The sequence below is a fragment of the Equus asinus genome, chromosome 20 (assembly GCF_041296235.1).
Source record: "Equus asinus isolate D_3611 breed Donkey chromosome 20, EquAss-T2T_v2, whole genome shotgun sequence".
In the NCBI taxonomy this organism is placed as follows: domain Eukaryota; kingdom Metazoa; phylum Chordata; class Mammalia; order Perissodactyla; family Equidae; genus Equus; species Equus asinus.
This window is the reverse complement of record NC_091809.1, coordinates 19388715-19460803: the sequence shown is the minus strand read 5'-3', so window position 1 is coordinate 19460803 and position 72089 is coordinate 19388715. Positions and strand designations below refer to the sequence as shown.

At 38.7% G+C, this 72089-nt stretch overlaps 2 protein-coding genes and 3 pseudogenes across 2 annotated transcripts; 4 read left to right on the top strand and 1 right to left on the bottom strand.

Moving 5' to 3' along the window:
• The first annotated feature begins 11477 nt into the window (after positions 1-11477).
• On the top strand, positions 11478-11572 carry LOC123281904 (U6 spliceosomal RNA; annotated as a pseudogene).
• Positions 11573-17983: 6411 nt separating this feature from the next.
• LOC123281825 (coiled-coil and C2 domain-containing protein 1B-like) lies at positions 17984-18643 on the bottom strand. Its single transcript, XM_044761633.1, has 3 exons — positions 18467-18643; positions 18180-18372; positions 17984-18063 (listed from the first exon to the last, which is right to left on the bottom strand). Exons 1-3 carry the CDS (start codon positions 18641-18643, stop codon positions 17984-17986), a joined length of 450 nt encoding a protein of 149 aa, XP_044617568.1.
• A 63-nt stretch (positions 18644-18706) lies between these two features.
• On the top strand, positions 18707-23686 carry LOC106825767 (olfactory receptor 7G2-like; annotated as a pseudogene).
• A 7588-nt stretch (positions 23687-31274) lies between these two features.
• Positions 31275-32435, top strand: LOC106825766 (olfactory receptor 7G2-like; annotated as a pseudogene).
• Positions 32436-54122: 21687 nt separating this feature from the next.
• Positions 54123-55064, top strand: LOC106825775 (olfactory receptor 1M1-like). The gene has a single exon (XM_014832744.1). The coding sequence runs from the start codon at positions 54123-54125 to the stop codon at positions 55062-55064; it is 942 nt and encodes a 313-aa protein (XP_014688230.1).
• Positions 55065-72089: the final 17025 nt, after the last annotated feature.

Sequence of the window (72089 nt, the reverse complement as noted above, 5' to 3'; positions counted from 1 at the left end):
ACTGATGTCAAAGAGTGTACTGCCTACGTTTTCTTCTAGAAGGCTTATGGTTTCAGGTCTCACCTTTAGGTCTTTGATCCATTTTGAGTTTATTTTGGTGAATGGTGAAAAAGAGTGGTCAATTTTCATTCTTTTACATATGGCTTTCCAGTTTTCCCAGCACCATTTGTTGAAAAGACTTTCTTTTCTCCATTGTATGCCCTCAGCTCCTTTGTCAGAGATAAGCTGTGCATAGATGTGTGGTTTTATTTCTCGGCTTTCAATTCTGTTCCATTGATCTGTGCACCTGTTTTTGTACCAGTACCATGCTGTTTTGATTAATGCAGCTTCGTAGTAAGTTTTGAAGTCAGTGATTGTGATGCCTCCAGTTTTGCTCCTTTTTCTCAGGATTGCTTTAGCAATTCAGGGTCTTTTGTTGCCCCATGTAAATTTTAGGATTCTTTGTTCTAATTCTGTAAAGAATGTCATTGGGATTCTGATTAGGATAGCGTTGAATCTGTAGATTGCTTTAGGTAGAACGGACATTTTAACTATGTTTATTCTTCCAATCCATGTACATGGAATGTCTTTCCGTCTCGTTATGTCGTCATCCAATTCTCTCAGAAAGGCCTTGTAATTTTCCTTATATAGGTCCTTCACTTCCTTAGTTAAATTTACCCCAAGATATTTTATTCTTTTTGTTGTGATTGTAAATGGTATTGTGTTCTTGAGTTCTTTGTCTGTTAGTTCGTTATTAGAATATAGAAATGCTACTGATTGATGCAAATTGATTTTATACCCTGCAACTTTGCTGTAGTTGTTGATTACTTCTAAGAGTTTTCCTATGGATTCTTTGGGGTTTTCAATATATAAGATCATGTCGTCTGCAAACAGCAAGAGTTTCACTTCTTCCCTCCCTGTTTCGATTCCTTTTATTCCTTTTTCTTGCCTGATTGCTCTGGCCAGGACCTCCAGTACTTTGTTAAATAAGAGTGGTGATAGAGGGCATCCTTGTCTCGTTCCTGTTTTCAGGGGGATGGCACTCAGTTTTTGCCCATTGAGTATGATGTTGGCTGTGGGTTTGTCATATATTACCTTTATTATGTTGAGGTAGTTCCCTTCTATGCCCATTTCGTTCAGATTTTTTATCATAAATGGCTGTTGGTTCTTGTCAAATGCTTTCTCTGTATCTATTGAGATGATCATGTGGGTTTTTTTCCCCAGCTAGTTGATGTGGTGTATCACGTTGATTGATTTGCGGATGTTGAACCATCCCTGTGTCTCTGGTATGAATCCCACTTGATCATGATGTATCATCCTTTTGATGAATTGCTGAATTCTGGTTGCCAAAATTTTGTTTAGAATTTTTGCATCTATGTTCATCAGTGATATTGGCCTATAGTTCTCTTTTCCTTGGTGTCCTTGTCAGGCTTTGGTATCAGCATGATGTTGGCCTCATAGAATGTGTTAGGAAGTGTTCCATCCTCCCTAATTTTTTGGAATAGTTTGAAAAGGATAGGTATTAAATCCTCTCTGAAAGTTTGGTAGAATTCCCCAGGGAAGCCATCTGGCCCTGGGGTTTTATTCTTTGGGATGTTTTTGATTGCTACTTCAATCTCTTTCCTTGTGATTGGTCTGTTCAAATTGTCTGCTTCTTCTTGAGTGAGCTTTGGGAGATTGTAGGAGTCCAAGAATTTATCCATTTCCTTTAGGTTATCCATTCTGTTAGCATAGAGTTTTTCGTAGTATTCTCTTATAATCCTTTGTATTTCTGCAGAGTCTGTTGGTATTTCTCCTCTTTCATTTCTGATTTTGTTTATTTGAGCTTTCTCCCTTTTTTTCTTTGTAAGTCTGGCTAGGGGTTTGTAAATTTTATTTATCTTCTCAAAGAACCAGCTCTTTGTTTCATTGATCCTTTCTACCACCTTTTTCATTTCAATAGTGTTTATTTCTGCTCTGATTTTTATTATTTCTCTCCTTCTGCTGACTTTGGGCTTTATTTGTTCTTCTTTCTCTAGTTCAGTTAGGTGTAGTTTAAGATTTCTTATTTGGGATTTTTCTTGTTTGTTAAGATGTGCCTGTATTGCGATGAATTCCTCTTAATACAGCTTTTGCTGTATCTCATATGAGTTGGTATGGCATGTTATCATTTTCATTTGTTTCCAGGTTTTTTTTTATTTCTTCTTTAATTTCTTCAATGATTCATTGCTTGTTCAGTAGTGTATTGCTTAGTCTCCACATCTTTGTACCTTTCTCAGCTTTTTTCTTGTAATTAATTTCTAGCCTTATAGCATTATGATCAGAGAAGATGCTTGTTATTATTTCAATGTTTTTAAATTTGTAGAGGCTTGCCTTGTTCCCCAACATATGGTCTATCCTTGAGAATGTTCCATGTGCACTTGAGAAGAATGTGTATTCTGCTTTTTTAGGATGAAGTGATCTATATATGTCTATTAAGTCCAATTGTTTTAGTTTTTCGTTTAGCTCCACTATTTCTCCATTGATTTTCTGTCTGGATGATCTGTCCATTGATGTGAGTGGGGTGTTGAGGTCCCCTACTATTATTGTGTTGTTTTTAACATCTTCCTTTAGGTCTATTAACAGTTGCTTTATGAACCTTGGTGCTCCTATGTTCGAAGCATAGATATTTATAAGCATTATTTCTTCTTGATGAAGTGTCCCTTTGATCATTATATATTGTCCCTGTGCGTCTCTATTTACCTGTCTTATTTTGAAATCCACTTTGTCTGATATAAGAATTGCAACACCTGCTTTTTTTTCCTTGCTATTAGCTTGAATTATTGTCCTCCACCCCTTCACTCTGAGCCTGTGTTTGGCCTTGGGGCTGAGGTGTGTTTCCTGGAGGCAACAAATTGTTGGATCTTGTTCGTTAATCCATTTTGCCATTCTGTTTCCTTTTATTGGAGAGTTCAATCCAGTAACATTGAAAGTGATTATTGATGCATGTGGACTTAAAACTGTCAATCTGTTGCTCATTATCTGGCTTTCCTGCTTTTCTGTTCCTCTGTGCTTTATTCTACCCATTTGATACTGCAATTTCTTATGCTGGGTTTCTTAGATTTTTCCTTATTTATGTTTTGTGGCCCTGTTCTGTTTTTTAGTTTAGTGGCTACCCTGAAGTTTGTATTTAGAATCTCGTGTATAATATAGTCTATTCTCTGGTGGTCTCTTACTTACTTGGCCTAGACTAATTTAGTCCCTTTACTCTTCCCCTCCTAAATTATTATTTTCATTTCTTATTCCACCTTGTGTTATGAGTTTGTAGCTAGAGTGACAAGATCGTCCTTGCTTTGGTAGTTTCCTTACCTTTATCCTAATGCTATAGTTGAATATTTGCTATCCTATTCTGGTTCTATTTATCTGTCTCCCTACTCTGTGGTTTGTGACCCCTTTCTCCCTTTTCTTTTTTCAGGTATGAGAGCCTTCTTGAGGATTTCTTGTAGCTGAGGACTTTTGGTTACAAATTCCCTTAACTTTTGTTTGTCTGAAAAAGATTTAATTTGTCCCTCATATCTGAAGGATATTCTTGCTGGATAGAGTATTCTTGGCTGAAGATTTTTATCTTTTAAAGTTTTGAATATGTCACTCCATTCTCTCCTAGCTTGTAAGGTTTCTGTAGAGAAATCCGCTGAAAGTCTGATGGGAGCTCCTTTGTTGTTATTCTCTTCTGTCTTGCTGCCCTGAGTATTCTTTCTTTGTCATTCACTTTTGCCATTTTTACTACTATATGCCTTGCAGTAGGTCTTTTTACATTGACAAATCTAGGAGATCTGAAAACTTCTTCTACACACATTTCTCCCTCAATCCCTAGATTTGGGAGGTTCTCTTCTATAATTTCATTAAGCACACTTTCTGCTCCATTGTCCTTTTCCACGTTCTCGGGAATTCCTATGATCCTTAAATTCTTTCTCCTCATTGAATCTGCTATCTCTCTAATTCTTTCCTCATTCCTTTTAATCCTTAGTTCTCTTTCTTCCTCTGTCTGGAGCCATTCAGCCTGTCTATCTTCGATTATGCTAATTTTCTCTTCTACGGAGTCTACCTGGGCATTCAGGGAATCTGTATTCTGTTTTATCTGGTCCATTGTTTTTTTCATCTCTAGTAATTCTGTTTGATTCTTCTTTATAATATCAATCTCTTTTGTGAAGTAACTCCAGGACTCAGCTTGTTTCTCTATCTTTCTCTCTACCTCATTGAGTTTTTTCATTATAGCTGCAATGAACTCATTTTCACTTAGTTTACCTATTTCCAAGTCCTCAGAACTAAATTCTGTGTTTTTATTGTTTTCCTTCTGGTCTGGGGCTTTTATAAATTGCTGGATGTTAGAGGAGCGGTTTTTTCGCATGGTGGTATAATTTGGTTGCAGTTACAGCCTGCCGCCACTAGATGGGGGTCGAGCGCCTCACACTCTGAACTCTCCACCTTCAGGCAAGATGGCGGCACCCAGTGCGGTTTGCCAGGGCGAGGAGGGGTGGTTTCTCTCGCACACTGATCTGGATTCGGATCAGTTCTGTTCTCTAGTCTCCCGGGGCCCTGGGTTTATGGGGTCCCCAGGCACAGAAGCTTTTCCCCCGTCAGCAGGTTTCCACTGTACCAGCAGTGGGAGTCCTAGACGATCCCCGAGTCGCCCGGCCCCTCCCCTGCTCCCTCCGGGACCCACGCAGCAATGCCGGTTTCTAGGGGAGGGAGCAAAGTTCTCTCCTACCTGGTTCCAGCTCCTCTGAGGTGGGCAGCAGGGGCTGCGTCCTCTGTCTTTTGATACTGTAGGTCTCTGAGTCCTGGCGTTAGGTTCATTAGCTGAAATTCAGGGTTTTTTTACACTCCTTTGTTGTACTTTGGAGGGGAGAGAGTTAGAAACACAACTTATTTTTTATGTTGACTTTTAATCCTGAAGCTTCACTGTATTCATTTGTTATTGTTAATAGTTTTCTGATGGATTCTTTAGGGTTCTCTATATCAAAAATCATGTCATCTGCAAATAGTGACAGTTTTACCTCTTCCTTTCCAGTTTGGATCCCTTTTATTTCTTTTACTTGCTTGATTTCTCTGCCTAAGACTTCCAATACAATGTTAAATAAGAATGGTGAAAGTGGGCATGGTTGTCTGCTTCCTGTTCTTACAGGGAGAGATTTCAGTTTTTCACCCTTGAGTATGATATTACCTGTGGCTTTTTCATATATGGCCTTTATTATGTTGAAGTTCTTTCCCTCTATACCCACTTTATTGAGAGTTTTTTTTTTATCACAAATAGATGTTGTATCTTGAATGCTTTCTCTGCATCTATTAAGATGATCATGTGGGGGCTGGCCCCGCAGCTGAGTGGTTGGGTTCGTGTACTCTGCTCCAGCAGCCTGTGGTGTCGCTTGTTCAGATCCTGGGCACAGACAACGCACTGCTCATCCGGCCATGCTGAGGCAGCATCCCACATATCACAACCAGAAGGACCTGCAACTAGAATATACAACCATGTACTGGGGTGCTTTGGGGAGAAGAAGAAGAAAAAAAGAAGATTGGCAACAGATGTTAGCTCAGGTGCCAAACTTTAAAAAAATATATGATCATGTGATTTTTACTCTTCACTTCATTAATGTTAGAATCACTTGATTGATTTGTGGATGTTGGACCATCACTGCATGCCTGGAATAAATCCCGCTTCATCATGGTATTATGATCTTTTTAATATATTGTTGTGGTTGGTTTACCAGTATTTTTACATCGATGTTCATCAATGATGTTGGCCTTTAATTTTCTTTTCTTGTGTTGTCCTTGTCCGGTTTTGGTGTCAGGGTAATGTTGGCCTCATAGAATGAGTTAGGAAGCTTCTCTTCCTCTTTAAATTTTTGAAAAAGTTTGAAAATGATAGGTATTATATACTCTTTGAAATATTTAGTAGAATTCACTAGGGAAGGTGTCTTGTCCTGGACTTCTATTTTTTGGAAGTTTGTTGATTACTGTTTCACTCTCCTTACTGGTGATTGGTCTATTCAAATTCCCTATTTCTTCTTGATTCAGTTTTGGAAGGTTGTATGAGTCTAAGAATTTATCCATTTCTTCTAGATTATTGAATTTGTTGGTGTGTAGCTTTCCGTAGTATTCTCTTGTAATCTTTTGTATTTCTAAAGAGTCCATTGTAATTTATCCTCTTTTGTTTCTGATTTTATTCATTTGAGCCTTCTCTCTTTTTTTCTGAGTGAGTCTAACTAAAGGTTTGTCAATTTTGTTTATCTTTTCAAAGAACAAGCTCTTAGCTTCACTGATTTTTTCCTACTATTTTTCAGTCTCTATTTCATTTCTTTCCACTCTAATTTTTATTACTTCCTACCTTCAACTGATTTAGGATTTGTCCTTCTTTTTCCAGTTCCTTCAGATGCAGTCTTAGATTGCCTATGTGAGATATTTCTTGTTTCTTAAGGTAGGCCTGTATTGCTATAAACATCCCTCTTAGTACCCCTTTTTCTGTATTCCATAAATTTTGGCATGTCATATTATTTTCACTTGTTTCCAGGTATTTTTCACATCTCCTTTGATTTATGCAAATAGCCAATTGTTGTTCCATAGCATTTTGTTTTATCTCCACATTTCTGTGGCTTTTCCAGCTTTCTTCTTCCGGTATTTCATTTCTAGTTTTACACTGTTGTAGCCAGAAAAGATGCTTGATATTATTTTAGTCCTCTTAAATTTATTGAGACTTGTTTTGTGGCCTAATATATGATGTATCCTGGAGAATGTTCCATTTGTATTTGAAGAGACTGTGTATTCTTTGGTTTTGGGGTGGAATGTTCTGTATGTATCTACTAAGTCCATCTGATCTAATGTGTTACTTAAGGCCAATGTTTCCTTATGGATCTTCTATTTAGATGATCTATCCATTGGCGTAAGTGGAGTGTTAAAGTACATTACTATTATTGTGTTACTGTCAATTTCTCCTTTTATCTCTGTTAATAATTGCTGTATATATTTAGGTGCTCCTATGTTGGGTACGTAGATATTTACAAGTGTTATATTTTCTTGTTGGATTGTGCCCTTTATCATTATGTAGTGCCCTTCTTTGTCTCTTGTTACAGTTTTTGTTTTAAAGTCTTTTTTGTCTGATATAAGTATTGCTATCCCATCTTTCTTTCCATTTCTATTTCCATGAAGTATCTTTTTCTGTCTCTTCATTTTCTCTTTGTGAGTGTCTTTCGATCTGATGTGTATCTCTTTTATTCACCATATTTATGGGTCTTATTTCTTTTTTTACTCTATTCAGCCACTCTAGTCTTTTGATTGGAGCATTTAGTCCACTGACATTTAAAGTAGCTGTTAGTAAGTATGTACTTATTGCCATTTGGTTACTTTTTCTGTGTGTTTTAAAAATTCTTCTCTGTTCCTGCCTTCTTCTCTTGCTCTCTTCCCTTGTGATTAGATGGCTTACTTTAGTATTATGTTCAGGTTCATTTATTTCATTTTTTTGTGAATTTATTATAGGTTTCTGGTTTGTAATTGCCATGTGGTTCATATATTATAACTTATGTAAGTAGCAATCTATATAAAGTTGATGGTCTCTTAAATTTGACCTCTTACTAAAAGCCCTACACATTTACTCCCCTCTCCTCACATTTTACACTTTTTTATATCATATTTAACCTCTTTTTGTGTATATATATATGCCTTAACTTCTTATCGTAGAAATAGATAATTTTAGTGCTATTGTCTTTTGACCTTCATATTTGCTTTATAGGCAGTTGACCTACTACCTTTACTGTATATTTGCCTTTACCAGTAATTTTTTCTTTGATGATTTTCTTATTCTATTTGTAGTATTTTATTTCCCACTGAAATAAGTCACTTTGACATTTAACAGTAAGGCTATTTAGTGGTCATAAACTCCCCTGGTCCTCATACACAGAAACCAGGGTCAAGACCAATGGTTATCCCTACAAATGAATCTAGAGAAGCAGATATGGAAGTTTAAATGTAAGATGATGAACCACCTTAATCCACTGCCCAGAAGTTAAAGAATACTTTAGAGAATTCTAGAATATTCCTCAAAATTGTGCAAAGGATGGTTTCTCCTGTGGATGGAAAAGCCTCTAGAACTTTAGGGTCAGAGTATAAAATTAGCGAATTTTAATATTGTTACAAGGTACATGAAAATATTTCAGATGACAAACATTTAGGCAGGCACTTCGGAGATGAATAAAATCAAGTCATCTACAGCGTGTTCCCACTCAAACACAGAAAGCTGGTAGCCAAACACCTTTCCATATTTGAAAACCAAAATAGGGAACTTCAGATTACCTGGGTGCCAACACTAAGAAATGGCATTCAGTTCTCCCTTTGATAATGAAGGAGAGAAATGGAAGCCCTGTTCTCAAGGAGCATGGAAACATAGAGTGAAATGCTTGGCTGTTGTGCAAAAGTGATGGCCTCTGTGAAGAGGCTCAGATGTGCCACCTACTGGCATGAGCAGTGCAATTGAGTAGGGTGGCCACAGGCAGGCTATTTGTGGTTTCTGCGGCCCTTAGGGGATCAATATCCAAAGTTTCTCATTAGTCAAACTTTTGCTATCATCCTGATTCCAGGGTAGTGAAAACCCTTAAAAGTTCAGCGAAGGAAAAGCTTAAAACTGGAAAATTCCTCATATTGCAAGGTCAGAAGTATGCAATTCTATTCCATCCATCTATTTCTGTTCACATCCATTGCAAGTGCCTTTCACACACAGACAAAATTTCCTTCTGCAATTAGATTGTAGTCTTCTTTCCTAAGATACGTTCAAAGACACCATTTATAACAACAATCTAAGGAAAACCGAAAGGATAATTAGGCTAAAAAATATAGTTTATTGCATGGATATATATATATCTTACTTATAAAATGCAAGTGATAAAATAGCAAATATACCCTAAAAAGCATATTCTAAGGACTAACTCTATGCATGGCTCATTGCATGCTATTTCTATCTATTATATTCAGCAGTGTCTAACACATTTCCTATAGTCAAAAAAGACTGCAAGAAAAAATCCATGGCATTTTGCTGGAAAAATGGCAGATTAGGCACCTTAAAGCTCTTGTCCTCTCAAAGAAAGATTGAAAAACAGGCAGAAAATGACATAATTAACTTTTTCATAACTCCTGAAAACAGTATTTTTACTGCAACCAAGTAAGTGCTGACTCAAGAAAAAAGCAACTTAAAACTGATAGAAAAGTTTTGTGGCACTTTTACTTTCCCTTATCCCTCTCCCTCCATGAAATGTCAGTGGGCAGTCTTAAAATGTTCACAGCTTGTGTTCTCAGTATGAGACCCTGGTCCGTGGATTCAGAGGAAGCATAGTGGACATTTTCCCAAATCATTCTGTGTGTCTGTTCTAATCTATCTGGGAGCTACTTGAAGGACTGAGACAAGGCATTCATCTCTGTTTTTCCTAACTCAGAACTCAGACTGGAAAAGCAGTGGGAATTTTTCAAAAAATACAATAAATCAAACTACCAGCCCACAAATGCCTATGGTAAAAGATTAAAGTCAAAACATAAAATAAACTAGCTAAGCCCCAGAGTGAAAACAGGAAATTTTCTTCAGAAAACTAGGACATTTAAAAGAAATCAAGTGTATGGGAGAATTTAGAAAGCCATGTGCATGTCCATGGCAAGACATATACTCAGAAAATCCTAAACTATCATATTGAACTGTAGGCTCAGTGCAAACCTGGGTAAGTGTTGAAAAAGTGCTGCAGCACAAATCTAATCTGTAAAGACTGAAAAACGTATATTGTTTCTTTGGTTTTTTGTATCACTCCTGACATTCAAGGAAATTTGTCAAATCACTGGATGAACAAAGCTAAAGAACACAGATTTTAATGACTACATACAACAAGAATCACTCTGCTTGCAAATATATTTGGGGACAGTCACTAAATGAATAGACAACTACCACCTTCAATTTTGTTTTCACACACAGAAAACTCTGGGGAAGAGTCTTATATATACAGCTACCACATTATAATATTGAGTCTATGGAGCAGAAAAAAAATAATGAACAAAACTAAGCAGACCCTAAGGGACTTACAGAACACCATCGAGTGTAAACAAATGCATTATATGAGTCCCAGAAGGAGATAAGAAACAGACAGAAAGAGTATTTGAATGAACTATGGTCAAATCTTCCCATATACGGTGAAAGACATGAACCTACAAAACTAAGAAGGTAAACGAATTTCAAGTAGAATATCTCAAAAATACTAATACTAAGACACATTATCATCAAACTGAGAAAGCCAAAGGGGAAGAGAATCTTAAAGGAGATTATTATGTACAAGATCTAAAGAGATAATAAACTCTTCACAGAGAAAACATCCTCAATAAGATTAACAATTAACAACTTTTCGTCAGAACCATGGAGGTCAGAAGACAGCAGGATGACATGTTTAAAGTGTTAAAGGAAAAAATGTCAACTAATTTTATATTTGATGAAATTTTCCTTCCAAAAGTGAGGGAGAAATAAATATTTCCAAACTAACAAAGTTGAAAATGTTCATTACCACTAAGACAGCTCTATGAAAATATCTAAGGGATTCCTTCAGGTTGAAATGCAGAGACACTAGACAGTAATTCAATGCTGTGTGAGAAAAGAAAGATTTCTGGTAAAGATAAATGTGCAGGCCAATAAAAGAGCTGGTATTTTATTTTTGGCTAACAACTCCACTTTTTATTTTCTACTGGATATAAAAACAAATGTAAAAAATTTTAAATCTATGCTATTGGCAACATAGAAAGATTTATCTTGTGACAGTAGCAACATAAGGAGAAATAACAAAGCCATATAAGAGCAGAGGTTTTGCATGCTATTGAAGTAAAAGTCATACGAATTCAAACTAGATTGTTAATTTTAATGCCTGCGGTGACCACAAAGAAAGTTATTTGGATATCTTAAAATAAAAAAGCAAAGAGATCAAAATCCAAAATGATCACAAAAAAATCAACAGGACAAAATATAAGACAGTAATGGAAGAAATGAAGAACAAAACATGGCATTAGACATACAGAAAATAAATTTTTCAAAGGAAGAACTAAGTTATTCTCAGTAAATGAGTGAAGAAACTCTCCAATCCAAATGCAGAAATTGAAAGATAGGTTAAAAAACATGATGTGAATTGATGCTATTTACAGGAGACTCACTATCGATCCACAAACACAAATAGACAGTGAATGAAAGGGTAGAAAATATACTCTGGGCAAATTGTTATCAAAAGAGAACTAGTATCAGAAAAAATATACTTTTTAAAGATTTTATTTTTTTCCTTTTTCTCCCCAAAGCCCCCTGGTACCTAGTTGTATATTCTTAGTTGTGGGTCCTTCTAGTTGTGGCATGGGTGATGCCACTTCAGCATGGCTTGATGAGCTGTGCCATGTCTGTGCCCAGGATCTGAACCAGCAAAACCCTTGGCTGCTACAGTGGAGTATGTGAACTTAACCACTAGGCCACAGGGCCAGCCCCCAGAAAAAAATACATTTTAAAATTGGAATGATACAGAGAAGATTAACACTGCCCCTGTGCAAGGATGACTTCTAAATTTGTGAAGACTTCCATGTTTTCACTTCCCAAAATTGGAGAAGGAGCTGGAATTACATGTAAATGAAGACAATAGAACTACTAATTACATCAATGTAAAAAGACCTTCTCCAAGGCATATATTAGTAAAGCTGTCAAAAGTCAATGACAAAGAAAAAATATTAAGTGTATCCAGGCAAAAGAAAATAACCTACAAACGAACTCCTATCAGACTTTCATTGGATTTCCCAGCAGAAAACTTACAGGCTAAGAGAGTGGAGTGATCTATTCAAAATTCTGAAAGATAAAAACTTTCAGCCAAGAATACTATACCCAGTGAAAATATCCTTCAGATATGATGGAGAAATAAAAACTTTCCCAGATAAACAAAAGCTGAGGGGTGTTCATCACCATGAGATCTCCCATAAAAGATTTGATTAAGATGGCCTTCACACCTGAAAACATAAAGGAAGAAATTGTTTATGAAGCCTTGAGCAAGGAGATAAATAGGCGGACAAAACAATAAAGTTGCAACTCTGTACCAGAACAGATTAGCAAACAAGACAGAAAACAACAAGTGCTGGAGAGGATGTGGAGAGAAGGGAACCCTGGTACACTGCCGGTGGAAGTGAAAACTGGTGCAGTCACTATGGAAAACAGTATAGAGTTTCCTCATAAAATTAATAATAGATCTAAGACATGATCCAGCTATTCCACAGCTTGGTATTTATCCAAAGAACTTGAAAACACAAATGCATAAAGATACATATGCCCTTATGTTCATCACAGCCTTATTCACAATAGCCAAGACTTGGAAGCAACCTAGGTGCTCGTGAATGGATGAAGGGATATAGAAGATCTGGTGTATATACACAATGGTATACTACTCAGCCATAAGAAATGATGAAATCCAGCCATTTGTGGCAACATGGATGGACCTTGAGGGTATTATGCTAAACGAAATAAGTCAGAGGGAGAAAGGAAATATCATATGATCTCATACATAACTAGAAGATGAAAGCAATGACAAACATATAACAACAGAGATTGGATTGGTGGTTACCAGAGGGGAAGGGGGAGAGAGGAAGGCAAAAGGAGAGGTTAGGCACACATGTGTGGTGATGCATTGTAATTAGTCTTTGGGTGGTGAACATACAGAATTCAAAATATATTACAATGTACACCTGAAAGTTATATAATGTTATAACCCAATGCTACTGCAATAAAAAATAAAGAAACAGAAAGAAACAGAAAGAGAAAAGATTAGTAAATAATTGTAACTCTAAAGATAAAGGGAAGGAAAACATCAAAAATAAATATCGTCACTTCATTTTAACCACAAATTCACAACACATAATGGAATAATTTGTGACAACAGCAACAACTTAGAAAAGGAAGAGAAAAAGGGCCAAAACTTACTTAGACTAAAGGAATAAGAGGCCATCAGACAATGGACTATACCATCTATGGTTTTTATAAAAACCTCACAGTAACCACTAAACAAAAAATCAGAACAGAGACACAAATGATAAATGAAGAGGAAACTGAGAAATCTATCCTAGAGGGCCACCAAACTGAACTGACAATCTGAAATACATGGGACAAGAAACAAGAGAAATGCAAAACAACTGGAAAAAAAAAGACAAGATGGCAGAATTAAGCCCTCACATATCAATAATCACTCTAAATGTTAATGGATTGAATTCCACAATCAAAAGACACAGAGTGACTGGATAGATTAACAAACAAGACCTAACGATTTGTGCCCTCCAGGAAACACATCTCAGTTCTAAATACAAAAACAGGCTTAGAGTGAACGGATGGAAGACAATACCCCAAGCTAATGGCAAATAAAAGAAAGGAAGTATTGCCATACTTATATTAGACAAAGTAGACTTCAACATAAAAATGACAAAGAGAGACAAAGAAGTGCAGTATGTAATGATGAAAAGGACACTCCACCAAGAGGAAATAACACTTATAATTATATATGCGCCTAACACAGAAGCAATTAAATACATAAAGTGACTATTAATTGACCTAAAAGTAGACATTAACAGCAACACAATAATATAAGGGGACTGAGCACACCATTGTCATCAATGGATAGATCAACTGGACAGAAGTCAACAAGGAACTAGTGGAAATAAGTGAAAAACTAGAGCAGATAGACTTAATAGATATATACAGAACACTGTATCCAAAATCAGCAGAATACACATTCTTCTCAAGTAGAAATGGAACATTCTCAAAGATGCACCATATGCTGGGAAACAAGGCAACCTCAATAAATTTAAGAAGACAGAAATCATATCAAGCATCTTTTCTAACCATAATGCTATGAAACTAGAAATCAACTACAAGCAAAAAGCTGGGAAAGTGACCAACATGTGGAGACTAAATAACAAGCAACTGAACAACCAATGGATCATTGAAGAAATTAAAGGAGAAATAAATATCTACAGACAAATGAAAATGAAAATACACCATACCAACTCAAATGAGATGCAGCAAAAGCAATCCTAAGAGGGAAATTCATAGCAATACTGGCCCATCTTAAGAAACAAGAAAAATCTCAAATAAGCAATCTTAAACTAATCCTAACAGAACTATAAAATGAAAAACAAAGCTCAAAGTCAGCAGAAGGGGAAAATAATAAAAGATTAGAGCAGAACTAAATGAAACTGAAATTTAAAAAAAAAAACAGAAGAACCAGAAGGACCTACAACTAGAATATACAACTATGTATTGGGGGGCTTTGGGGAGTAGAAAGAAGAAAAGAAAAAGAAAATATGATTGGCAACAGATGTTAGCTCAGGTGCCAATCTTTAAAAAAAAAAAAAAGAACTAAAAAAAAGACCCATTAGAAAGGATCAATGAAATTAAGAGCTGATTCTTTGAGAAGATAAACAAAACTGACAAACCCTTAGCCTAAAAAGTCTCAAGGAAAAAAGGAAAAAGCCTCAAATAAATAAAATTAGAAATGAAAGAGGAGAAATCACAACAGATACCACAGAAATACAAAGGATTATAAGAGAACACAATGAAAAACTATATGCCAACAAATTGGACAATCTAGAATAAGCAGATAAATTCTTAGACTCATACAACCTCCAAAAACTGAACCAAGAAGAAATAGAGAATCTGAATAGACCAATCACAAGTAAAGAGATTAAAACAGTAATCAAAAACCTCCCAAAAAATAAACGTCAAGGACCAGATGGCTTCTCTTAACAATTCTACCAAAAATTCAAAGAAGATTTAATACCCATCATTCCAAACTATTCTGAAACATTGAAGAGGACTGGATCCTTCTTAACTCATTCAAAAGGGCCAAAATTGCATTGATACCAAAACCAGACAAGGAAAATACAAAGAGTGAAAATTACAGACCACTATTGCTGATGAACGCAGATGCAAAAGTCCTCAACAAAACATAAGCAAATGGAATACAACAATACATTTGATGGATCGTGTTCCTTGATCAAGTGGGATCAATTCCAAGGATGCATAGATAGTTTGAATATCCTCAAACTGAACAATGTGATACACCACATTAACTAAATAAAGAACAGAAATCACATTATCATCTTAATAGAGGGAGAGAAATCATTTGACCAACAATGATAAAAACCCTCAATAAAATGGGTATACAAGAAAGTTACTTCAACATAATAAAGGCCATATGTGACAAACCCAAGCCAACTTCATACTCAATGGTGAAAAACTGAAAGCTATTGCTCTGAGAACAGGAACAAGACAAGGATGCTCATTTTCACCAGTCTTATTCAACGTAGTATTGGAAGTTTTAGCCAGAGCAATCAGGCAAGAAAAAGAAAGAAAAGGGATCTAAATAGGAAAGGAAGAAGTAAACGCATCGCTATTTGTGGATGACATGATTCCATATATAGAAAACCCTAAAGTATCCACCAAAAACCTCTTAGGAAGAATAAGCAAATACAGTAAATTTGCAGGTACAAAATCAACATACAAAACTCAGTTGCATTTCTATACACTAACAATGAAGCAGCAGAAAGACAAATAAAGAATACAATCATATTTACAATCACAACAAAAAGAATAAGACACCGAGGAATAAATATAACCAAGCTGGTGAAAGACCTATCAACTGAAAATGATAAGACACTCTTGAAAAAAATCGAAGAAGTCATAAACAAATGGAAAGATATTCTATGGTCATGGTTTGGAAGAACATAGTTAATATGTCCATTTTACCTAAAGAAAGCCACAGATTAAATGCAATCCCAATCAGAATACCAATGACATTCTTCATGGAAATAGAACAAAGAATCCTAAAATTTATATGGAAAACAAAAGACCCCAAACAGCCATAGCAATTGTGAGAATAAACACAAAGCTGGAGGTATCACACTGCCTTACTTCAAAATATACTACAAAGCTATAGTAATCACAAAAGCATGGTACTGGCACAAAAACAGACACATAGATCAATGGAACAGAATTGAGAGCCAGGAAATAAAACTGCACATCTATGGACAGCTAGTATTTGACACAGGAGTTAAGAGTATTCGATGGAGAAAGGAAAGTCTCTTTATTAAATAGTGTTGGGAAAATTGGACAGCCATGTACAAAATAATGAAAGTTCACCATTATTTTACACCACACACAAAAATTAACCTAAATGGTGTAGAGATATGAATGTAAGACCTGAAACCACAAAATTACTAGAAAAAAGTATAGTCAGTAAACTCTTTGACATCTGTCTTAGCAGTATCTTTTTGAATACCAGGCCTACTCAAGCAACAGAAACAGAAGAAAAATAAACAACTGGGGCTACATCAGACTTAAAAGCTTCTGCAAGGCAAAAAAATCATCAACAAAAATGAAAGGACAACCCACCAACGGGGAGATCATATTTGCAAATTATATATCCAACAAGGGGTTAATTTCCAACATACATAAAGAGCTCATACAACTGAACAAAAACAAATTGAATAACCCTATTAAAAAATGGGCAGAGGATATGAACAGACATTTTCCAAAGAAGATACACAGATGGCCAAGTGGCAAATGAAAAAATGTTCAACGCCACTAATTACTAGGAAAATGCAAATCAAAACTGCAATGAGATATCACCTCACACCCATCAGAATGGCTAAAATTAAGAATACAAGAAATAACAAGTGTTGGAGAGGACGTGGAGAAAAGGGAACCCTCATATACTGATGGTGGGAATGCAGACTGGTGCAGCCACTATGGAAAACACTATACAGATTTCTCAAAAAATTAAGAATAGAAATACTATACAATCCAGCTATCCTGCTACTGGGTATTTATCCAAAGAAAATGAAATAAACAATTCAAAATGATATATGCACCCCTATGTTCATTGCAGCATTATTCACAATAGCCGAGACATGGAATCAACCCAAGAGCCTATCAATGAATGAATAAAGATCTGGTGCATATATATACCATGCAATACTACTCAGCCATAAAAAGGACAAAATTGTGCCATTTGCAACAACATGGATGGAACTTGAGGGCATTATTTTGAGTGAAATAAGTCAGACAGAGAAAGGCAAATACCATATGATCTCACCCATACGTGGAAGATAAACAAACACATAGATAACAATAGATTCCTGGTTATCATAAGAGAAGGGGTGGGAGGAGGGTGAAAGGGGTAAAAAGTCACATACATAGGGTGACAGATAAAAACTGTACCATTGGTGGTGAACATGATGCAGTCTGTACAGAAACTGAAGTATAGTGATGTGCACCTGAAATTTACATAATATTGCAAGCCAATATAACCCCAATAAAATAATAAAAAGAGAAAAAGAAGCCTAGATTTCATTAACAAAGGAGTGTATGTACATATGTGCAAAGCATGTAAAATGGAGGTGAACATTGAATGCTGTACACATGGACTCACAGGATCAGGGATTAGCCATCGCGAATTTCTTCTGCAATCTTGGTCTTTAAGGATTTTCAGTGTCCAGGGATCAGAATGACAACTAAAAATACTTGTTTAATGAGGAGCTTTGGATTTTGATTCCCTGAGGATATAGAGACTGTAAAGATTCAGCCTGTGAAAACCTCATCATACAAGAGCTCTTTCCTGATCAGGAAGAAACACACCTGAGGCTACATCCAGAGATGATCCTTCTTGGCCAGGAGCCCATTGCCTAACTTGGTCTCCCTATCCTTCTTGAAGACATATCTTCTGTCGTCAATATCCAGGTGACATATCAAGCATCATTCCACAGTGATGCCAGTCAGGTACTTAAAGTCCCTTAGCTAATGCTTTGGTAAGGAGAACAGGTGTTTTACCACAAATATATCTATAGGAAGCAATGAGAATACATGCACGAAATGATTAGATCCAAATGTCCATTGGACTTCAACCTGTCTTCTTGTTGACAAGTTCCCATGTATGTTTGTACCAATACTCAGCCAGTTCTCAATCTGCTAGTTTCCCAATTTCTGTACAAAGCGGAGTAATCCTTTATCCTCCAGAGCAGATATCTGCCCCTTCTCAAACATGATGACTGTTAGAAATTTTCCTGACATTTACTGGAATTCTTGTGTGGTCACGGGAAAGGGATTTGATCATATTTTCCTTTATTTCTATTTCCTGGGTCTGTGGAGACACAGAAAGACTTACCTGGATGCCTTCCTAGCACACCTGTTCCCAGTGCAGCTGTCCTGTCCCTGCCCAAGGTCACACGGCTGCGAGGGGCAGGGGAGGGCCTGGACCCCAGGCTGTAGGGAGCAGGGCCAGTGGCACTTACCTGGACCACGGGAGGGCGTGGCTCCAGAGCCTTCTGCTCCTCCCCGAGGACCTCATCCAGTTCCGCCTAGGGACACACAGTGGGCGGGGGCCTGGGGGTGAGGACCCGCTGGACAGGACAGCCACAGGAGGGGGCCCCCCACCCGACCCAGGGCGCTCACCAGCAGGTCGTCATCAGCCTCCACGTCCTCCTCGTCCGTGCCCTCCTCCTCCTCATCCGGGTCTCTCATGCACAGGCTGGCCATCTTCTCAATGGCCTCCATGGGCAGGGGACCTGGCAGCAGGGGAAGCCCAGCTGGACCAGCATCCTTCAAGAGTCCCCGGCCTCCAGTCCCCATCACCCATAGCCCCCAAGAACAGGGTATCGGGGAGCGGGGTGGCAGGTGCCTCCCTGGCCGTGCATGGCACCCTGCTGCCCTCGGGCCGCATGTGTGATCTGGTCCCTGCCGGCCTCGCCCGCCCACCTCCTCCTCGTCAAGCCTGAGCGGAGCCTGACCGCAGCCTTCCCACCGCGGACCCCAAGCAAGTCACGTCCTCTCTGGGCCTCAATCTCCCGCTCTGTTCCATGGGGACAACAACAGTTTCTCCCTCACTAGGAGACTTGGGGACTAAAGGTAAATGAAGCTCCTGGAACAGCACATGGTCAGCACTTTGTTATTCGAGATCTTCTTGTTATTCAGGGTCGTTATGGCATATAAAGTTGTCGCAAACACCGAATTAGTGGATGCTGAACCATGGCTCCTGGAGGAAATACGGGGTTAGGTTTCTGTGAGCCTCTGGTCACAGTATGTTCACCAACCGGTCAATACAAGACCCTGTTTTATGCGTGTTTCTAAGGAAAGACACCTTATTTCCTACATTTGCTGAGTGTTAACAGTGAACTCAAGGCTGACGGCCCCGTCACTCATGCCTGAATGAAGCTCACCCCACGTGGAATTTCTCCACAGGGGACGTCAGAGCCTTCTTGTGCTGAGGGACACAAGACAGCACTCAGCACTATGTTTCAGGGCCATTTTGAAGAGCAAAATCACCAACAAAAAGCACCAAAATGAGAAAAATGCGGCACTAAACAGACTGAGAAAAGGACGCTTGCTTACAAAACGCGATGAGATAAGACAGAGCTCTGCCTCGCCTGGGGATGGCGTTGGGAGATTATCTTTCTGTGGCTCAGTACACGCCTGTGAATGACTGTAAAAGTCCCACAAAAAGTGATTTTGGTGTTCCAAAGAAACTGTAGCTAGTAGGTAAATTCACAAGTACGGAATTCACAAATAATGATGATTGACTGTATTAGCTAAAAAGTGTAAAGACTCCGTTTACCCTCTGAGCTCCAGCCCCACTCGGCCACTGCAGAGTCCACTGGCCCTGCCATCTCCCCTGGGGCCTTTGCACGTGCTGTGACCCCTCCCCAACTCTCCACCTGGCCCTCCCCATGGTGGGTGCCTCCTCCGGGAACCCATCCTCTCCCATCACTCTGTGCCCTGTCCCAGCGCTGAGCACAGGACAGCAAGCTGGAGGACCAGCTGGGCCCTGTGTGAAAGGCTTTATGAACACCAGGAGGTTGACTCCTGTGATGTAGGAGTGGTCATGATTCCCATCTTACAGGTGGGGAAACCGAAGCCCACACAGGTACTGGGACTCATCCGGTGACACAACCAGTAAGTGGCAGAGCTGGGATTCGAACCCTCCCTCTGGGTCCAGAGTTGATCGCTTAACCTCTTCCCCAGACTGGGGGTAATCACCATCTATTTTATACAAGAAGAGATAGTATCATAAAAATTATGTGTATGATCGTCCCTCACTTATTCCAGAATTAACAAATGTTGACATTCTGCTATATCTGCTTCAGGTCTTCTTTATAAACTAACAAAATAATATGCATATAGAAGCCATCTCTTTTGTATTCTCCTCAGTTATCATTCTCCCCTTCCTAGAGACAACATCATCCAGAGTGTGATGGTATCCCCCATGCATATCCGTTGTATGAATATTCATAATCGATATTAGGATGAAAAGAATTAACCATAATACTTATCAGTTAGGGAATGGGGAAATAAAGCATGATGTAACAATATAGTAGAATACTCTCCAGTAATTAAAATTAATAAAGCAAAATTAAATATTTCAACAATAAAGAAAAGATCAATCACATAAGAATGCCAAATGTAAATTGCGTGTATTATGTAGTTCGGTTTATATAAAACTTTCAAAATTCAAAACAACACAACTATGCAGGGCACAATAATACTAATTATAGTAAAAATTGCAGGAGAATAATATCTGCGAAGTTCTTGTAGTGGTTCCTCTGGGGAAGGGAAAGAATCAAGATTGTTCAGATACATGATGTGGGGGCTTCATATGTACCTGTATTGTTTACGTCAATAAAAACACCTAGAATGAAGATGGTGAAGTGTGCACAGTTTATACTGTTGATTGGCAGATACCCAGTCCTTCATTGTTATCTCTGTATTTTTTTATTTGAATAATCCATAATAAAAATAAACCTGGGTAGGTTTTTATTATGAATTATTACTTGTGAAGGTTCAGAATATATTTAAAAATTTCCAATGATGTACACTTTATTTCATTTGAAAATATTTCTCTTAGAGTTCTTCATTATTTTTAGTCATAAGTATATCTAATTTATTTTATTATTTAATTCATTTAACTGCTATATTTTTCATTATGTGTCCATTTCAAAAGAATATTGATATCATTGATGTTTCCTTCATTCCTTTTCTACATGATAAAGGTTCCCAGCCAGAGTTTCAACTCATAAACATTTCCCTGAAAATTTCAGTTATTGTCTAGGGATGTTCTCTCTTATTTTCTTTCCTCAACTTGTCCTACCCCATTGCTTTCTTCTGAGGAGTGAAATGTGCCAGGAGTTTTTATTCATGGCATTAAAAAATAACACAATAGGAAATGTCACTACAAGGGTCCCATATGCTAAGTGCTCTGTTGGATGTTTTTGCTCCATTCATTTCTCACCATTGCAACATATTATATGATAGTTTCCATTATACAAATGAGGACATCAGGTTTCTGTACAGGTGAATATTTTTCCCCCTTCACTAAGAAAGTGCTGGTCTGGATTAAATTCAGGGTTTGAGTCTAAGTAATATACGAAGTGATAAAGACTGTCCTGGCCTTTTCCGTCTCCCCCAGGTCGTGGAGACCCACTGCTCTACAGGGACACTCTTGTTAAAATACATGATTATTTTATGAGTATCATATAAGTCTGTCTTATCTTGTAATTCTCTGTCTTTCAAGGGCCAAAAATTTCTGCTAGTTTCATCTATTTCTAGAAGCCTGTGTGTTTCATTCTTTCTCTCATTTAGCTGTTTCTTTTTTTTTTTTTTTAATGATATGCCATCTACCACTTAGGTGATTTCCCTTAGGTTGGGTCAGAGAATGTCATGGGCGTTTGCCCAGCTTCTCTTAGAATTAATTGTTAATGGAGGTAATTAGCTCCATGGGGGGGTCTTATGAGATTCAAATTTATAGGTAACAGAGCATATACTTGGATGGATGCCACACACCTGCCACACAATACATCCTGAGTAGAGGTGGACATATCTTGTGTTGGGACGTGAAAAGATTGTGGTCATTTTTCAGGATGAAGTATTACAATTTTAAGGAGTAATTATGAAATCTGAGTGTTGGTTTAGGAGTTCTAATTCTGCATCACCAAAAGACATTAGCAATGATTGGTCAAGAGAGTCACCTCAGACTTCAGATGATCTGATTTCAGACGTAGTCTTTGCCATGAGCTACCATGTACTTCTTATCCATGACGTTACCTCATCTTACCTAAGTTTCCCATGAATAAATGACTGATAGTATGATCCAACCCATTTATAATTTGACAAGCACTTCTGATGTTTCTGAGGCATGCCAAATTGGGAACCATCTCTACAAGATTTATAACTTCATTCTTGTCTTTGTGTTTGTTTGAAGGCAAGGAAGATTTTTGAAGGAAACATCATACCTTATTCTTTATTTCAGTCTCAGCACTTGGCACAAGGTGGAAAACAGAGTTGGTGATCAATAAATATTTGATGCAAGAAAGGGAGTGGAGGGAAGAGGAAGAGTTAGAGATGATGATGGAGGGAAAAATTAGCAGTGGGAAAGATTTATATATTTTCTTGGGTTCTCAACACACATCGTTTTTTATTTTTATTTAAGCACTAGATCAGAGGCTTTAGCATATATTAAACTCATCTGGAGGGCTGATTAAAACAGACTGCTGGTCCTCACCCCAGAGTTTATCAGCAGTAAGTCTGGAGTGATGCCATGATTATTCATTTCTAACCAGTTCCCAGTTGATGTTTCTGCTATTTATCCAGGGACCATTCATTGTATTTTCTTTTCATTCCATCTTTCCATCAGATTCATCAACAATGTGGAACCCAGAAATCACACAGATGTTCCAAAACTTCTCCTACTGGGATTGACAGATGATCCAGAACTACAGCCTCTCCTCTTCTGCCTGTTCTTGTCCAGGTACCTGGTCACCGTCCTCGGAAACCTGTTCATCTTTCTGGCTGTCATCTCTGACTCCCACCTCCACACTCCCATGTACTTTTTTCTCACCAATCTGTCCTTTACTGACATCTGTATAAGCACAACTACAATCCCAAAGATGCTGCTGAAGATACAAGCACAGAATCAGGGCATCACTTATATAGGCCTTCTCACCCAGATTGGTTGTGTCCTGGGTTTTGGTGGATTTGAAAATTTTCTTCTTACAGCAATGGCCTACAATCGCTATGTGGCCATTTGTCATCCCTTGAGGTACACGGTCACCATGAACCCCTGACTCTGTGCTCTGCTGATTCTCCTCTCTCTGTTCCTTAGCACTGTGGTTGCCTTGCTCCACAGTCTGATGGTGTTGCAGCTGTCCTTCTGCAAGGACCTGGAAACCCCTCACTTCTTCTGTGAACTTGCTCAGGTCCTCAAGCTCGCCTGTTCTGATACACTCATCAATAACATCCTGGTATATTTTGTGGGTGGTCTATTTGGTGGTATTCCTCTCTTTGGGATCATTTTCTCTTATACTCAAATTGTCTCCTCTGTTTTGAGAATGCTGTCAGCAGGCAGAAAGCTTAAAGCTTTTTCCACCTGTGGGTCTCACCTCTCAGTTGTTTCCTTGTTCTACGGGACCGTTTTTGGAATGTACTTTAGTTCTGTAGTGACTGAGTCTTCCAGGAAGACTGCAGTGGCTTCAGTGATGTACATTGTAGTTCCTCAAATGATGAATCCCTTCATCTACAGCCTGAGGAACAGGGACATGAAAGGAGCCTTGAGGAAACTCATCAGTGGGATACCTTCTTTTCTGATATTGTGCCATCTACTTAGGGCTAGGGTTTCCAGAGTGAAGCAAAGTGATAAGAATCCTTGGTGAACTATAAGGCATGTTTCTTTCATCACCAACTTCTTCTAAAATGGCTAGACAACCTAATGGCCAAGTTATTTTTAACTTGTGGTTGAAACTTGTCTTTACTTTTTGTCTAGATCTATAGTGTTTGACACATGATTTCAGTTCTCCAAACTCAATTTCTTTGCTCAGGTTCTAAAGAGGCAGACCCTGAGGCAAGAGTTCTACTTTTAGTGATTTTTTTTAACTTTTTATTAAGATTATGATAGTTTACAACCTTGTGGAATTTCAGTTGTACATTATTGTCAGTCATGTTGTAGGTACACCACTTCACCCTTTGTGCCCTCCCCCAACCCTCCTTTCCTCTGGTAACCACCAATCAGTTCTCTTTGCCTATATGTTTAACTTCCACCTATGAGTGGAGTCATACAGAGTTCGTCTTTCTCTATCTGGCTTATAAGTGATTTTTTTTTGATCGCTCAAAAGAAGGAAAGTTGCAGAAGGTGAGCTGGACAAGGAAGGTATTGAAGCAACGCTGTGGTCATTTCTAGAGACTAGCTTCCACCTGATCCCATGATAGCACTGCGTCACTTGCACCCTGGAATTAGTCCTACAGTGGAGCAAGGGAGCTGGCCTTTTACACATCTATTTAGTGATTAATTAGATTGTTCACTGGTAAATCATATCCTTATGAGGAACAATAGCATCTACGATACTCAGTTTCATTATTTATGAAATTTGCATAATTAGATTATCTCAGTGGTTTGAGATAATTTGAGATATTTGAATTTCGTCAGTGAGGAAGCCTTCAGTTCTAATAAGAAAAGGAATCTGTAACTCTAATATGCCCAAACAATAAAGAGAGTTATCTTTCACTATAAGGACTTTAGAGGTAAGGGATGGATAGAAACAGGTGAATAGGGATTAATTCAATCCTCCATGTGTTGTCTTGTCTTAGGACTGGATCTCCTCAGAGTCACAAAGTGGTGGCACCATATGGAGATGCCATATGTGTACATGATTCTCAGGTACCAAACTCTGACTGTCCTTTGAGTCAGATGACTATAAATTTTCCATGGTGTCAACCAGAAGATATCTCTTTAGCAGGTGAATAATGGCCGTTAACACAATTTGTCCCTATCCCATTTCCACTAACTTATTAGTATCATATGATGAAAGGGTAAATGTTACTTAGTTGGAATTAGGGTCTTTGTAGAGGATGACCTTATGTCAGATTATTTGCTTAGTCCCTAATTATGATCACATGCATCTTTATAAGACAGACAGAAGTGGAAATGACACAGAGAAAAGGAGGAGGCAATGTAACCATGGTGACAGTAATTGAATTAATGCAGCCAGTATTTGATTTTCAGTGTTTGATCATCTTTTCCCATCTTTATTGATATATAATTGACATATAAAATTGTGTAATATTAAGGCATACAATGTATTGATTTGATACATGTATATATATTGCCAAATTATTAACACCATAACGTAGCTAAAACCTCCATCCTATTGTGTAGTTAGTACTTCTTTTTAGTGGTGAGAAGATTTAAGATCTACTCTCTTATCAATATTCAAGTATATAATACAGCCTTATTAGTTATAATCATCATGTGGCACATTAGATCCTCAGAACTTAATCTTGTAACTGGAAGTTTGTACACTTTGACCAATGTTTTCCCATTTCCTCCACCTCTGAGGTCCTGGTAACCACCATTCTACTCTGTTTCTATGAGTTTGACTTTTTTAGATTCCACATGTAAATGATGTCATACAGTGTTTATTTTTCCCTGTTTGACATTTCACTTAGCATAATGCCTTCAAGTTTCATCCAAGTTGCCTCAAATGAAGGGATTTCCTTCTTTCCCATGGATATACAATAAGGTATTCAATGGAATAATATTGTATTATTCCTTTATCCATTCACGTGTTGACAGACACTTAGGTTGCTTTCATAACTTGGTTATTGTGAATAATGCTGCAATGAACATGAGAATGCAGCTATCACTACAAGATTGTGATTTCAATTCCTTTGGATATAACACAGAAGTAAGGTTGCTGGATCACCTGGCACATTGTCATAAAGTGCCCAATGCCTCCTCTGTCCTCAATAAAATTTTCATATAGGTGAGGCATCAATTAGTACTATTTTTCTATGTGTTTTAGAACCATACCATTTTAGTTACTATAGCTCCATAATATTTTGATATTTGATAAGGCAAGTACTTCACTTTGTTCTTATTTGCCAAGTCAAATGATTTTCTTCCAATGCTCTGTCATATAAATTTTGAAATCAGCTTCTCAAGTACAATAAAATCCAAGATTTGCCTTAAATCTATAAAACTATTTGAGTAAAATTGACATCTCTATGATATTGTGGCTATCTGTCCAAAATTAGAATATTCTCTTTCCATCTTTTGGTCTTCTTTATTCTCCTTCAGTGAAATGTTATTTTCCCACAGTGTGCTTTCACAGGTTTTTCTTAGAACTCTTTCCAGGTTTTTATCTGATGTTTTGCTAAAAGTGTCTTTTACAAATTGAACTTTCTAAATGAATTTTGCTTTGGAAAGACATGTAATTGACATTTGTATAGTGTTTTGCTTCCAGCAACCTTACTACATTCTGTTGTTACTTTAATAAATTATCTATATATTCTTTGGCATTTTTTTACCTAGATGCTCTTATTATCTGTTGACAGTTATACATTTATTTGCTCTCAATATCTCAAACCTGCACTATCTCGTTTGATTGAAAGCAGTATTAGCATCTGCTATATATTGTTCTTGATTTTAAAGGGAATCTTTTAAGTATTTGACTATTGGGTATTTCATTTACTGTAGATTATTTCTGAAACACCCTTTTTGGAGTTAAAGTAGCTTCTTCTATTCTTACATCTCTATTTTTATCATCATGGAAGGATGTTGCATTTTATTCAAGTGCTTTTTCTTCATTTATTGAAAATAATCATGTTTTGCTCTTTACCCTGTAAGTGTGTAAAATCATATTCAGGAGTTCTGATACATACATTTATTTATTCAACAAATATTAGTTGAAATCACACTGTTGCCAGGCCCTGTCATAAGTGCTGATGATGAAACTGTGCACTAAAAGAGAAACCCCAGTGCTCATAAAGTAATCATCCATGAGAAAAGAAGCAAGTGATATACAAGAGAGATAAGTTTGTGGCACACTTTGATGTGTCATCTCTATCCTCTTTCATGAAGGAGGCAATTATTACCACTGGCTTCTAGGAGTGCTGCTGGTAGACAGACTTTCACTGTAAGTCCCCTTTGGGATGACCCCTCAGATGAGAGTCACTGCACCTAAGGTAACTCCCTCTTCCCAGGGCTGCATCTAATGACTGATCAGAGCAGGTGTTTAAAGACCTGGTCTTCTGGCCCCAACTTGGAACAACTCAGAAAGGACATTCCAGTTTATGGAACTCCCTGCAGGATCAGGGGAGTTTGACATTGAGATTCCATTGTATTTCCCTTTCTCTCTGCCCAATCCCACATTCTCCTTTTCCACAGGGGCTAATCCAGGGAGAACCCCCAATAAACCTCTTCATGCTAATCTCTGCCTCTGTGTTTACTTCCTAGTAGCCTACTCTTATGCCATAAGAAAAATATTGACTGATAGATGGTGAATATACCTCTCTAAGAGGGCAAGAATATGTAAAGGTGATGCAATTTTACACAGCAGAGCAAGAAGACTCGCTGAGAAATTGATACTCCAATAAAGGCTTGAAAGAACTGCGAGAGTGAACACTGTGGTCATGTGGAACAAAAGCAATCGTGTATTCCTGGGGTAAAACTGAATTTGGCAGAATGCGTCATCCATTTTCATTCTTGGTTATATTCAGTTTTGTGAAATTTTGTGAGTTATGTTGCAGGAATGAGAGTGCCTTGTGATTTTCCTTTCTTCTGCTAAACTTGTGTGCTTTAGGCTTCTATGTTGTGCTGGCCTTACAAAATGAGATAGAGGATATCCTTTTCCTTGTATTTTCTAAGTAAATTCATAGAGCCCCTTGGCTTTGGTTCACTCACCCTTTGTGTTTTTGGTGGTATATGGAAAGCTTTCTCTTGTTTTATGAGAGCAGATATGTATTTTTATACTTTCTCTATAATTTAGTGTGTTAAAGTGAATGGGTAACATTTGAATACCATCTTGCTTCATGTTGATTTCAAATACTATATGAAGAACTCTATTGATTAAAAATCAAAGTTCATTTAGAAAGCATTAACACGTGCAAATTAAATTGATAAACACATTGACATATTAAATTCATTAATGATGAAAATTTTGTAGCTATGTGTTAACAGGGAGCAGCATCTTCACCTGTTAGGTTATAACTGAAATGTCATTCATTCTTCTGAGAGTATGGATGAACTAGTATACTATGGCTTTGGCAGTGATGTTATAATTTTTCATAACTCTATTAAAAATGAAGTGTCATAATTTCAACCTACAATAAACTAATGTAAAATTAAAATGTACACTGAAACTACTGTGATGAAATTGGAAAGGATGCTTATAAAATTCTAAAGTCTGTCTACAATGATCACAGAATTAATTACAGATTATAGATTAGAATCTGCTGTATAAAATACATAGAGTGAAGATTAAGATTCACGAAATATTCAATGACTCTTTGAAGGAAAGATTTTTGAGTGTTTGCATTTTACAATAGCTTAGATTTATTTATAAATATATGTTTTATACCCAAATACATAACTGTGTTTCACACTGAAAGTTAGAATCCAATTTCCTGATATCATTAATCAGATAGAGATGTCATTGATTGTACCTAAAAAATGAAGATTGGTATCCAGTTAGAGAGGGATGGTGTGTCCATGTGTGCAAGGTATGTGACATGGAGGTGAGCAGAAACAGGTAGAGAGAGCTGGACAGCGTACACCTGGTCTTGCAAGATCAAGGAATCAGTCATCTTGAAATCCTCCCTTCTATAATCTTGGTCTATAGGGATTTACGCTGCCCTGGAATGTAAATAACAATAAAAGTGTTTGTCTAATGAGGAGCTTTGGATATTGAACCCCCTGGGTTTCAGAGACTGAAAAGAGTCTGTGAGTCTCCACCTCACTCAACAGCCCTGCCCAGCAGGAAGCAACACCTGAGCCACCTCCCAGTGATGATGCTTCTTGCCTAGAAGCCTGGGACTTCACTTGGTCACCTTGCCCTTCTTAGAGACAGATCCTCTATCTCCGTCATTGAATATCCAAGGAAAATTCCAAATATCATCCAACAATGATGCCAGCCAGGTTACCTAAAGTCCCTTAGACAGTGCTTTGGACATGAAGGTAGGTGTTTACTACAGTTTCATCACTGCACTATTGTAAAGAGAATCCATTCCTAAGATGACCAACGCTAAGTGCTCCACTGAATTCCTGCCTGTATGCCATAATTTTGACATATTCTTTTGTACCTTTGCAACAATACTCACACAGGTCTCTTTCTGCTAGTCTTCTCTCCATCTATATAATAAGAGGAATCACTTCACTTTTGAGATTGAATTCTCCCCTTCACAAACATGACTGTTATAAAATTCTCTGATATTAACTTGCATCTTTGTGGTGGTGGAGGGAAGAGATGTTAGTCAGCTTCACCTTATCTTCCCATTATCTTCCCATACATCTTTGCACAGAAAGGCTTTAGTGTCATCTTTGTTGCCTGGCCGTGAGGACTCTGGAGAAGGAAGCGTAGACCCAGACGGACAGAGCAGACTACTTCTTTTATCTACATGTTCCTCTTTATAAAACTACTGAATATTTTAAATTATAAGAACAGCATAGATATAGTAAGAATAATTTTAAAATGCCACCATCCACCCCTTTCCAGAATTAACATATGTTGGCATTCTGCTATACCTGTTTTGTATAAAGTTACAACATAGTATACATACAGAAAACTCCTTCTTTCTGTTCACCTTCATTCCCCTCATTCCGTTCACAGAGACAACACCAATGTGATGGTATCCTCAGGCATGGTTTCATATTGTATTTGTGTCCATAAATATCTATCAGCTAGGGAATGGAGAAATAAATTGTGATGTAACAATGTAATGAAACACTCTCTGGTAGCTAAAATGAATGAAGAAGAACTGAATGTATCAACATTAATAAAAATATATTAAGTACAAACTCCATTTGTAAACTGACTTGCACAGTATGATTGTGCTAATATACGCCACTTTTAAAATGAAAAACAATCATTTTCTTATGAAAGAATAATGGCAAGTATAAAAAAATTGCAGATGGATAATGTATATCCAGTCAGTGTAATGGTTTCCTCAGGGAAGGAAAAGAATAAAAATTGTACAAATGCTTGATGTGGGGTCTTCAATAATATGTATTGTTTATTGCAACGAAGATGCCTAAAGAAACGGTGGTGAAGAGTGTGAATTTGATAATATTGACTGGTGGGTACCCAGTCCTTCATTATTATTCTCTATACTTTTTGGTTATGCTTGAATAATCCATAATAAAAATAAATATACATATGTAGATTAAAAAGTATTTTAAAATTTCTCATGCTGTAGACTTTGTGTCAAACAATATTTTCTCCTGTACGTTTTCATTGCTTGTACTGATCCACATATCTAATTTATTTTATTACCTAATTAATTTTAATTGCTTTATGTCCGTGCCAAATGAATATTGATATCATTATCATTTTCTTCATTTTCCTGTATAACTAAGGTCCCTGAAATTTTAATTATCGTGCTAAGGATGTTCTCTCTTTCTTTCCTCTTTGATCAACTTACCCCACCAAACCACTTCACTCCTAGGAGCGAAACATGCCAGATGCTTTGTTCATTGCAGGAAAAAAAAATCACAATAGTAAATTCACAGTAAGGCTCCCATATGCTGAGCACTGTGCTGGTTGCCTTAAGCCTATTCATTTATCATTGCAACACCACCACAAAGTTTTATGATTGTTCCCAATATACAAACAAGAACACTGGGCTTCCCATACAGTTAAAGATTTTTCCCCATTCAGAAAGCAAGTGTTGGAGCCTGGATTAAATTCAGAGTGTCTGAGTCTAGTATTACACCAAGTAATTGATCCTCTGATGGCCACTTGTGTGTCCTTCATGGGAAGGAGGACTACGACTGCACAGGGACCTGGCTGTTAGGACACACAGTTCTAGTGCTATCTTACAAGTCTCTGTCTTCTGAAGACAAACAAATTGTTACTTTTATCTGTCTTTTTAAGAGCCAATGCATTTCATCCTTTCTCCCATTCAGCTGGGATCTTTGTTTGATCTTTTGTTTTTGATCCTATGTCACTTATCACCTTAGGGGAGCAACATCCCTAAAGATAAAACAGATTTAGTAATTTTATTCTTACATTTCTGATTGTTTGAAGATGTGGAATAATTCTGGTGGAAGAAAGCTATGTCTTCTTTATTTCATTCTCAAAGCTCACCCAATGTGTTAGTCATTGCTCAATAAAGTACTGGCTGATTAAGTGAGTACAGGGAAGAGGAAGAGGGAGAAAAGAAGGATGGAGAGAGAAATAAGTGGAAAGAAAGATTTGAATATTCATTTGGGTTCATAATATAGATGAGCGCTTTTCTAGAGCAGCAGTTCTCAAACTTCAGTGTATCTCAGAATCACCTGGAGAGCTTGTTGGGAAAAACTGCTGACTATTACTTCTGGAGCTTTTATCATCAGTAAGTCTGGACTGTGGACCCAGAATTGGAATTTCTAACAAGTTCCCAGGTACTGCTGCTGCTGGTCCAGGGACCATTCATTTTAATTTCTTGTCACCCACGTTTTCCAACAGATTCATCAACAATAGAAACCAAACAGATGTTTCAGAATTACGTCTCTTGGGATTGACAGATGATCTAGAATTGCAGCTTCTACTCTTCTGCTTGTTCCTGCCCACATACTTGGTCACCATCCTGGCAAACCTGTTCATTGTCCTGATTGACCTCTCTGACTCCCACCTCCACACCCCTATATACTTCTTTCTCTACAATTTTTCCTGTACTGACATCTGTTTAAGCACAACCACAATCCCAGAGATGCTGCTGAACATCCCAGCACAGAATCAGTACATCACTTATACAGGCTGCCATAGCCAGGTCTGCTTTGTCCTGGTTTGTGTTGTTTTGAAAATTGTCTCCTTGCAACAATGGCCTATCACCACTATGTGGCCATTTGTCACCCCCTGATATACACAACCATCATGAACCCCTGCCTCTGTAGATTGTTCATTTTACTCTCCTTTGGCATTAGCATTGTGGATGCCCTGCTCCCCAGTCTGATGGCTTGGCAGCTGTCCTTCTGTGCTGACTTGGAAATCCCCCACTTCTTCTGTGAACTTGTTCAGGTCATCGAACTCGCCTGTTTTGATTACTACATCAATAACCTCCTGGCTAATTTTATGGCTAGTGTACTGAGTGGTATATCTGTCTCTGGGATCATGTTCTCTTATATTCAAATTTTCTCTTCTCTTTTGTGAATGCAAACTATTGGCAGAAAATATAAAACCTTTTCCACCTGTGGATCTCACCTCTTGGTTGTCAGCTCATTCTGTGGTACAGGGTCCAGGGTATACATTGGTTCTCAGTTACTGACTCTTCCAGGAAGACTGCAGTGCCTTCAGTGATGTGCACTGTGGCTCCTCAAATGGTGAACCCCTTCATCTACAGCCTGAAGAACAGGGACATGTAAGGAGCCTTGAGAAAAATAATCAGTAGGATAAGTTTTCTTTAATGATTTTTTTCATCATATTTGGATTGTGTTTCTATATTTAAGCCAAGTGAAAGGTGTTTTGTTGTTTCAGAATACCTAATTCTTCTATCACCAAGGTCTTCTAAAATCATTACACAACATGATGGCTAAGTGCATTTCAACTTGAGCTTGAATTGTGATTTCGCTGTTTGTCTAAATTTAGAATGTTTGACAAATGACTTCAACTGTCTCACCTCAGTTTTTGGGGGTCATGTTTCATACAAGGAGAACGTGAGCCCTGGGATCTTGTTGTATAACAACTTTGTTGACAAAAGTTGACAAAGTCAAGTTTTGTTGACTTTCAGACATGGCATTATCAGAACAAAGTGAGAGAAGGTGAATAGGGCAGGGAAGGAAGTTAATCAAGTCCATGGCTATAAGTAGAGACTAACTTTCACTTTATCCAATGGTTAGGACCATGTGAATTTTACCCCAGCCTTTGGCCTCCTGTAAGGAAATGCAGCTGACCTTTATCACTCCAACATGATAATTACTGGCAGTTATCTTTATTAAAATGTAGCTCCCTGGCGGAATATCAGAATCCACCATACACAGTTTCATCATCTATAACATTGTTATAATTAGATTATCTCAGTGGTTTTTTTAGATGATTTTGAGATATATGAACTTTAAGCTGAAGAAGTCATAAGTTAAAATAAGACAATAAAATCCTGCCACTTATATTCTCAAACAGGAAAGAGAATTATTTTTCATTACAAGGACTGCAGGGGTAGGGAATGTCTGAGAATAAGAGGGTAGGAATTAATTAGCCCTAGGACTGGTGGTGGCAGCAGATGCAAGTGTCATACTCGGTCATCATGCTCAGAGACCAAAGCTTGACTGTTCTTCCCCGGGTGGGTTGATAACTGATGTTTTCATGGTGTCATCCAGAATATATCTCCTTAGTCTCATCATTGAGAATAGGATCATATGCCCCTTCTTAATCTAATTACTCATGTGGGAAAAATAATTTCTATAAAAGCCATAGACTGATCATCTAGAGTTAAATCCCACTGGACAGTCAACTCTCATAAACACTAAAAACACTTAATACAATGCCTGGCATATATTAGTACTCAATAACATTTAACTGACATCATAGTATTCTACTTCTTGCTTATAGTCATAAGTCTTGCAATCCTTTTGTACTCATATATTTTTCCACCTGCTTTGCATTTATATTTGTTAACCTGTACTGTAATATCTATTGGCAGCTTCTTCTTATCTGAACAATAGAATAAAATCACTAATTATTGGGTAAACAGAGTAATGGCTTTTAATATTTTCTGACACCTTATTTTCTTTGATTTCTTCTCATTAATTTATGGACACGAATGTATCTTAGTTTCTACTTATCTCTTTAGTTACCTCTTCTTGCAGTTATTTCTTACTCATCTCAGGTGTTATCCTCACCAAGCAACATTGTTGAGTAAAATTCACTGAATGGCTGAATTAGGGTTCTTACGAACTGCTTTATAATGTGTCTTTATGAAAGAAACAGTGTTTCTGTGGAGGAAAGTTTAAGTGTATAATACAACAGGAGAAAAGAGAAGCAAATAGAGTTAAGGGCCATCACTTTTTCCACAAGTACAAAACTGTGAAGCCATCAGACAAAGGCATCTATTTAGATGTGTGTGTTAGGGGAAATGATGGCAGTCTTACAGGAGAATCAAGGAGGTGCCCTTCATAAGTGTGGAGGCGGGGGGTGGGGGTGGGGAGGGGATTGTATCAGCACCACAACTGGAGGACAGCTCCCTGCCTACTACCCGAGGCGTCTTCAAGGGTAGAGCTTTCTCCATTGACATTCACATAATATTTGCAGAGATGGACCACCTGAGGACCTTGTTCAAACTTCTGATTTCCAAATCTCACTTGAGAACTATTGACTTTGAATCTTTGGGAGACATCCAAATGAGAGTTTTATAAATAAGCACTTTATGAGTTTTTGATGCACTCTAAAGTCTGACAAACATGACTTTAATATTCAAAGAACATGAGAGAGTGTATTTTTGAATATGAAAATCCTTACCTCAACTTTTCTTGTTAAAATATCAGAGATGAAGTGGTGTATAAAACATATCTATAGTGCTTAAAGAGTAGTAATATGACGAAAACACACATACCTATTACCAGGTAAGAATAAAATACAGATTTTACTAGAAGTGTCCCTGTCACATCACATCTCCCATCCCAGTGGCAACCACTACCGTGAATTCTATATTTATCATTCATTTGGTGTTCTATTAGATTGAATACTGTGAAATTGACAGTATTTGATTATGTTTGCTCTACACACTTGCATTTTAATAGGATTCATCTGCACCCTTTTTTCACCTCTGTATGTGTCCCTATACAATTCATTAATTGCATATTTTTTAAAATTTGCTTTTCCTTGAAAGTGTTTAAAGCTTAATCTTACTATATGAATTCTGTGTCTTTGTTATTTTTTGCAAAGTTGTGCTTTTGCAATTTAAACCTGTTGTTGAGTGTAGCACTAACTTATTCACTTTCTATGCCGTATAATTTTATATTGTATATGGCAATATCACAAAATAGTTATCCTTTCTGATGTGGATGGAACTTTTGTTGGCTAGTTTTCTGCTATTATGAACAAAGTTGTTTGAATAATCTCATGCGTGTCTCCTGGTATAAATGAGGGAACGTTTTATATTAGGAGTGGAATTATTGGGTATAAGAGTGTGCCAAAACTGCTTTGAGTAGTTCCCAAAGAGTTTTCCTAAGTGTTTGTACCAGTTTTCATTCCCATAAGAAGTTTCTTCAGACCCAAGTCACCTCCAACACAGTTTCACTTATTCTGAAAACTGAGTGGGTATAAAATATCATTTAAATAATTTTCACTTCTATAAGTCAGACAGAGAAATACAAATACTGTATCATTTCACTTACATGTGGAATCTAAAAAACAAATGAACAAACAAAAGAGAAACAGACTCACAGATACTGAGAATAAACTTGTGTTTTCCAGAGGCGAGCGTATGGGGGTTGAGTGAAATAGGTGAAGGAGATTAAGAGGTATATACGTCCAGTTAAAAAATAAATAAGCCATGGGAATGTAATATATAGCATAGGGAATATAGTCAATCATATTGTAATAACTTTATAGGGGGACAGATAGTAACTAGATTTACTGTGATGATCATCTTGTAACGTTTATAAATATTGAATCACTAGATTATACACTTGGAACTAACGTAAAGTTGTATGTAAATAATGCTTCAATAAAAAAGGAAGAAAAAATACATTTCTCTTATTATAAGAGTGAGTCTTCTCACATATTATAGGTCGTTTATTTTTCCTCTTTTGTAAAGTATCTGTTTATGGTATTTCTATTGAACTGCCACTTCATAACATTCTTTATTTAATTGGGATAGTAATATTTTGTCAGTTACATGCATTGGTATTTATTTAATAAGTGTGTGGTTTGCCTTGCACGTCATTTGTAATGTGTTTTGAATGAACATAAATGCTTAGTTTCATTAGAGTTGAATTTGTCAATATTTTCTTTAATGGTTTGCTCTCAATAGGTCTTGTTTCTGTATCCATAATTACCTCAAAATAAAGGATTTACACTTTGCCTAGTACATTTGAAGCATGAACCCACAAAGCCTTTAATTTTGACCTTGAAAAGAGATAGGAATCCAAATTCATTTCATGTCCCTGAACCATTTTATCAGTTTATCCAATCATTGTAATCCCACTTCTGTAATAAATAAACTGTCTATTTATGTATTGCTTTTTCTCTGGGCTCTTCCTTCTGATCAATAAGTCTATTAAATCTATTCTTGTATTAATAATTTCATGATAACAGTCAAATAAAATAAAATTTGCTGTTATAACAAGCAAGCCCCAAACCTTATGTTCACATCCTTAAAGATATGTTGTGTCACAAGTTGAATGCTACTCTGATAATTTCTAATTTACTGCAACAATACTGATAACCAAGAACCATTATTTCAACACATGGACTATAATGTGGAAAAAAAAAGATTTTAAAGCTACTAATATTAAACTGGGAAAATCTGGTAGTGAAGTTCTACAGAGAGAATAAATGCCTGTTACATTTGAGTGTGCAGAACATATTAGAATGTGCTAAACGTAATTTGCACAAACAACAACGTTCAACAAGGTATACATAAAATTAGCACTTAGTGTTGCATTTATATATTATATTATATATTATATAATACTTATATATATAAAATATATAAATAATTATATTATATTATAATGATATATAATATTATATATTATCACATGTATTTACACAGGTAATATACATCTACTCATATAAAGAAACTGTATTTATGAGCTTAAATGTAGTGTCAGTGTTCCTGTTTTGTTGTTAGGACATGTTGCTTTTAAATATACCTAAAAAAATAAGACCAGAACCCGATAACCAAAAGAAGATGTGTGGAGGTGTGCAATGTACTTGAAGTGGACGGTAGCCAAGAAAGGTGTAGGGAAGACGGTGGCATACATTTGATCTCTCGAAGTGAGAGAATCAACCAAAGCAAAGTTTTTCATCTCTGAGCCTTGCTCAATGAGGATTTCTGCTTCCTATGATCACAACAGAGGAAAAAAGTTTGACTAATGAGGATCTTTGGATACTGAAGCCCCAAGGGATGCAGAGACTGCAAATAGTCTGCCTGTGACCACCTGCTCAACAGCAATGCCCAGATACCTATGCAACCCACCTAAGCCTAGTCCCAGGGACCATCATTTCTACACAGGAGCCCAGTGCTTCACTGGCTTTCTGTGCTTCCTGAGTTCAGAGCTTCTATTTTTCTCCTTCACATCTGGGTAAGAATGGAGTGTCATTCCTTTGTGTTGGTATCCAGATAATCTGAAGTCCTTCAGCTTCTGTTTTGCAAATAGGCACACATCTTGCTGAGCAGTCCATCTGGTAGCAGCTGTCAGGAGAGTCCTTGCAGAAGGTGAGCAGAAGTCCTTGCAGAAGTCACCTTTGAGGTGCCTGCCTAACGGTTTGTCATCTTCTCCTGAACTTGTTTGCCTCTACCTTTGCAGCAATACTTCAGCATCTCTCATTCTATTAATCCTACTCTGAAGCAAAATTCCTGGAAATTTTTCCATTGTCAAGAGCCATCTGCTCATCCTCAATTCTGAAGAATACTTTAGAATTCTCACACATTTTCTTTAATTTCTTTGACAAGGGACAGAGATGTGTGGCCAGCTTCTCCTTTCTTTTTCATTCCTGGATCACAATTCCACTTTCTAGAAGAGATCTCTGATTTTGACATTGTTTCCTGGTTTTGAGTATTCTGAGAGACAGGAGATGGAGAATTAGGCATCCAAAAACTACACCTCAGTCTATCTGTCTCTTTAGTAATAAATGAAATACTTCAAATGGCAGAACAGCATAAAATAATAGATCAGATAAACATATGTATCCACACTTCCAGAATTAGTAAATGTTGATATTTGCTATCAGAGTTCTTTTATTAAAGTAATAAAATAATATGAATAAATACAGCATGGCCTTTATGTTCCCTTACATTCCCTGAGGCAACCACAGCCTTAAGTTTGGTTGTTCTCCACATGTTATTTAATATTGTTTTGCACATCATGTGTGTGTGTACATATGCATGTGTGTGTGTGTGTGTGTGTGTGTGTAAAAGGCAGTCATGAAAATGCCCCTCAGTTGGAGAAGGGATAAATAGTTAGGTAATAAGGCATCAGAATAAGGTAAGATAGTTAAAGTTAATGAACTATAGAAAAATGTACCAAGACATTAAATGTACTACTTTTAAAAACCAAATGCAAAATGCCATGTACTATATGTAAAGTTTAAAATGCAAAACAAGAACATGGTTTACGGAAAGAATCATACTCAGTTATTACAACCACAGGGGAATAATGCACACCAAGTTCACTATAGTCGTTTCATTGAGGAAGGAAAAGTGATTGAGGATATGGAAAATAACTGTATTATTTTATTTCTTTAAAGAAATTTAATGCAAAGAGGGCAGTAGATTTTAATTTATTGGTGCTTAGTGGTGGATATTGAGTGCTTTATTGCTTTGTCTGTACTTTTGTATGCTTGAAAGTTTTAGAAGTTCTGGCCTGGTGGTGCAGCAGTTAAGTTTGCACTTTCCACTTCAGCGGCCCAGGGTTTGCCGGTTCAGATCCCGGGTGTGGACCTATACACTGCTTATCAAGCCATGCTGTGGCAGGCATCCCACATATAAAAGAGGAAGATGGGCATGGATGTTAGCTTAGGGCAAATCTTCCTCAGCAAAAAGAGGAGGATTGACAGAAGATGTTAGCTCAAGACTAATCTTCCTCAAAAATGGAAAAATAAAGCAAAGTTTTATAAAAACTAAAGGAGTGTTAAATACTTAATGAAGAGATTAAATAGAAAGGTATTTAAGAAATAGGTGAGTCACCTTGGGCATTTGGATAAGCCATGTGTCTTGGGAAGTTTCTCAGTTGTCCACTCATCTCTGTGGAATCCAGGTACCTCTCCTCTAGATGGATTTGCATAGCTCTGCAAGTGTTAAATTCTGATTTGCATTTTCCTCTCCTCTTTGATAATGCCACATGCTTTGTTTATTTTCCAGAGTTTATAAACATTTTTTTCTCTATAAAAATAAAATTAAAATGATGTCAGCATCCTGGCAGAATGAGTAGTTCCCTTCGTTTCTCCCTTCTAAGTTACAACCAATCGGACATCCATCGACCAATAGAGGATTCCCTACACAGCACAACAAGATGAATAAGAGATCCAAGCATCTGTACATCTGAAGGTGAGTGGATTGAACCCCTGGGAGACAAAGAAAATAGGGGAGCATTCCCTCCTACCTCAGCAGCAGGGATCCAGGACACAGAAGAGAAACTGTGGGAACCACCGCTTGCATGACTATGAGTGGACACAGCAGGAGCAGAAAAAACAGGTATGACTTGCTCCTTGCCCATCTCCAAGCAGATCTGTCCCACATGTCTCCAAGTGGTCATAGTGGGGGCAGACTTGCTCCCTGCTTCTCCCAGAAGGACCAGTGTTCTTGCCCCCTCTCACTCACTTGACAGTGGCCAGGGCTTTCCAACAGTGCAGACAGTACACAAAATGCAGATTTTCCAAGATGGGGTGGGGTGCCCTACCTTGAATTTCCAAAACACACCAGCTAGCACCAGAGACCAAAGGCTGCACAAGGGAGCAGCAACAATGTCTCCTGCAAAGCTGCTGCTCTCCTTCAGTGGTGGCAGGTGAAACCAGCAACAAGAAGCTTCAGGAACCACAGTAGAACAGATGACCTAGCCCCCAGTGGCAGCACCCTTGACACCAGCTTCACCAGCAGCAGGGGCTGCATACAAGTCTGGGTCCCTGCCAGGAACAGAAACACCCATGAACCCAGCACCCCTTGCACCAGTGCAACTGGCACACACAGGCAATCTTGGATCAGCAACATTATTGGTATATGGGGCAGCATCATTCAAGCCCCTAGAGAGCCATAGAAATCCAGTGGAGGAATAAGATATTCAGGTGACCATGGAAGAAGCAGAAGTGTTTGCAGCTAGTGACCATACTGGCAACACGTGAGACTGCTGTGACATTGTAAGCAACAAGTCACCAGCAATGTCAGAGACACAATTGACACAAGGAAGGCACTGATGATGCTCTTGACAGAAGCAGTGGAGGGTGGAAGGTGCAGGCTCTCAAATAAAACCAAAAACAGCTCAGAACCACAGTAACAAAAGCTGTACCCAAATAAGAAAGGTAGCTACTACCACAAATGCACCTGGAGAGGATCAATTCATCACACACCATGAAGACCTACAGTAATATAAAAGAAGAGAAGGAGAATGGCAGCTCTCCAGAAACCACACTTGAAGTTACAGAAGACTACAATCTAACCAACAAAGAATTCAAAATAGCTGTCATAAAGAAACTCAATAATTTAAAAGATAACACATAAAGACATTTCAGTAAGCTCAGAAATAAAATTAATGAAGAGAAGGAGTACTTCATCAAAGAGATGGAAACTCAAAAAGCAAACAAACAAACAGAAATCCTGGAGATGAAGAAAACAATTAATGAGATGAAAAATAATGTATAAAGCATTAAAAATAGAGCAGACCATAAGGAAGAGAGAATTAGTGAGCTTGAAATAGAAACCTAGAAATGATTCAGGTGGAGGAGGAGTAAGAACCAAGATTTTTTAAAAATGAAGAAATCCTTTGAGAAATATCCTACCTAATTAGGAAAAGTAACATCAGGCTTATAGGCATCCCAGAAGGAGAATAGGAGAAAGGTGAAGAGAGCTCATTCGAAGAAATAGTAGCTGAGAACTTCCCAAACTTGGGGAGGGAACTGGACATGCAAATACTGAAGTTAATAAGAACTCCTATTTACCTCACTGCAAAAAGACATTCTCCAAGGCTTATAATATTAAAACTGTCAACATTCAATGATAAAGAGAAAATATTAAGGGCATCAAGACAGAAGAAGATAACCCACAAAGGAACCACCATCAGGCTTTCAGTATATTTCTCAGCAGAAACCCTACAGGATAGGAGAGAGTGGAATGATGTAATCAAATACTAAAACACGAAAACTATCAGCCAAGAATATACTCTAGCCAGCGAAGCTATCCTTCAGATACAATGAAGAAATAAAATCTCTCTCAGAGAAACACAAACTGAGGGATTTCATTGCCACTAGACCAGCCTCATAAGAAATGTTGAAAATAGCCATCTCATCTGAAACAAAAAAGCAAAGATTTACAAAACCTTGAGCAAGGAGATAAATAGACAGAATCAGAAAATTACACCTCTATATCAGAATAGGGTAGTAAACAAATAATTATAACATAAAAGCTAAAAGGAAAGAAAGCATCAAAAATAATTATAACTATTACAAGTTGGTTACTAACAAAAATAGAAGGAGAAGGGCAAAGGACTGGAACCTGTGTGGGCTAATGAAGATAAGAAGCTAACATAAAAAAGACTATCTCACCCATGATATCTTTCATACAAATCTCATGCTAACCACAAAACAAAAAAAAACAGAGCAGAGTCACAAACCAGAAATAAAGAGAAAATAGGTAACCATTACAGAAAACCACCAGACTAAAATGGCAGTTGGAAATATAAGGAACAAAAAACACTGGAGATGTAGAGCAAGTGAAAAATAAAAAATACAATGTCAGTATTAAGTCCCTACATATCAATAATCACTCTAAATGTAAATGCATTGAATACGCCAATCAAAAGACATAGAGTGGTGAGATTGATTAAAAAACAAGACCCAACAATATGCGGCCTCCTGGAAACACATCTGAGATCCAAACACAAGCATAAGTTTAGAGTGAAGGGATGGAATATGATGCTCCAAGCAAATGACAAGAAAAAGAAAGTAAGTGTAGTCATACCTATATTAGAAAAATCAACTTCAAGATAAAAAGGAAAGCAAGAGACAAAGATGGCCATTATATAATGATAAAAGGGACATTCCACCACAAAGACATAACACTTATGAATATATTTGCACCTAATATAGGTGAAGCAAAGTATATAAAGCAAATATTAACAGACCTAAAGGGAGAAATTAACAGCAACACAATAATAGGGGACCATAACATCCCACTTATGTCAATGAGTAGATCATCCAGATAGAAAGTCAGCAAAGAAACAGTGTGGCCTTAAGTGAAACACTAGACCAGATGGACTTAATAGATATATAGAGAGAAAATTCTATCCCCAAACTGCAGAATACGCATTCTTCTCAAATACACATGGATCATTCTCAAAGATAGGCCATATATTGGGACTCAAAGCAAGCCTCAATAAATTTAAGAAGATTAAAATCATATCAAGCATCTTTTCTCACCATAATGCTACGAAACTAGAAATCAAATGCAAGAAAAAAGCGGGGAAAGTCACAAATATGTGGAGAATACACAACATGCTATTGAAAAGCTATTGAATCAATGGGGAAATCAAAAAACACCTGGAGACAAATGAAAATGAAAACACAACAAACCAACTCTTATGGGATGCAGCAAAAGTGGTGCTAAGAGGAAAATTTATAGTAATACAGGCCTACCTCAAGAAAGAAGAAAAATCTCAAACAAGCTTCACTATACTTAAAAGAAATAGAAAAAGAAGAATAAACAAATCCCAAAGTCAGTAGAAGGAAGGAAATAATAAAAATCAGAGCAGAAATAAATGAAGCAGAGGCTAAGAAACAGTAGAATGCATCAATGAAACTAAGAGCTGTTTCTTTGAGAAGATAAACTTGACAAACCCTTAGCCAGCCTCACCGATAAAAAAAGAGAGAAGACTCAAGTAAATAAAACCAGATATGAAAGAGGAGAAACTGCAGTAGACACCACAGAAATACAAAGGATTATAAGAGAATACTATGAAAAGCTATATGCCAATAAATTCTAAAACTAGAAGAAATGAATAAATTCTTAGACTCATACAACCTCCCAGAACTAAATCCAGAAGAAATAAAGAATCTGAATAGACCAATCACAAGTAAAGAGATGGAAGCAGTAATCAAAAATCTCCCAAAAAACAAAAATCCAGGACAAGATGGTGTTCTGGTGAATTCTACCAAACATTCAAAGAAGATTTAATATATATCCTTCTCAAACTATTCCCCAAAATTAAAGAGGACAGGATGCTTCCTAACTCATTTTATAAGGTCAACATATGAAAATCAGAGGACAGTGCAAAAAAGGAAAATTACAGGCCAATGTTGCTGATGAACATAGATGCAAAAATCCTCAACAAAATATTAGCAAATTGAACACAACAATACATTAAAAGAGTCATACACAATGATCAAGTGAGATTTATTCCAGGGATGCAAGGATGGTTCAACATCCACAAATCAATCAATGTGATACATCTCATTAACAAAATGAAGAATAGAAATCACATGATAATCTCAATATATGCAAAGAAAGCATTTGACAAGATCCGACAATGTTTCATGATAAAAATTCTCAATAAAATGGATATGGAACGAAAGTATCTCAAGATAATAAAGGACATATATGACAAACCCACAGCCAACATCATACGCAAAGATGAAAAACTGAAAACTATTCCTCTTAGAAGAGGAACAGGACAAAGATGCTCACTCTCACCACCCTTATTTAGCATAGTACTAGAAGCTTTAGACAGCACAATTAGGCAAGGAAAATAAATAAATCTAAATCAGAAATGTAGAAGTAAAACTGTCACTACTTCCAGATGACTTGATTCTGTATATAGAAAAGCCTAAAGAATCCACCAAAAGACTATTCAAGTAATCAATGAATACAGTGAAGTTGCAGGGTACAAAATCAACATACAAAAATCAATTGCATTTCTATGCACTAACAACAAACTAACAGAAAGAGAAATCAAAAACACAATGCCATTTACCATCACAACAAAAAGAATACAATACCTAAGAATAATTTTTTTAAAGATTTTATTTTTTCCTTTTTCTCCCCAAAGCCCCCCGGTACATAGCTGTATATTCTTCATTGTGGATCCTTCTAGTTGTGGCATGTGGGACGCTACCTCAGTGTGGTTTGATGAGCAGTGCCATGTCAGTGCCCAGGATTCGAACCAACGAAACACTGGGCCACCTGCAGCGGAGTGCGCGGACTATGCCACTCAGCCAGGGGGCCAGCCCCCCTAGGAATAAATTTAACCAAGGAAATGAAAAACCTATACACTGAAACTCTAAGACATTATTAAAAGAAATCAAGGAAGACATAAATAAATGGAAAGATGCTCCATGCAAATGGATTGGATGAATAAGCAAAGTTAAGATGTCTGTATCATCTAAAGCCATCTACAGATTCAATACAATCCCAATCAGAATCCCAATGACATTCTTCCCAGAAATAGAACAAAGAACGCTAAACTTAATATGGAACAACAAAAGACCCCAAACAGCCAAAACGATCCTGAAAAAAAAGAAGAAATCTGGAGATATCACACTCCATGACCTCAAAATATATTACAAAGCTATTGTAATCAAAACAGCATGGTACTGGCACAAAAAAACAGACACACAGATCAATGAAACAGAATTGAATGTCCAGAAATAAAACCACACATCCATGGACAGCTAATCTTCCAGAAAGGAGCCAAGAACATACAATGGAAAAATGAAAGTCTCTTCAATAAATGGTGTTGGGAAAACATGACAGCCATGTGCAAAAGAATGAAAGTAGACCATTTCCTTAAGCCATGCATAAAAATTAACTCAAAATGGATTAAATAGCTGAATATAAGACTTGAAACCAGAAAAAAATATATGCAGTATATTCTTTGACATTTGACAATGTTGTAAACCAAATATCATGCTTACTCAGGCAAAGGAAACAAAAGAAAAAGTAAATGAGACTTCATCAAACTAAAAAGCTGCTGCATGGCAAAGGAAACCATGAACAAAACAAAAAGACTATGCACCAAGTGGGAGAAAATATTTTCAGATTATATGTCTGACAAGGGGTTAATTCCCAAATACATAAGGAACTTATACAATTCGAGAACAAAATGGACAAGCCATAAAAAAATGTGCAGAGGATATGAACAGATATTTTTCCAAAGAAGATATACAAATGGCCAACAGGCACATGAAAAGATGTCCAACATTACTGTCATTAGGGAAAGGTAAATCAAAACTGCAATGAGATATCACCCCATACTCATCAGAAATGCTATAATTAACAAGACAAGAAATAACAAGTGTTGGAGAGGATGTGGACAAAAGGGAACTCTCATACATTGCTGGTAGGAATGCAAATTGGTTCAGCCACTATGGAAAACATTATGGAGGTTTTCAAAAAATTAAAAACAGTAATACCATATGATCCAGCTATCCCACTACTGGGTATTTATCCAAAGAACATGAAATAACAATTCAAAAAAATATATGCACCCTTATGTTCATTGCAGCATTGCTCACAATAGCCAAGTCGTGGAAGTAAACCAAGTGCCCATTAACGGAGAATGGATAAAGAAAATGTGGTATATATACATACACAATGGAACACTACTCAGCCATAAAAAAGACAAAATTGTGTCATTTGGGACAACACAGATGGACTTTGAGAGTATTATTTTGAGTGAAACAAATCAGATAGAAAAAGTCAAATATCGTATGATTTCACTCATATATGGAAGATAAGCAAAACAACATATAGGTAAGGAGAACAGATTAGTGGTTACCAGAGGAGAAGTGTGGAAGGGGGTGAAAGGGATAAAGGGACACCTATGTTTGGCAGTGGATAAAACCTGGACTGTTGTTGGTGAACACAATGCAGTCTATGCAAAACCTGAAATACAGTGATGTACACCTGAAATGTACACAATGTTGTAAGCCAATATAACCTCAATAAAATAATTTTTTAAAAAATTCCTTGTAGTGGAGAATGATGGCAGCATGATGGCAGTATAAGAGTTTCCAGCACTTGTCCCCTCCTAGAAACACCTATTTAAACAACTATCCATGCCCAAAAATACCTTCACGTGAGAGAAGGATTCTAGGTGAGGGATTACAGCACCAAAGTAGAGCACAGAAATAAGATGCATTGAAGAAAGTGGCAAAGAGAGTTTTGCATTATCCCTGTCAACCTTGCCTGAAGACCAGGCAGCTCAGCCTGAACAGAGACAGCCTCTCTGTGGCAGAGGGAGAGTGAAGTGGGCACCCAGCTTCACTGTGAATGCCAGCACTGGCCAAGCACCAGAGCCAGGCCATCTCTTTCGGCCCAGGCTCTCAGCCCACTTCAGTGCCAGGCCGGCCCCTGTGGACCTAGATTCTAGACTGGATGCCACAATCCCAGGCTCCTAGCCCACCACACCACCAGGTTGGCTCCAACAACCCCGAGCTCCAGGCAGATTCCCACAAACCAAAGCTCCTGGCCAGGCCCAGTGCCAGGCAAGATAAACACAGACCCAGGCTCCTGGCTCATCCCAGGCCTGGGCTGGCTCCCATGATCCCAGGTCCCTGGCCTGCCCCAGCACTGGGCCCACCTCTGTGGACCTAGAATCAAGACAAGCTCCCACGGACCCAGGCTGCTGGCATACACTAGCACTGGGATGGTCTCCATGGCCCCAAGCTCCAGGCAGGCTCCCACAGACCCAGGTTCCAGGCCAGCCCCAGGCTTCCAGCTTATCTCAGCACCTAGCTGATCCATGCCTTGTGGCCTCAGCTCCAGGTGGGCTCCCATAGACTCAAGCTCTGGGAGGGCTCCCATGGACCCAGCTTCCAGGTGGGCTCACATGAATATGAGCTCCAGGACTGCCCCCACAGACCCAGGCTGGTCCTCTTGTATCCAAGCACCAGACCTGCCCACCTGGTGACCCAGGCACTAGACTAGCCTGCTGAAGGACTCCAGTAGCAAGCATGTGAAAAACTGCCAGTTGGTCAAAAATGGTGGAATACTGGCAATTTCATATGACTCAGCCTGGTACTATTTTCTCTGTTTTTCTCTATGTGTGGGTAAAAACTGGCACTGAATGTATTCATAAGTTCCAGAGTGTTTATTGACTGAACACATGACCCAATAATATGGAAGCCACCTCATAAAACTGAATTCCTAAAAATGCAAAGGTACAAACTCTCACTGATGCCACTTTGGTACCAATAATCAGAGCAAGGATCTGCCTGCAGATCCCCTCAGCCAGTCTCTCTCTTTGTGTATGCCCATTAGGTTAGATTCTACTTGCTCCATTAGCAGTGCTGGAAGAAAGCCAGTATGTCTTTACAGAGAGTTGCCCTCCTGAGGGTAAGTGGGGTTGGAAAGAAGCCTTGTTTCTTGGTGTGACATCACTGGGCGAGTGTAGGGAAATGTTTCTTGGTTCTTAAAGTGATGAGGAATGCTGGCTTCAGAGGAGAATGGAGGGGATGGCCCTGTAGCTGAGTGGTTAAGTTTGCACGCTCCACTTAGGCAGCCCAGGGCTTTGCCAGTTTGGATCCTGGGCGCAGACAAGGCACCACTCATCAAGCTATGCTGAGGCAGCATCCCACATAGCACAACCAGAAGGACCTACAGCTAGAACATACAACTATGTACTGGGGGACTTGGAGAAGAAGAAGAAGAAACGAAGAATGGAAACTCCCTCTATGAGAAGCCCTAGACATTGGGGAGACAAAGTTCAGGAGAGTAGGAAATCTGTTCCCTGAGGACAGGGTACAGAGCAAGTCGGGAAACATACAACTTGCCCCAAGTTGCCTCCTGGAGACCTAAAATAGTCAATATAGGCTTCTTACTGCCATGGCTCATCCCTCATGGGAAAGTGAGCTATTCAGGGAATAGAGGTAAAGTTGGACAATTTGTCTAACAAGGAGACTTGGGAATTGACTTCTTATTGGCCTAGAAATTGAAAATATTCCCCCTGTTCCTACAATTTATCCTCCACTCCAGATCTTCTTCTTTGGGCCAGGAGGATGCCTACTTGTGCCTCTATGAGGCATCTTTTTGTGAGGCAACCTAACTTCATCATTCTTGTCCTTTCTTGGAAGCAGAGCCAGCATTTTTATTGTCCATCACCAGGACAGGAGCTGAGCCTTAAGTTTGACTCATGCCTCAGTAGTAATGTCTAGAAGAGGAAAGATAGCCTAGTAAGTTGACTTTGAGGACAAGGAGGGAGGGAGCAAAAGAAGGAGGGGTGGAGGAGTAAGAGAGAGAGAGTTTATATTGGCAAAATAAGTAGGTGGCAGCCTTTGTGTTCTTGGAGACACTGGGAGATTCTGCTTGGCCCAATCCAGCACCCAGCCCAGAATCTAATAACTACACTTATCTACCTAGTTCAACCTAGTCCAAATGTGATGCCATCAAGCCCTTTCCAAAGCCTGCAATTTACAGCACAGTTCTCAGTATCTGGACCTGTTTTCCTAAGCCCACTTGAGCACCTCAAAGAACAGAGGCATTCCCTCAAAGATGTTTGGATTATTCCTACTGTTTACTCCCTGAAGCCATTGGATTTCCTGATCTTTCCAGGCTGAAAGACCTGGAAACAGAGTCCAAGGTTTCATCTGGAATAGGATTTGTGCTTCCTTGAGTACAGGGTGACAAAGAAGGTTCAGGGAACATGATTTGTCTGGTTGCTGAGACTTAAACTTTTCCCGAGAGCCGAGACAGGGAGAGGGGTGAGAGAGTAAGTGGGCAGAAGTTCAGGTGTTCAAGGTAGGAGGATGTTTTAAATGAGCTCATTGATTCAGTTAGAAATTTCATCAATAGAGTACTCACCAGCTCCTTTTGGGTTAAAAAAAACTTAGCCTTTTGGACAAATTATAATATTATGAGGTAGAATATTGTCAGTGCCACAGAGTGGCATAACCTCTGATCTGATGTCAGGACACAGAGTAAGAAACCAGCTTTGACACGGGGGCTCCCTATAGGTGGAATTGGATGGACGATGGTATGGGGGCCAAGGAGCTCTGGAAAGAGGGAACACAGAAGAGCAGCGTGTCTCAGTGGAAAGGTTGGGAGCTTTGGACTCAGGCAGACATGCATTTGGAACCAAGCTCACCATTTAACAGCTGTGGGAGCTACACATCCTTTCTCCTCCTTGAGCCTCAATCATTCATCTCATCTAAAAATGAAGAGCATAACCCCTACCTCATGGTGTGTTGTTTGGATGATATGTCACGTATGTAAAATGTCTATTATTGTGCTTGGCACATATTGGGAATTTATTAAGTAATATGAAATGTGAAGAAGCGTGGAGACAGGAAATGACAGAGAAAGATGGGTTGCGAGGGGGATTGGCAGATTTCTCCCAAAAGTTTGGTGTAAACATATTTTAGGAGGACAGTAGTAAATAAATCAGGAAGTATAGATTTTCAGAGGTTCCTGAACCTTGCAAAAAGCAGCCACCTCTTCCAGACTTTATGGATTTATTTCAGTAAGGAAAGACTTTCACTTGTTGGTGGGGCACACTGGAGCATGTTGTGACTAACGGTGCAGGGCGCCAAGTGCAGGGGTTTGTGGGGGCCCCAGGCCCAGCAGGATGTGATGTCTCCTGGTTCAGGCTGCTGGGATCTGAAGCCTCGATAACTATGTGTTCCTTGGTGAACACTGCAGGGGGTCCATAGTAGCTATAAGGGCTGTTGGGGTCATCAATGGTACCTCTCGGTCCATCTGCTAGGACCAGGGAAGGCAGCAGTAGTGGCCAGAGCTGGTGATGTGCACACACTTGCAAGTGGGGACCAGCTGGAGGTGCCTATGTAGTGGCAGGGGCTGTTTCCAGACACTCAGGTGCAAGGACTGGGGCTGACTAAGGACTCATTGACGGAAGTGGGGGCACTCGCTGTCAGCATGCTGTGTCATGGCTGCACACTCTACCCCTGGGCATGTGCATTGCAGTGGAGCCCAGTGACAGGGGTCAGGCCAGGGGTGTGCAGGTGCACAGTTGGATGTCCTAGCTAGAGGTGAGGGTAGTGGTACCTGCCAGTGACAAAAGACAGGGTCTGACCTGAGCCCACAAGCAGCTGTGGGGGCCCTGGCTGTTGGAATGCCCTCCTGTGACTGCTCACTTTCCCCCCAGGCATGTACACTTGACTGGAGACTGATAACAAGTGTTTGGCCAGGGGCCATGCAGCTGCACAGCTGGAGCGGCTAGCCCTGAGCATGTGTACCGTGGTGGTGGTGGTGATGGTGGTGTCATCTAGCTGGCTTCTTAGATTCACGCAGCCCCAGAGACCTGATCTGGCTGCTAGTGAAATTGTAGGGGCTAGAGTGGTGTCTCAGTGGTTATGCTGACCATTTGTTCCTTCTTCAGTGGTGAAATCTCCTGGGTTTATCTGCAGATCAGGTCACCGGGAACCATGATCACTTCTGCTGTGTGGTTGCTACTGATAGCCCCTGCTTTTCTTCCTTATTCTTAGCCATCTCTATACCTATCAGCTTTGCCAGTCTGGATGGGGTAAAATCGAATCTGGTTCTTTGTGGGATGCCCCAAAAGGCTGGAGAAGTTGGGGCAGACCCTGATGCTGGGCCGAGTTTGGATATGAGTTGGTCTGGGATACTCCTGCCAGCCTGAGGGCCAACATCAAAGGAAACACTTGTGCTGAATTGACAGATAATGAACAAGTTTAAGATGATTAATTAATGAATTAGGAGAGAGAAAGGAGAGAGTCACAGGGCTCAACCCAGCAGGATGGAAATCCTTAAATGGATATTGAGAAATAGGAGAAATAAAGTAAAGATTAATAGGGGCAAAACAAAGGTCTTAATGCAGCACTGTTGGAGGTTGGGTGGACAAATGGGAGCCCCTGCTGTTCCACCAACAGTGAAGGATCCTAAGTAAATCTACCGAATTAGCCCTGCTTTGTAGGAATTTAAAAAGCCAGAATGCAAAGATGGCAATAAAAACCTGACGAATCACCTGAGATGATGCTATCAAAAGATGCTTGGTGATCTCTCTGGCTGGAGAGCAAAGGATATGTGTGCATAAGTGAGTAAAATACTCCATGGTTCCAAAATCTTTTGGGGAATCCTAACGGGGCTATAGTTAGATTAAGAGGATATGGGGCTACAATGGTTGATGGGATTAAGATGAAAGTTTGGATGAAAATTGGAATGTTTGAATGGATTTCATGTGAAGTGATTGTGCTTCCTTTAGCTGAATGTACTATGAGAATGGATAGTATGTCTGACTGAAGAATCCTTCCCCTACTTAGTAGTGTAAACTTTTTGGGAAATATTGATTGGACTTACGTAAAGGGAAGCAATAAGTTTACTGAGACCACTCAAGGTGTAAATCTGAAACATCATAGGGTTCCTGATGGACAAAACATGTTAGAAAACCAGCATTTCATTGGTTTATTTGGATTTTGGAGTACGCATAGTCCACATCTAGGAGAATTGCTAGCTCCTACCCATAAAACTTCTTGAAAGAAGTGTGGAGTCTACACAAACTGGCTTCTGGCAAAAGCCCGTGAGTGTCATCCAGTGACAACCGCCAGAATTTTAGACTAGAAAATTTCCTTTTGAGAGACAATTATTTGCTAGATATCAAACATTGATTGAAACTGCCCCATGACTGACAGACAGAAAATAATCTTGAAACCTGAAATCACCATAATGTCTTGGGTGATATCAAAGGAATGCTCTAATGGTGAGGGCAGTGCCCAGACGAGTTCCATAATGACATGGAAATCACTGGCACAGGAACATGATACCAGGGGACTGAGAATAGATACTCATTGTATTCATGAGCAGATAGCTTCTTTTCACCTAGGACTGACTTTGGAACAACCTGAGAGGCTGCTGGATTCTATTGACACGAGCTCAGAGCAAAAGATGATTTTGTCTCTTAGCTCAATTATACTAAATGCCTTAAAGAGTGAAGCCATAAGTTGCTGAGACAACTCCTGCTTTTGGAAGCTGACCAAGTAAATAGAAACCTGCAACTCCAAGTGGCGATACTCTGGGTGACATCTCGGTCTTAGGATATGACACTGGACCAGACTAATTGTCAACAACTGAATTGTTCGTGACTGAGAGTCTTTAACTCTTAATTTTCAGGTTACATCTACTACCATACTGCAATATGGTGTAACACTGGCATTGTTGGTAAGATTAGATTACTAATAATGACGGTCTCAGATGTTGGGAAATGGAATTAAAGCCTCTTCATTATGTAATACTAATGGAAGATGCCTCAACCAAGGAAGAGCTGAATTTAGTTAACCATCAGTTACTTTCTATGCTAAATTACTCTGCACAAGTTTATCATAACGTATAAATAGAATTAGATAAAGGGACAAAAATACAAAAACATATGTAAAGGCTTTATAAGGTGGATTGGTTGTTCCTTTAAATCTATCCCTACTCCACACTGACAGCATCAAATTTTAGGCATATGATCATTTTGCTATAAAAGAGCTTTAACCCAGGATGGGGGGAGGGAGGTGGTTGCTTGTGTGGTAAATAATTTATCCTTGATTAAAAAGCTTCTAGGAGGTAATCTCTAAACCCTTGGAATGCCGTGGCTGATAGGAATGTCTTAGTTTGCCTGGAAGTCTTGCATCACACTAGATGTGATTTGGGTAGGGATTGGCCATGTCAGATAGCCTTAGTGAGGAAATGGCCACAAGAGGTTAAGTAATAATGCAATTTCAGGTGGAGGATTTGGGTCACATGGCATCAGTTGACATCCAGAGGACTGGAGCTTGAAGACTGACATGAGTGATGTGGACAACCAATTATGCCTACGTGATGGAGCCTCAGCCAAAATTCCAAATACGGAGGCTCAGGAGAGCTTCCCTGATTGGCAATATTCTGTGTGTATTGAAAGTAATGCTGTCTACGACTCCAGGGAGAGATGAGAACACAGGCTCCGTGTTTGGTATTTTCTTGGGCTCTGCCCTATGCACTTCTTCTGCTTTTTTATTTGTTTTGTTTTGGCGCTTTTTTGGTGAGGAAGATTGGCCCTGAGCTAACACCTGTTGCCAATCTTCCACTTTTTGCCTGAGGAAGATTGTTGCTGAGCTAACATCTGTGCCAATCTTCCTCTATTTTGTTTGTGGGACACTGCCACAGCATGGCTTGGTGAGTAGTGTGTTGGTCCGTGCCCAGGATCCGAACCTGCGAACCCCAAGCCACCGAAGTGGAGCATCCAAACTTAACCACTATGCAACCAGGCCAGCCCCCTAAGTGCTTCTTCTATTGGCTGATTTTAATTTTTACCCTTTAGCTGTAATAAACTTTAAGTGTGAGTATAACAGATTTAACCATGGGTATAACAGCTGTGTGTCTTTCTAGTGAGTTATCAAATTGGCATTGTTAGGGGAAACCCCTAAACATGCAATGGGTGTCAACGTGAGTGAAGTCTTGTGGACTGTGTGTCTTCTAACTTTGTAGTGGGCCAACTCTTACCTTATTCATAGCATTTACTTATTCCCATGGTGTAGATATTCTCACAGTGACCAATTTTAAGCTACCAACATTTTATCAAAATTTATTGAAGTTTAAGTATCTCTTTTGCAAGTCAATGTGAACAAACTTCAACACACTTTTCCTGTTCCAAATTGTCTGATCAAAATCTCTTGCGTACTCATGGCACCAATTTAGATTCTATGTCCATTATTTTGGTGGTTACATGTAATCTTTTATCATAAATGCTTGACATAGAACGCCCAAACTACTCAATATTTTTATTCTCCCACAAATCAATACAAGAAACTTACAATATTTTTATTCTAATTAACTTTTGGATATTCTCTATTATTGTTCCCTAGTATTTTAATCCACCATGTTTACATGCATTTTACAGTTATTACCTTTTATAGACTCAGTGTTTGTTTAACTTTTTTTACATATATACATATTTCATAGTTAACTATTTCTTCTTGGACATCATTTACTCTGTCTGGGTGCAATTTATTTTAGCCTGAAGTGTATCCTTTAGTACTTCTTTCAGCAAAGATCCATGCATGGTGTACTCTCTCATACTTTATCTGAAATGGCAAGATTCAGTCAAGGTCCCTTGAACTGTCTTGAAACCTGTGTTGCTACACTTTATCAACGGCTTAAGATACAAAGTATACATGAGATAGTGCTGTAATTAGCACAGATAAGAAATTCGGTGTAAACTCCTCTAAACTTCCAGAATAATCTGCATAGTGTTAATGTAGCTTCCTCCTTCAATATTTCCAGAAGAATCATACCCATGGAACCAAGAAACCAAACCAGTGCATTTGAATTCATCCTGTTGGGGCTTTCAGAATATCCAGAACAGGAGACTCTCCTCTTTGCTCTGTTCCTCTGCATGTATGTGGTCATGGCTATGGGAAATCTCTTGATCATCCTCGCCATCAGCTCAGATTCTCACCTCCACACCCCCATGTACTTCTTCTTAGCCAACCTGTCCTTGGTTGATTTTGGCCTGGCCACCAACACTGTCCCCAAGATGCTGGTGAACATCCAAATGAAAAGCAAGTCAATCTCCTATCCGTGTTGCCTAACCCAGATGTACTTTTTCCATTTTTTTGGCATCATTGACAGCGTCTTAATTGCTGTGATGGCTTATGACAGGTATGTGGCTATATGCCACCCCTTACACTATACAACCATCATGAGCCCACGCCTCTGTGGCCTGCTGGCTGGTGGCCCATGGGTGTTTTCCTACTTTATCTCCCTCACTCACATCCTCCTGATGGTGCGCTTGGTTTTCTGTGGTAGCAACAAGATTCCTCACTACTTCTGTGACCTCACTCCCCTTCTCAGGCTTTCTTGTACTGACACATCTGTAAACAAGATCTTTGTGCTCATTGTGGCAGGATTGGTGATAGCCACACCTTTCATCTGCATCCTGGCCTCCTATGTTCGCATCATCGTGGCCATAATAAAGGTCCCCTCTGCAGGTGGCAGGAAGAAAGCCTTTTCCACCTGCAGCTCCCACCTATCTGTGGTCGCCCTCCTCTATGGGACCACCATTGGGGTTTATCTGTGTCCTTCATCTGTCCGCACAGCCGTGAAGGAAAAAGCCTCTGCTATAATGTACACTGCAGTCACCCCCATGCTGAACCCTTTTATCTACAGCCTGAGGAACAGAGACTTGAAGGGGGCCCTAAGGAATCTCATCAGCAAAAAAATCACCTCAGCTTCCTGACCATCAAGACGCCTGGAAACTTCCAAGAAGTAAGACCTCAACATCTAAGGTCTTTGGCAAAAGTATGGAATTACATGGTTTCGGAGAGTAGCCACATTGAAGTCTGAATTGCGGAAGTTCAAAAGGACACCTCAAGGTGACCCTGTCATTATTTTCTCAAATATTGGGACTACTAAGGGTCCTTTTAGGTATGTGTCATGCTGTCTCCCAAGAAAAATTAGTCTAGTCCTACCAGATTGAATTTACCCTCGTTCATAATCCATTTAGCACTCACCAAATATTTATTGAGTACTTAATCTGGACTTGATGTTAGATACTGGCCATAGAGTTGTGAGCAGGAGAGATGTGATATTTACAAATTGGAATTTATAGTTGAGTGTGGGAGAAGATATTGGACATATAATTACAAAAGAATGAAATATGAAAATATGAATATGGGAAAGGTAAGATACAGTATGAACACCTGGAAAGGAGAATCAAGGAAGGTTTCTTAGAAGATGCAGTCTTAAACCTCAAAGGATAAGAAGATGTAATTCAGAAAATATGAGGAGAAAGAGTGTCAAACAAAGAAACCAGCATGTGAAAAGTTGGGGAAGAGAGAAAACAAAGCATTTGTGAAGTGGAAAATCCAGTCATGGTGAATGACTTGGGGAATGTCAGGTCATGAAGGGCTTTAGGACCAATCTAAGAGTTTGGCCTTTCTCCAAAGAACCTGGAAGTTAACTTGAATTCCATGGACCAAAGGCAGGAAGCACATGGATGAATTGCACAGCCTCCTACACTCACCCCTATCCTGTCTTCTGGAGGAGCAAGATGGCATGTGCTAGATAAAAGTTGTGGAAGTCACGGGGAGAAGGAGATTCAAACCATGCACTAAGACAGGAACCATCACTTAATGGCACATAACTTATGCCATTAAGTATCAATCAACTGAATCATAAGTCTCTAAACAAGAGGGAAGCTGGGATAGGTCTCCATCTCCATATATGTCTACGGGATGCATATAAGTAGTAACACTGCTTATAAAAGAAATGAGAGCTGTCCATTATGAGTTTATCTGGTGCCACATACCACAATATGCGTCTTTGCACTGTCTCATTTAGTAATTCTAAAGCCCCTATGAAGGCAATAAATGTAATTATTTTATTGGGGAGTAATCCTGATACTCATGTGGAGATTTACAACTAAAATGAAATGAGCAGTGACTTTGCAGGGGCCAGAAATTTTCAAAAGGTGCTAAGGATCTGATTATACTAAGTAGAATGCTTTGAATAATCATTTGGTTTAGTGCTTTCCTTCCATGAAAATTAAATTAGAGTTTTTTAGTTAAACAAACAGACCTCCAGACCTAGTCTTGTGTTAACACCCAGTCAGTAAGGGTACATGTGGAAAAGGTGAAATATCCATTTTGTGCTAATGTTCTAATGGACCATATTCTAATGGATATTTGTGAGTAATAACCTAGTGGACAAAATCCAGAATTTAAGAATATTTGAGTTTGCCATGGGACACTCCTGTGTCTGGTCATGCCTCTTTAGAATAACCAAAAAGTAAGTGAAATTTGAACCATAGCACTCTCTCTTCCTAAATCCCCTCCATTCTCTTGCTGCATGCATGGAAGTAGTTACAGTGTTGGTGGGGAGAGAGTTGGAATTGCCAGTGACTTGGAAAATTATTACAATGTGAGGACTCATAAAATCTTTGTAAATATGTCTCTCTCTGGTACAGACAGATACGACTTGAGCTAAAGCACTGATTTGACCACCCCATCCTCAATGGAATGAGAGATTCCTTCAGCCAATAAAAATTTCTTAAGATTTTTTCAGTCAAGTTATTTTCATCTTGTTTTCTGTAAAGAAATAAAGACCACCGATCCAGGAGACACTTGCCTTGTCAGTTCTTGTAGTACCAAATCCCACCATTTGTTGACTTTGATATATGTTTCATCCATTCATACAACAAACATTATCAAGTTCATATTCAATGATAGGTATTTTTCTCAGCACTGGGAACTGGGCATTAAACAAGTGAGAGTAAAATCCCCTCCCTGTGTCTATAAAGAGATAGCATGAGGGAATTTGGGGGCTTATGGAATGCTTCTGTCCTGATTGTAGGGTAATGACTTTTAGGGGCCAGAAATATCCAAGTGGTGCTCTTCCTTTCAATTACCATGAACCTATAAATGGGATATAATTCCAAGCACTGTACACAAAAAACAAAGCAAACACATCTTTCACTGATGTTAATTTTAAAATAAAATTAAATAATACAAAGCAAAACAACCGTTATTAGTCTGGCAGGAAAATAATAATTAAAAAATTAATTAACTAAGTACTAATGGTGAGAAGGACCTCAAAGTTATAATGAAGGGACAGCATGCCAGATGCAGGGAGCTAAACATGCATGTTAGGAACAAGTTTTCATTTGAATAAGTTTTAAGGAGCTTTCCATGTGTTTTTGATTTAGATTTTTTCCCCTTCTCAATCTTAGAATACGTTCTGCAAGTATTATAAGGCCATCATATAGTCCAGCTTAAAACAATGCATGTTTACTACCTCACAGTTTCTGTGGATCAAGTATTTGGGTGTGACATAGCTGGGTGTCTCTGCTTCAAGGTGTCTAACAGGCTGCAATCAAGGTGTCATGAGTGGGATTACTGCCCTTATAAAAGAGACCCCAGAGAGTTCCCTTGTCCCTTCTGCCACAGGAGGACACAGTGAAAAGTTGGCCATCTAAGAGTGAGGAAGTGAGCCCTCATCAGACACCAAATCTGCTAGGGATTTGATTTTGGATGTATCAGCCTCTAGAACTGTGAAAAATAAATTTATGTCATTTATAAGCCACCTGGTCTTTGGCATTTTGTTGGAGCAGTCTGAACAGACTAAAACAATTGCTAAAGAGGGAAATTTATACCTGTAAATACTTACATTACAAAAAGTCTCAAATTCTCAATCTAACTTTACAGTTTAAGTAACTAAAAAAAAAGAAGATTAAACTAAACCTAACACTAGCAGAAGGAAGGAAGAAAAATAAAGATAGTGGAGCAGAGATAAATAAAATAGAGAAGGGAAAATCAACAAAACCAAGTGTTGGCTCTTTGAAAATATGAACAAAATGAGTAAATCTTTAGCCAGCTTGACTAAGAAAAAAGAAAGAAAACTCAATTAAAATCACAAAAGAAAGATGACTTCAGCACTGATTTTACAGAGATAAAAAGGATTATAAGAGTGCTATGAAGAATTGCATGCCAACAAATTGGGTAATCTAGGTGAAACGGACAAATTCCTCGAGAAACACCACCTACCAACACTGAATCATGAAGAAATAGAAAATCTGAATAGGCCTATAACTAAAAGGAGATTGAATCCGCAATCCAAAACCTCTCAACAAAGAAAAGCTTAGAACTAGATGGCATCAGTGGTCCAAACATTTAAAGACTACCAAATTTTTAAAGAAAAATTAGCACCAATACTACTCAAACTCTTCCAAAAAGGGGAGAAAATACTTACATGTTATGTAAGGCCAGCATCATCCTGGTATGAAAGTCAGACACAGAAGCTGTAAGAAAAGAAAATTACAGACCAATATCCTTTAGGAACATGAATGTAAAAATCCTCAACAAAATACTAGCAAACCAAATTCAACAGCATAGTAACAGGATTGTACAGCAGGACCAACTTGGATTTATTCCTGCAATGCAAGGATGATTTGATATAAGAAAAACCAATCATTGTATACATTGTATCCAAAGAATGAAGGGGGAAAACATTTGATCATTTCTATTGTTGAAAAACTCATTCAACAAAATTTAACACCCTGTTATCATAAAAACACTCAAGAAACTAAGAATGGGAAGAACCTACCTCAATACAATAAAGGCCATAATGAAAAATCCACAGCCAGCAGCATGCTCAATGTTGAAAGCCTGAAAGTTTTTCCTCTAAGATCAGGAACAAGACAGGAATGTCTGATTTTACCACTTTTTTGCAACACAGTACTGAAAGTCCTAGCCAGAGCAATTAGGCTAGAAAGAGAAATAAAAGGCATTCAAATTGGAAAAGAAAAATTAAAATTATCTCTGTTCACAAGTGGCATGATCTTATAGGTAGAAAACCCTAAAGATGACACCAAAGGACCTGTTAGAACCAAGCCAAATTCAGCAAAGCTATACTAAATTGTACGAAGGATATAAAATCAGCACACAAAAATCAGTTGTATTTCTATATACCAACAATGAAATATCTTCAGAGGAAATTAAGAAAACAATCCCATTTACAATAGCACCAAAAAAGGATAAAATAGTTAGGAAAGAATTAACCAAGGGAGCAAAACACTTGTATACTAAAAATTACAAAATTTTGCTTGAGGATGTGAAAGAAGACACAAATAAGTGGAAAGACATCTTGTGTTCATGGACTGGAAGACTTCAGATTGTTAAGATGTTAGTACTATCCAAAGCAAGCAAGAGATTCAATGAAATCCCTATGCAAATCTCAAAGAGGTTTTAGGCAGAAATAGAAAAATCTATCATAAAATTCATATAAAAAATGTCAAAGACTCTGAATGGCCAAGTGATTCTTGAAAAACAGGAGCAAACTTGGAGATCTTACACTTCTTAATCTCCAAAAATACTGTGAAACGACAGGAATCAAATAGCATGGTACTAGCATAAATACAGACCTAAAACCAGTGTAATAGAACAGAGAGCCCAGAAATAAACCCTCGTATATATGGTCAAATGATTTTTGACAAACATGGCAAGACAATTCAGTGGGGAAAGGACAGTGTTTTAAGCAAACAAGTGTTGGGAAAAATGTACATCCACATGCAAAAAAAAATGAAGTTGGACTCCTATCTTATACCATGTACAAAAATTAACTTCAAATGGCTCAAAGACTTAAACCTAAGAAATAAAATTATAAAATTCTTTGAAAGAAAACATAGAAGGAAAACTTTATGACATTTGATTTGGGAAAACATTTCTTGGATTTAACACAGGAAACATAGGCAACAAAAGAAAATATAGATAAATTGCCCATCATCAAAATTAAAAATATTTGCACATCAAAAGATACTATCAACAGCATGGAAAGGCAACTTGTGGAATGGGAAAAAATATTTGCAAACCATATATTTAATAAAGGATTAAAATCTAGAATATATATATGGAAGATCCAAGATGGCGCCGTGAGTAGTCCTCTTTGTCTCTCCCCCTTCGAGTCTACAATTATTTGGACACTTATCGCTTGACAAAGGATATCCAGACAGCATCACAGGACATCTGAGATACCCACGCGACTATACATCGGAAGGCTGACGGACTTTCCTCAGGGAGGATGTGGAAATAGGTGAAAACTCTCCGACCCCGACGAGCAGCCTATTACCCGCAAGCGGCTTTCTTCCAACGGATGCCCCCAGAGGATCTACACACATCTAGGGCAGGAGCAAACACACAACAGAGGAGTGACGGTGGAAACAGGTGACCAGAACCCTACCTAAACCCCCCACAATTACTCCTAAACGCAGAGGGAAACTTTGGAGTTGCACACCTGAGCCCGCGGGGAGACCCCGCCTGGTGTTCGCAGCACCCGGAGGGTCCCAGAGAGAGTCGCTGAGGGTACGGAGGTCTCCCAGCTTCCGTTGCCCACCCTGTGGGAGTAGGGATTTCCGGAGAGCTCGGAGAGGACCGGGGCTGGGGGAACTTTCAAAGGCCGGCTCTGCGACCCGGAGGGGAAGCTCCGGAGTTCCGCCCGGGCATCAGACAAAACTCTCTGTCTGCCATTAGCAGAGGGGCCACGCCCAGCATTCACGGCTCCGGGAGAGGCCCGGAGAGAATCCCAGAGGGCAGGGCAACCCCCAGCTGCCATTGCCCGCCCCGTGGGACTAGGGATAGCCGGAGATCTCGGAGAGGACTGGGGCTGAGGGGAGTTCCAGAGACCCAGCTTCGTAGCCTAGGGGGAAACCCTACAGGCTCACAGCAGCCTTAGGGAAAGCCTCTGCACAGCACCAGTAGAAGGCACCCAGCCGCCAGCCACAAGGCTGGAAGACCCCAGGGCAAAAGCAGCATAGCTAGGTGAACTAACCACAGACTGTAGAAGATGCCAATAGCTCTCCTGCGACCCATAGAAGACAAGTGAGATTTTGTGGGTGCCAACAGCAACGGAGCAACAAATATAAGTGATCCCACCCCTGGCCGCTGGAAAAGCCCGTAACACCGTTGCAGACCCCAAGGAGAGAGCACATCTAGGCGGGCTGCAACAGTAGGCACCAGCAGCCTGAAGCCCCCCTGTGATGGCCCCCACAGCAGAGGAGGGAATCCAAAGGGCCACTGTGGCTACGAGGAGGGGCCCAGGCCCAGTTAGCAACTGTGGACAGGGTTCCTGGTTGGTGCAGTATAAACAGCTGCTCCCCCACTGCAGCAGCTGAAACAAGTGAAAGGAGCAACTAAACTCTATCTCCATGCGGAGGCACAAATCAACAACATCAAGCAATATGAAAAAATACATTAAATCTCCAGAACAGATAGAAAGTAACAAACACACAGAAAACAATCCCAAAGAAAATGAGATATATAACCTAAATGATGATGACTTCAAAACAGCCATCATTAAAATTCTCAATGAGTTAAGAGAGAATTCTGACCGACAACTCAACGAGTTCAGGAGCTATGTCACAAAAGAGTTTGATACGATAAAGAAGAACCAAACAGAAATATTGGAAATGAAGAACACAATAGAGGAGATTAAGAAAAATCTAGATGCTCTGAACAGTAGGGCCGATGATATGGAGGAAAGAATTAGCAATTTGGAAGATGGCAATATAGAATTGCTGCAGGCAGAGGAGGAGAGAGAAGCAAGACTAAAAAGAAATGAAGAAACTCTCCGAGAATTTTCAGACACAATTAGGAGATGCAACGTAAGGATTATAGGTATACCAGAGGGAGAAGAGAAGGAGAAAGGGGCAGAAAGCCTATTCAAAGAAATAATGGCTGAGAACTTCCCAAATCTGGTGAGGGAGATGGATCTTCAGGTGACAGAAGCCAATAGATCTCCAAACTTTATCAATGCAAGAAGACCAACTCCACGGCATATAGTAGTGAAGCTAGCAAAAGTCAACGACAAGGAGAAAATACTAAGGACAGCCAGGCAAAAGAAACTAACCTACAAAGTGAACCCCCATCAGGCTATCAGCAGATTTCTCAGCAGAAACTTTACAGGCTAGAAGAGAGTGGAATGATATATTCAAAAATCTGAAGGACAAAAACCTGCAGCCGAGAATTCTCTACCCAGCGAAAATATCCTTCAAATATGATGGAGAAATAAAAACTTTCCCAGATAAACAAAAATTAAGGGAGTTCATTGCCACAAAACCTCCTCTTCAGGAAATCCTCAGGAAAACCCTCATTCCTGAAAAATCCAAAAAAGGAAAGGGGCTACAAAACCAAGAGCAGAGGAGATAAGTAGAAGGACAACAACAGAGAGTAGCAGCTCTACATCAGAACAAATTAAACCATGGGACGAGAAACAAAGGAAACTGAAGAAAACCAGAAAACAAGACACAAAATGGTAGTGGTAGGCCCCCACATCTCAATAATCACTCTAAATGTAAATGGATTGAACTCCCCAATCAAAAGACACAGAGTGGCAGGATGGATCAAAGAACAAGATCCAACAATATGCTGCCTCCAGGAAACACACCTCAGCCCCAAAGACAAACACAGACTCAGAGTGAAGGGATGGAGAACAATACTCCAAGCTAATAATGAACAAAAGAAGGCAGGTGTCACTATACTAATATCAGACAAGGTAGATTTCAAAGCAAAACAGATAAAAAAAGATAAAGAGGGACAGTATATAATGATAAAAGGGACTCTCCACCAAGAAGACATAACACTTATAAATATATACGCACCCAACACAGGAGCACCAACATTTGTAAAGCAACTCTTAATAGAACTAAAAGAAGACATCAACAACAATCCAATAATAGTAGGGGACCTCAACACACCATTAACACCAATGCACAGAACATCCAGACAGAAAATCAACAAGGAAATAATAGAATTAAATGAAAAATTAGACCAGATGGACTTAATAGATATATATAGAACACTTCATCCAAAAACAGCAGGTTACACATTCTTCTCAAGTGCACATGGAACATTCTCAAGGTTTGACCATATTTGGGGAACCAAAGCAAACATCAATAAATACAAGAGAGTTGAAATAATATCAAGCATCTTTTCTGATCATAATGCTATTAAACTAGAAATCAACTACAAGAAAAAAGCAGAGAAAGGTGCAAAAATGTGGAGACTAAACAACACGCTTCTCAACAAACAATGGATCATTGAAGAAATTAAAGAAGAAATCAAATTTTATCTGGAGACTAATGAAAATGAGAACACGACATACCAAATCATTTGGGATGCAGCAAAAGCAGTCCTAAGAGGGAAATTCATCGCAATACAGGCTTACCTCACTAAACAAGAAAAAGCTCACATAAGCAACCTCAAACGACACCTAACAGAACTAGAAAAAGAACAAACAAAGCCCAGAGTCAGTAGAAGGAGGGAAATAATAAAAATAAGAGCAGAAATAAACGATATTGAAACAAAAAAGACAATAGAAAGGATCAATGAAACAAAGAGTTGGTTCTTCGAAAGAATTAACAAAATTGACAAACCCCTAGCCAGACTCACCAAGAAAAGAAGAGAGAAATCGCAAATTAATAAAATTAGGAATGACAGAGGAGAAATCACAACAGATACCAATGAAATACAAGAGATCATAAGAGAATACTATGAAAAACTATATGCCAACAAATTGAACAACCTGGAAGAAATGGACAAATTCCTAGACTCCTACAACCTCCCCAAACTGAATCAGGAAGAAATGGAGAATCTGAATAGGCCAATCACAAATAAGGAAATAGAAACGATAATCAAAAACCTCCCCAAAAATAAGAGTCCAGGACCAGACGGCTTCTCTGGAGAATTCTACCAAACATTCAAAGAAGACTTAATACCTATTCTCCTCAAAGTGTTCCAGAAAATTGAGAAAGATGGAGAACTCCCTAACACATTCTATGAAGCCAACATCACTCTGATCCCCAAATCTGACAAGGACAACACAAAGAAGGAGAACTACAGGCCGATATCACTGATGAACATAGATGCAAAAATCCTCAACAAAATTTTGGCAAACTGATTACAGCAATACATCAAAAAGATTATACACCATGATCAAGTGGGATTTATACCAGGGACACAGGGATGGTTCAACATCCACAAGTCAATCAACGTGATACACTACATCAACAAAATGAAAAACAAAAACCACATGATTATCTCAATAGATGCAGAGAAAGCATTCGACAAGATCCAACACCCATTTATGATAAAAACCCTCAGTAAAATGGGTATAGAAGGAAAGTACCTCAACATAATAAAGGCCATATATGATAGACCCACAGCCAACATCATACTCAATGGACAAAAACTGAAAGCCATCCCTCTGAGGACAGGAACAAGACAAGGGTGCCCACTTTCACCACTCCTATTCAACATAGTACTGGAGGTGCTGGCCAGAGAAATTCGGCAGGAAAAAGAAATAAAAGGAATCCAAATAGGTAACGAAGAAGTGAAACTCTCGTTGTTTGCAGACGACATGATCTTATATATAGAAAACCCCAAAGAATCCACAGAAAAACTATTAGAAATAATCAACAACTACAGCAAAGTAGCAGGGTATAAAATTAACGTGCATAAATAAGTAGCATTTCTATACACTAACAATGAACTAACAGAAAAAGAACTCAAGAACTCAATCCCATTCACAATCGCAACAAAAAGAATAAAATACCTTGGGATAAACTTAACCAAGGAAGTGAAGGATCTATACAATGAAAACTACAAGACTTTCTTGAAAGAAATTGACGATGACATAAAGAGATGGAAAGACATTCCTTGCACATGGATTGGAAGAATAAACATAGTTAAAATGTCCATACTACCTAAAGCAATATACAGATTCAATGCTATCCCAATCAGAATCCCAAGAACATTCTTCACAGAAATTGAACAAACAATCCTAAAATTCATATGGGGCAACAAAAGACCGCGAATTGCTAAAGCAATCCTGAGCAAGAAAAACAAAGCCAGCAGAATCACAATCCCCGATTTCAAAACATATTACAAAGCTACAACGATCAAAACAGCATGGTACTGGTACAAAAACAGGTCCACAGATCAATGGAACAGAATTGAAAGCCCAGAGATAAAACCACACATCTATGGACAACTAATCTTCGACAAAGGAGCAGAGGGCCTACAATGGAGAAAAGAAAGTCTCTTCAACAAATGGTGCTGGGAAAACTGGACAGCCACATGCAAAAGATTGAAAATTGACCAGTCTTTTTCACCACACACCAAAATAAACTCAAAATGGATCAAAGACCTAAAGATTAGGCCTGAGACAATAAGTCTTTTGGAAGAGAATATAGGCAGTACACTCTTTGACATCAGTTTCAAAAGAATCTTTTCGGACACTGTAACTCCTCAGTTGAGGGAAACAATAGAAAGAATAAACAAATGGGACTTCATCAGACTAAAGAGCTTCTTCAAGGCAAGGGAAAACAGGATTGAAATAAAAAAAACAGCTCACTAATTGGGAAAAAATATTTACAAGCCACTTATCCGACAAAGGGTTAATCTCCATAATATACAAAGAACTCACACTGCTTAACAACAAAAAAACAAACAACCCGATCAAAAAATGGGCAGAGGACATGAACAGACATTTCTCAAAAGAAGATATGAATATGGCCAATAGACACATGAAAAGATGTTCATCATCGCTAATCATCAGGGAAATGCAAATCAAAACTACACTAAGATATCACCTTACACCCGTTAGATTGGCAAAAACATCCAAAACCAAGAGCGACAAATGTTGGAGAGGTTGTGGAGAAAAAGGAACCCTCATACACTGTTGGTGGGAATGCAAACTGGTACAGCCACTATGGAAAACAGTATGGAGATTTCTCAAAAAGTTAAAAATAGAAATACCCTATGACCCAGCCATCCCATTACTGGGTATCTATCCTAAGAACCTGATATCAGAAATCTCAAGAGTCCATTGCACCCCTATGTTCATCGCAGCATTATTTACAATAGCCAAGACGTGGAACCAGCCTACATGCCCAGAAACTGATGATTGGATAAAGAAGATGTGGTATATATACACAATGGAATACTACTCAGCCATAAAAAAAGACAAAATTGGCCCATTCACAACAACGTGGATGGACCTCGAGGGTATTATGTTAAGCGAAATAAGCCAGTCAGAGAAAGACGAACTCTATATGACTCCACTCATAGGTGGAAATTAGTATATTCAGAAGGAGATCTGATCGGTGGTTACCAGGGAAAAGGGGGGGTGGGGGGAGGGCACAAAGGGGGAAGTGGTGTACCCACAACATGACTAACAAAAATGTACAACTGAAATCTCACAAGGTTGTAATCTATCATAACATTAATAAAAAAAAAAATCTAGAATATATAAAGAACTCCTACACCTCAAGAACAACAACAAACCAAACAATCCAATTAAAAATGGGAAAAGGAGGGGCTAGCATGCCAGTGTAGTGAAATTCACTCACTCTGCTTTGGTGGTTCAGGGTTCGTGGGTTTGGATCCCAGATGTGGACCTACACATCAAGCCATGCTGTGGAGTCATCCCACATACAAAATAGAGGAGTGGAACAGATGTTAGCTCAGGGACAATCTTCCTCAAGGAAAAAGAGGAAGATTTGCAACCGATGTTAGTTCAGGGCCAATCTTTCTCACCAAAAATATAAATAAATAAATAATAGGAAAAGTACTTAAATAGACATTTCTCCAAGGAGGTTATATAAATGGCCAATAAGCACATGAAAAGGGACTCAGCATCACTAATCACTAGGGAAATGCAAATCAACCCCAATGAGTTACCACTACACACTCATTACGGTGGCTATTACATAAAGGAACAAACAGGAATAACGAAGTATTGGCAAGAATATGGACACACTGAAAACCTTGCTAGTGGAAAGATAAAATGGTATAGACACTATGGTAGATAGTATGGCAGTTCTTCAAAATATTAATATAGTATCATATGATTCAGCATTCCACTTTTGGGTGCATATCCCAAAGAATTGAAAGCAGGGACTCAAAACACATACTTGTTCATCTGTGTTCATAGCGGCATGATTCATCATGGTTACATGTGTGGAAGCAGCCCAAGTGTCCATTGATGCTACAACATGGATGAACCTTGAAGACATTGTGCTAAATGAAAGGTCATACACAAAAGTACAAATACTGTGTGATTCCACTTATATGAGATGCAAAGAGGAGTCAAATTCGTAGAAACAGAAAACAGAATGGTAGTTACCAATGGCTGGAGGGAGAGGGGAATGAGGAGTTAGTGTTTAATGGGGACAGAGTATTTAATGGGGACAGAGTTTGGAGGATGAAAAGTTCTATGATGTTTGCACAACAATGTGAATGTCCTTAATGCCACTGAACTGTATCATTAAAAATGGTTAAAGTGATTTTAAAAAAGAATCCTTTCCTCTGAGCACTGAGAATACAAGTGGTTTTATTCTCTTTCATGCTTTTCTGTATTTTACAAATTTTCTTCAATTAACATTTATTGCTTTGGTAAAAAGAAGAATGAATCCTTTTTAAAAATTTTTAAAGTATGTTACAGAAAAATAACAAAGACTTTTGAAAGTTGACTTAACAGCCATATCTAACAGCAGCAGCAACAACATCAGAAGAGAAAAGAACAGATAAAGCTAAACCATATTTTAGAGGCAATTTCTAAGGTGGATTTATCTCCAAAATCCATGGAACCCAGAACCTCAGAATGTGACCTTATGGAGATTAAGAGGTTTTGCAGGTAAAATGGAAGTAAGGATCTTAAGATAAGATCATCCTGGATTACGGCGGGTGATAAATCCAATGACTGGTATCCTTGTGTAAGGAAGGAGAGGTAGATTTGAAGCACACAGACACAGAGAAGAAGGTCATGTGGAGATGGACATAGATACTGGATTTATACAGCCCCAAGCCAAGGAATGCCAAGGGTTTCCTGCTGCCACCAGAAGCTAGAAGAGGAGCAGACAGTAGATTGTGTCTCAGAGAACCCAGAGGGAACCACAGTATCAAAAGCTTGATTTTGGACTTCAAAACCATGAGGGAGTAAATTTTTCCTGCTTAAAAAAAAAAGTATTAAAACTACAGAAATTCAAAATAATGGTTGCAAAAACCACACTCATTATCACCTCTGGAGGATGCTAGGGAACCAAGTCAGTATTTTGTAAAACAAGGTATACATGGAAAAATTATAAAGATTCAAGCATTTTTGCTGACTTTCCTCTACAAATAGTACTTAGACTAACCAGAAACTTAGTGAGTGGAAGTTTATTTTTATAGAAGCAGTTCAATAATTAAGTGAAAGTCTAATAGAATACCTTCATGAAATAATGTATCTAGCCAATGAACTTTAATGGCTGCAAATATCACAAAAAAAGAGACAACAGAAAATATGTGCTTCTTTCAGCATTACAGTGTTGATGGGACTATAAGCTGGTACAACCACTGTAGAAAGCAGTACGAAAGTTCAAGAAATAAAAAATGGAACTACCAAATGATCCAGCAATCCCACTTCTGAGTATATATCCAAAGGAAATATATTCACTCACGTGTCCATTGCAGCATTATTCACAACAGTCAAGGTGTGGACACAAATTAACTGTCCGTCAACAGAAGAAGGGATAAAGAAAATGTGGTGTGTATATTTCCCATGAAATATCCTTAAAAAAGAAGGAAATCCTGCCATTTCTGACAACATGTATGAAAAGGGAGGGCATTATGCTAAGTGAAATGAGCCAGATGGAGAAAGACAAATACTGTGTAGTATCATTTATATGCGGAATCTTAAAAAAAATTGAACTCATAGAAACAGAGAGTAGAATGGTGGTTTCCAGGGGTTAGAGGGTGGGGGAAATGGGGAAAGGTTGGTAAAAGGGTAAAAACTTTGTTATACGGTGAATAAGGTCTGAGGATCTAATGTAAAACATGCTAACTATAGTGGAAGATACTGTAGTGTACAATTGAAATTTGCTAGCAGAGTAGGATTTGAGTCCTCACCAAAAAAAACGGATAAATATGTGAGGTGATGGAGATGTTAATTAACTTGATTGTGAGTATCCTTTCACAATGTGTATGTATATCAAATCTTTACTTTGTACACTTTAAATATATTATAATTTTATTTGTCAATTATACCTCAATAAAGCTTGGGGCGGGGAAAGAAAATACATGTCTCCTGAGGAAAATCGACACCACCACCCATGGAGTAGCCTTCCTTCCTAAAATCAACCCTGAGCCTGATCAAGTATCTAGACCTAAATGCCAATTTATAATTACAATTTCCAAGAGGCATATTTGAAACAATAGCATACAAATGCAATCAATGAAATCGTTTATTCAACAAACTCCAAGAGGGAAAAAAGAATCCTATAGATTAAAAAGGACTCGAGGCAGCTATGAACCGATTGGAATACATAGACAATATTTAGATTCTGTTGTGAGAAAATGATTAAAAAAATTATGAGACAATTGGGGTAAGTGGAATAATAACTGGATATTTACTGATATTTAATTATTACTAATATTTTAAAGTAAAATAATGGTATTGTGTTTATGCTTTTAAAAAGAAGTTTTCTTTTTTTAGAGCCATACTGAAATTATATATGTGGAATTTGCTCCGAAGTAATCCTAGTGAAGAGGTCAAAGTATGTAGAATATAGACGAAACAAGACTGAAATGATAATCGTTGAAAATGCGTGATGAATACATGGGGTTTCATTACATCAAGCTGAGGCATGTGAAAAATTGCCCGTTTTGTTGGTCAAAAATGGTAGAATATTGTCAATTTCACATGACTCAGCCTAGCGCTATCTTCTCTACTTTGGTCTATGTTTGAGTAGTTCCATAACAAAGATTTTTAAAAACTAGTACTGAATGTATCAATCAGTTCCAGAGTGTTTACTGAATGGATCCATGACCTGATAATCTGGCCGTCACCTCATAAAACTGAATTCCTAAAAATGTAAAGGTAGAGACTCTCACTGATGCCACCTTGGTACAAATAATCAGAGCACGCATCTGCCTGCAGATCCATTCAGCCAGCCTCTCTTTTTGTGTATACCCATCAGGTTAGATTCTACTTGCTCCATTAGCAGAAATGGAAGGAAGCCAGTATGTCTTTACAGAGAGTTGCCCTCCTGAGGGTAAGTGGGGTCGAAGAAGATTTGTTTCTTAGTGTAAATGTAGGGAGATGTTTCTTTGCTCTTAAAGTGATGAGGAATACTGGCTTCAAAGAATGGAAACGTCCTCCATGAGAAGCCCTGGACCTTGGAGAGACAGAATTTAGGAGACTATGAGAGTTTGTTCCCTGAGGAGAGAGTACAGAGCAAGTTGAGAAACACAGAACTTGCTCCTACTTGCCTCCTGATGACCTAAAATAGCCAATACATGCTTCTTACTGCCATGTCCAAGCCCCCATAGGAAACTGAACTATTCTGGGAACAGAAGCAAGATTGGACAATTTGTCTAACAAGGAGCATTGGGAATTGACTTCCCATTGGCCCAGAATTTGTAAATATTCCCTCTGTTCCTATAATTTATCCCCTACTCCAGATTTTCTTCTTTGGGCCAGGAGGATCCTGCCTGTGCCCCTGCAAGGTATCTTTCAGTCTCCAAGATCTAACTTCATCATTCTGGTCCTTTCTTGGAAGCACAGCCAGCAGCTTTATTGTCCATCACCAGGGAGAGAACTGAGCCTTAAACTTGACTCATGCCTAAGTGATGATGTCAAGAAGAGGAGAGAAAGCCCAGTAAGTGGACTTTGACGACAGGGAGAGAAGGAAGGATGGAGGGAAGGAGAGAAGAAAGAGAGAGATAGAGAGAGATTGGAGAGAATGCAGGGGGTGGAAAAGGAGAGAAGATAGCCACTGTGTCTTCAGAGAACTGTGATATTCTACCTGGCTCAATTCAGCACCCAGTTCCAAGCCCAGAATCCAGTAACCACACATAGCTACCTAATTCAACCTAGTCCAAATGTGACTACACAAATCTCTTTCCCACACCCACAATTTACAGCACAGTTCTTAGTATCTGGACCTGGTTTTCCAAGCTCATTTGAGTATCTCAAAGAACAAAGATGTTCCCACCAAATTTCTGTAGGCATAATTTGAGTTATTTCCGTCATTGTGTTTTGAAGCCCTTGGAGACTCCTGATCTTTCCAGGCTAAATGACTCTGGACACCAAGTTCTAGGGTTCCACATGGGATAGGAGTTGTGCTTTCTTGAATAAAGCCTCATCAAGATGACTAAGGGAGCACACGAGTCTCCCAGTTTGTGAGACTTAAACTTTTCCCCAAAGCTGTGGGAGGATGAGGAGTGACAGAGTAAGTGAGTGACAGCTTAGGTGTGCAGGACAGGAGAATGTGAGACAAGCTAATTGCTTCAGTTAGTAATTTAATCAATAGGATACTCACTAGTCCCTCTCAGGATTAAAAAAAGCCTGAATATTTTAGTCGAATTATGATACTATGAGCTAAAATGTCATGGCCACAGAGTGATGTAAACCTCTAATTTGATGTTGGGACACAGAGTAAGAAACCACCTTTGACAAGGGGGCTACATAGAGGTGAAATTGGGTGGACAATGGTAAGGGGGCCAAGGAGTTCCGTGAGGAGGGCATACAGAAGAGCAGCGTGTCTCAGTGGAAAAGCTCTGAGCTTTGGACTCAGGCAGACATGCATTTGGAACCAAGTTCACCATTTAATAACTGTGCGATCTACACATCCTTTCTCTTCTTTGAGCCTCAATCATCTTATCTGTAAAATGAGAATTATAACCTCCACCTCATGGTGTGTTCCTAGGATATATGTCATATATGTAAGGTG

What these genes read in the sequence shown, in the direction of transcription:
- LOC106825775 (XM_014832744.1), top strand. Translation starts at nt 54,123, where the DNA reads ATGGAACCAAGAAACCAAACCAGTGCATTTGAATTCATCCTGTTGGGG.
- LOC123281825 (XM_044761633.1), bottom strand. Translation starts at nt 18,643, where the DNA reads ATGGGGACTGGAGGCCGGGGACTCTTGAAGGATGCTGGTCCAGCTGGG. An exon ending in AGGCTGATGACGACCTGCTG is followed by an intron (nt 18,373 to 18,466) that starts GTGAGCGCCCTG and finishes GTGTGTCCCTAG; the next exon opens with GCGGAACTGGATGAGGTCCT. An exon ending in TGTGCTAGGAAGGCATCCAG is followed by an intron (nt 18,064 to 18,179) that starts GTAAGTCTTTCT and finishes AATTTCTAACAG; the next exon opens with TCATCATGTTTGAGAAGGGG.